This window comes from Bos indicus x Bos taurus, chromosome 17 (assembly GCF_003369695.1).
Source record: "Bos indicus x Bos taurus breed Angus x Brahman F1 hybrid chromosome 17, Bos_hybrid_MaternalHap_v2.0, whole genome shotgun sequence".
In the NCBI taxonomy this organism is placed as follows: domain Eukaryota; kingdom Metazoa; phylum Chordata; class Mammalia; order Artiodactyla; family Bovidae; genus Bos; species Bos indicus x Bos taurus.
The window spans coordinates 12,766,270-12,837,978 of NC_040092.1; the positions used below are offsets into that span (position 1 = coordinate 12,766,270).

At 47.8% G+C, this 71,709-nt stretch overlaps 1 long non-coding RNA gene across 6 annotated transcripts; it reads left to right on the forward strand.

The window, feature by feature from the left end:
- The first annotated feature begins 5,328 nt into the window (after positions 1-5,328).
- Positions 5,329-28,190, forward strand: LOC113907479. 6 transcript variants are annotated; one of them, XR_003515207.1, is made up of 6 exons: positions 5,329-5,637; positions 5,813-5,986; positions 6,681-6,832; positions 13,876-13,980; positions 14,570-14,782; positions 27,868-28,190. It is a non-coding gene; the product is annotated as an uncharacterized LOC113907479 (long non-coding RNA). The 6 variants fall into 6 exon arrangements; XR_003515202.1 differs by lacking the exon at positions 27,868-28,190 and adding an exon at positions 20,091-20,360; XR_003515203.1 differs by lacking the exon at positions 27,868-28,190 and adding an exon at positions 20,091-20,360 and having other exon boundaries at positions 5,330-5,637; positions 6,742-6,832.
- Positions 28,191-71,709: the final 43,519 nt, after the last annotated feature.

Here is a 71,709-nt window from a genome sequence, read left to right on the forward strand (position 1 = left end):
TGGGACTCCCCTGGTGGTCCAGTGGTTAAGACTCTGCGTTTTCAATAATGGATGTAAGAGCGTCATGTAACAGTTATGCCAATGACCATGAGGATGGTCCTTGTTTTTCCTTCCCTCAGTCCTAGGGAGGGGTGCCCCCTTGGCTTTCTTTTTTGTGCTTCTCAGGCTGGCTGGTTTCCGTCTCCTTTCCTCCTCGGCCTTTGGGGATGCCATGTGGCTGCTTCATTATTCATAGTGGCGGCTGAATAATCGGATTGGTATTGGTTTGGAGGAGGGATGGGAAGGGGAGAGATTTTTGCTACACTGTTTCTCTTTGGCTATGTTCATCTCCCCTGCCCAGTTGTGATTTATCTCTGCTGTTGGCAGTCTTGCTTTCTGGAAATTCTTTCACTGGCATGGAAAGGGAGATTGATGATGGCAGGGTGTGTACATTTTGGGGGGTCCTTTTTGGATGTGGGAGCTAGCTGAACCACTGACTGCATATAGCGAAAGGGGGTAGGTACTTTGGGTGTTGAGAATCTCAGGGTGCCCATCTGTGCTCCCAGCCTCTGAGTTGAACGGTTTTAATCTCTTAAACCCAATGGGCTTATGTACCTGCTATTTGTATGAGCACATTCACTCCCAGATCACCTTTGAAAGGTGTTCCTATCCACATTTTGCAGATGGGAAAACTGAGGCTTAGACTGGTGAAAGGCATTGTACAATTACATGGTTATCTATTCCTCCCTAACCAATTATCCCAAATTCAGTGGCTAATAGGCAACCGCTTTATTATGTTCACGGATTCTGTGGGTCAGAACTTTGGCCTGCTTCTGCTCCATCATGTCTGAAGCCTTAGCTTGGATGACCTGAATGGTTGGGAGTCATCTGAACATCTACGGGCCCAGAAACATCAAAGGCTGCTTCACTCACCTGTCTGGCACTGGGGCTGGATGACTCAAAGGCTGGACTCACGAGGGACAGTTGATTGGAACAACTCCACATGACATCTTCCTGCAGCTTGGGCTTTCTCACATCATGGCAACTGGGTTCCAAGTAAGACTGTCATAAGACAGAACACCTAGAACAAGAGAATCGCATGGAAGCTGAATGGTCTTGTGTGACCTAGTCTTAGAGTAGTCTGCATCACTTGCTAGAATAGAAGGCAGGTCTAAAATCAAACTGGGATGCACAGTGCGGAAACAGGACCAGGGCATTTCTAGAGGAAAGTCATCCCCCACTCCTGCTTACTCTGCCAAAGGATGTTTATTGAATAGGCCACCATAGGGATACCCCAATCAGAATCACTCTGTGGGACTTCTCTGGTGGTCCAGTGGTAAAAAATCTCCCTGCCAAAGCAGGGGACATGAATTCGATCCCTGGTCTAGGAAGATCCCACATGCTGCAGGGCAACTAAGCCTGTGTGCCGCAACTTCCAAGCCTGAGCGTCCTAGAGCCCATGAACTGCCACTACTGAAGCCCGTGCTCTAGAGTCTGTGCTCCGCAACAAGAGAAACCACCGCAATGAGAAACCCGCGCACCCCAACTAGAGTGTAGCCCCTGCTTCTGCTGCAACTAGAGAAAGTCCATGTACAGCAACCAAGGCCCAGGACAACCATAAATAAATAAATAAAAATAACAATAAAAAGATCACTCTGAGATAGAAGTGTATCCATTATACACACACACACATATTTTTTTGCGGCAGGAAATCAAGCCCAGTTCAATGAACATCAGTAATGATGGTGGTGTAATTCAGTCCAGGTCCAACAGTCTGAGAATCGGGGGATGTAGGGTGGGGGGCAATGACGTAAGTCCCAGTCCAAAGGCCCAAGAACCAGAAGCATCAGTGACCAAGGACAGGAGAAGACAAATGTCCCAGTTCCAACACAGAGCAAATTTGCCTTTCTTAAACCTTTTTGTTCTATTCAGGCTCTCTCTCAGTGGATTGGCCAAAGCCCATTCACACTGCTAAGGGCCAACTACTTTACCCAGTCCACTGGTTCAAATGTTAATCTCTTCCAGAAACACCCTCGTAGACACATCCAGAAGTAATCTTTTATCAGCTCTCTGGGTATCCCTTATCCTGTCAAACTGACACATAAAATTAACCATCACACACACACACACAATTAACCATCACACCAACTAACTCTAGGTCATCATTCCCTCTTTTTAAATTTTTGGTTCCTCAACCAGGGATTGAGCCCAGACTCTTGGCAGTGAAAATTCAGAATCCTAATCATTGGACTGCCAGGGATTCCCCATCATTCCAACTTTGTAACTTTTTTTTTAACACTGCCTGAAATAAACAGGGGAAAATACATCTGCTGGGGGAGAAAGATGCAAAATAAATGCAACTGGGCACTGAATTGCTGCTGGGGACCTAGAGGTGAGGACTTTCCAGGTGGTTCAGTGGCAGAGAACCCATCTGCCAATGCAGGAGACCAGGGTTCGATCCCTGGGTCAGGAAGCTCCCCTGGAGGAGGAATCGATAACCCACTCCAGTATTCTTGCTCAGAAAATCCCATGGACAGAGAAGCCTGGCGGGCTACAGTCCCTGGGGTCACAAAGAGTCGTAGATGACTGAGCAACTGGGCACACGCACATCCAGAGGCCAAGGCAGGGTACAAACTCTGATGTCAGATGGCTTCCTTGATGACAGTGGTTTCATTCCAAAGCAAGTCAGGGTGGTGACATGACCTTAGGCGGCTGACCCAGAGAAAGGCAAAGCTGGGGCCCTCACGGATGGGACCTGAAGAGGTCCTAGAGAGGAGCACAGGCGTCAGGCAGCGTGGAGAGTTGGCCTCTGGGAGAGGAGAATGGAGGGTGAGTTTACCTTCCATCTCCCCTTCCCCTACTGATTCCCCAGAATAGAGAAACAGGCTGGTGTTTCTCTTCCCCGGGCCCACCCTTTGCTGGGGCATCTCTTGCTGGTCCTGGTGAGGGCCACACACAGACACAGAGGTCTCTCTGAAACGGACAGTTAATTATCTCCAGGCCAGGGAGACCTGCAGAATTAAGTTTTTCCGGACTGGACCAGGGCACAGGGGAGGCGGAGACCCTCCCCCACTGCCCCCTTAGGCACTCTCATTTCCTTGCCAGTTTTCTAGAAATCCAGGTCACTTTCAAAGCCTGGGGCTGCAGGCTGCTTGAGCATGGGGTCGCTTCCGAGGTCACTGGCTGGACAAGCAGGTCAATTTTAGCAGGAAATCTACATGTAAGTGATGCTGGTTAAGTGGAGATTCCGAACCAGGGAGTTCTGGCCTCTGTCATGGGCCAGTATTTCCGCTTCATTTTATAACTGGGGAGCCTGGGTCTTCCGGAAACTAACATTGATTACACATGCACACTCACATACAGGCTTAATAAATACATCCAAATGTCAGGTATATGGGAGGCGAAGGGTTCAAGTCCCACTTGACTTGAACAATCTCGAACATGCCTCTTAAGCAATCTAACACTCAGTCTTCTAATCTATTAAATGGGAATCTGTCCGGTGGAAATGTGTGAAGGGGAAAAAAAAAAAAAAAACAACACAAAACCCTTAGCAGATGGGAAGCTGTAAAAAGAAGTAAATCTATCAAGTCTCCTTCTCCGGGTTGTGAGAATGGCAAATGAGATATATTTGGACGGAGAAGGCAATGGTACCCCATTCCGGTACTCTTGCCTGGAGAATCCCACGGATGGAGGAGCAAGAGTACCGGAGTGGGGTGCCATTGCCTTCTCCGTCCAAATATATCTCATTTGCCATTCTCACAACCCGGAGAAGGAGACTTGATAGATTTACTTCTTTTTACAGCTTCCCATTTGATAAGGGTTTTTTTTTTTCCCCTTCACACATTTCCACCGGACAGATTCCCATTTAACAGATGAGAAGACTGAGTGTTAGAGTGCTTAAGAGGCATGTTCAGGATTGCTCAAGTCAAGTGGGACTTGAACCCTTCTCCTCTGGCCCCCTAGTCCAGTCCTCTTCTTGATTTAACCTCGAAACTTGGAACCCAAAGGGTTGCCTGACAGTAAGCAGCTCCTCTCTCTCACCTGGATTCCCGGTCAGGAAAGGAGGAAGCGCTGGGCCCTCCCTCCGTCCCACCCAGCCACCCACCCGAGGTGCCATTAAAGTTAATTGTTTTTACTGCTAGTTTTACATCGTCTTGTAAATCGTTTTACGACATGGCCCAGGAACATCGAGCTGTGCGCAGAACTTGGGGACAAAATAAGAGTTTGAATACAGAAGCCTGGGTCCCACAATTACCTGGAGGCTGTAAGACAGGGGTGCCTTTGGTTCTTCCCTGACCTGCTATCAGTTGGAAGACCCCCTGACAGGTCTCTTCCAAGTGTGGCTAGGGCTGAGCCTGCGCATGTGCATGTGTGCTAAGTCACTTCAGTCCTGTCTGACTCTTTGTGACCTCATGGACCGTAGCCCACTGGGCTCTTCTGTCCATGGGATGCTCCAGGCAAGAATACTGGAGTGGGTTGCTGTGCCCTCTTCCAGGGATCTTCTTGACCCAGGAGTCAAACCTGCGTCTTGTGCGGCTCCTGCTTTGCAGGTGGATTCTTTACTGCTGAGCCATCGGGGAAACAAACCCTAGAAGGTGGAGATCCTTTGCCCCTCCTCCATCAGCTGGACAGGTATCCCTCTTGAGCCTACATTGTGGAACCTGCCAGAATCTGAGACCCCTAAGCTCTGATTCCAGAGCCTTAGGGAAGGCTGGCTGGGGGGATAGGATGGGGAAACTCCAGTGCAGAAAGCAGGGCGTTTGGGGCACTGGGTCTCTCCCAGCTTCAGGAACATGGATCTGAAAGGCAGGTGTTGAGGTGGACACACATTCTAGGCTGTGATGGTCCTGGAGACCCACGTCTTTCCTAGCTATGTGTGTGTGTGTGTGCTCAGCCACTCAGTCATATCCAACTCTTTGTGACCCCATGGGCTATAGCCCGCCAGGCTCCTCTGTCCATGGAATTTCCCAGGCAATTCCCAGGCAACTGGAGCGGGGTGTCATTTCCTTCTCCAGTCGTTCTCATAATCTATTCCGGGGCCAGCACCCGTACACCTGTCAGAAATGCAAGTTCTCAGTCCTCACCGCAGACCTCTGGGTGGGGGGGGGCCTGGTAATCTGATTTCAACAAGCCCTGTGGGGGACTGGGATGCTCCTTAAGGTTGGAGAACCACCTGTAGAAAGAATCCAGGCGCAGGCTTGGGAGTTAGAGGCAGGGTTTGAGTTCTTTTGCTAAAAATGAGGCTTTGGCTTGGAAACTGTAGGAAACTCAGTGGCAGGGTGGGAGGGCTGGGAGGGACAGGAGAGGAGTGGGGAAATAGGCCACTTAGGCCGCCGGGGAGGATGACGACCAGGGAAATACACCAGAGCGCTCTCTGACAGGGCATCTGAGGTCGGAGGCTGCGGGCTCTACCCCGGGGCCGATCCAGTTCAGGGAGGTCAGAAAGGCAGCTCGGAACGCGCCCAACCGGGACTGGAAACGTGTGAAACTCTCGGTTCAGCCCGATTCCGCCTCGTCCAGGCAGCTTGTCTTGGGGGCACCCTAACCTCTCCGAACCTCAGTTTCCCCATCTTGGGGTCACTGAAGCCGGAAGTTGTAGAAGCACCTAGGAAGCTACGGGGTCCTGCATCCGGACCAGTTTCCGGCTTTGCGCTCCCCGTAAGTTACAGAAAATTCCTCTGTCAAGATCCCGCCGGCCGGCGAGGGGAGAGGGGCGAGGGGTTGCCGGGATTCCGGGACGCGGCGACTGATCTTTTCCGAGAATCCTCCAATGGCGGTGCCTTCGGGCAGTGCGAGAGGGGCGTGAGGTTAACTTCCAGGCTTTTCCTTAAAGCGTCCGGCGAATAACCCGGGTGTTTGCAGAATTAATGAGTTGCACAGGAGGCTCAGCGCGGGGGCCCTGACTTGGAGAGCCCGGGTGCGGCGACAGGGACCCAGTCCTGAAGCGCAGGGCGCACCGCCTGGGATTAGAGGTCGACACTGGCCTTCTCCCAGGTGAAAGAAAAGGGTGAGGATGGGAGGATGAGGGGTGGAGGAGGGTTGGGAGGTGGGCTTTCTTGCCTCTGGAGGGTTCAATAGGCATTCCAAGTGCTCTTTGTTTTAAAATTATTTTCTACTGAAGTATAGTTGAATTGCAATGTTGTGTTCCAAATGTTCTTTGAGTAAAATCCAAACAATGACCCGATCTCCAGTGAATATCAGTGATGGAGTGCTCTCCCTCCGCTTTCCTTTCAGGACTGAGCTTTTGTTACGTCCCCGCCAGCGACATCCAGTGGGGAGGGTCCTCCCCAGGACCCCAGACCCAGCTTGGGTTCGAGATCGGACCACTCTCCCCATCTCCTCTCGTTTCCAGCGGGCCAAGCTCATGGAAGGAGAGGGGACCAGAGAACTCTGACCTCCCCAGTTGGAGGAGATGGAGGCTGGGCCAATTTATCCCCTCCCAGACCCCAGGTCCGGACAGCCGGAGGGGCCTTGGCCTTGCCTGGGGGCCTTGGCTCACCCCCTCCCCCGCAGCCCCCGTACCCCATCCCTGCCAGGCTTTGAAAAGCGCCTTTTATGAACTTTTCCATTTTCCTTCTGGAGGCGTGTTTGTTTTCAGTCACCTCGCTCTGTTTTATGAGCTTCAGAGCTGATCTGCACGTTCTTCCCTCCGTGTAATTTCAATTTGAACTCTCCCCGGAGCGGCCTTTTCCCTCTTGCAGGCTGCCAAGTCGTTTGAAGGCTGCACAAACATTCTTCCTCTCTTGTGTCCCCGGGAATCAGGGTCTACACCCTCGAGGGCAGGCGGAGGCGGTTACCCCGAGAGTTCCGCTGGGTTGGAGCCCTTCAGCAGACGCCTTCCGATTGATGGTTGGTAAGGATGGACTGGGAGAAGGGAAATATTCGAAAAACTGGCCCCAGGGCCCCTCTTTTTTTTGATGTGGCGTGTGTGTGTAAACACCCCCAATCGATATTCGAAGTCTTGGGAGTGAAGATAGAGGAGGTGCACAGGGATTAGGGATGCGGTGATGGAAACTGGCACCTTCTCTCTGTTAACAGACTAGTTTCAATTTTCATCTGGTTTCCTGGCAAGGCGGGATTATCCCCACTTTACAGATGAGGAAAACTGAGGCTGAGGTTGGTTTCCCATCCCACCCTGTTGGGATTCAAGTTTTAGTTTGAATGAACCCTTTGCATAACAATACTTCTCTGGACTACGGCTTACATCAGTAACTGCCCTTACGACAGCCGCCCTTCCTTTGTTAAGTACCTGTTTTGTGCAGGGCACCGTTCTAAGCCACTGCTTTTTCATTTCTCCCAAATGTTTCTCACAGTGACTATATGAACTATGTTCTTAACACATGACAGTAAAGTGTCATGGCACAGAGACGTTGTCACCAGCCCCAAGTCACATACCAAGGGAGACCGGAGTCAGGAGTTGAACTCAGAGGTAGGCACTCCTAACCATCAGTATCCTGCCTCTGGGAGAGCCTTTCCCAGCTCTCTTCTGAGTCACATGAAAGAAATCCCAGGATTACTGTCCCTGGGCTGCATTTTCCTCCCCAGGGTCACGCGGAGGCAAACAGGAGGATGGGGGTGGAACAAGGGTTACGTAAAGCAGTAACTTCAAAGGTGGTCACCACTAGGGTGCACAGCCGTGGCTCTGGGCACTTAGCCAGCGGCACAAGTCTACACTGCGGGCTCTCCACCCACGGTCTCTCACCTACCTCTCTGTAGTCCAAGGACTGAGCTGGTGGTGGAGGCAGCTGAGGGCTGGAGGTCTAGACGTTGAAAGTAAGGGAAGCAGAGATCAGGTGTCGATAATCAGAGTAAAAATAATGATACCAGACGTTGTTTATTGAGCACTTACTATGCTGTGCATAATATATGGTTCTAGTCCCTTTAAAAGGCACAGAGAAGTTAAGTCATTTTTTCAGAGTCACACAGCCAGTAAATTCCCGGCTTTAGACACCCTCCAGTAGGGAGGAGGCTGTTAGTGGGGACTCACTTCATGTAAATGTGGCATATTCTGGTGGAAGCAGGCTCTGATTTTATCTGAAATGAGCTACAGCACAGAATGAGAGGATCTCAGGACAGTTGGTGCAGCCAGCATCCAGGTGGGGAAACAGGCCTGGAGAGGGGTGGAGGATGTCCTACAATTCCACATCGAGTCAGGAGGGCAAACAGAGGTGGAACCCCCTGGTTCTGGGGCTCAGCATCTCCCTCCCACGCCACGGCGCCTGCCACAGCCCTGAGGGAGGAAGCAAGGGAAGGGCCTGAGACAGACCTGGGTTTTTCCTTTTGTCCTCAGCCTACTGTGTGACTTTGTGGAAATTGCTCAACTTCTCTGGGCCTCAGTTACTCCAACTGCAAAATCATGGCGGTACAGGGGTTAGAGTGTACAATTGCTGAGTCATCGGTGATCATAATATTCGTAGATACTTATCAGGTCACAGCCAAAAAACAGATTCAGAACCAAGCAGATGGAGTTCCCAATCCCAGGGTTCTAGGAAAGCAGGCTCCCCATGCTTTTGGAGAGGGGGTGGCAGTGGGGTGCTCCCTGGATGCCTGAAGAAATGCTCTTTCTTTGACAGCCCAAAGTCGTGTTCTTTTTTTTTTTTTTTATTTTTGGCTTCATCATGCAGCATGTGGGACTTCAGTTCCCCATCCAGAAATTGAACATATGTCCCCTACATTGGAAGCATGGGGTCTTAACTACTGCACCACAAGGGCGGTTCCCCAAAGGCTTCTTGATCACAGCCCAAGGATGGAGTATATGGGCTTCTACAGGAGAAGTGGGTTTTAATCCCAGTGATGGGATTCCTCTGAGGCCTCCTGCCCTTGGGACCACTGAGCCAAGGGTGGTGGGTGGGGGTGGGGGGGGCGGGGGGGGGGCAGGGCGGGGCTGGAGAGTGAAGGTCTGGACTGGAGTAATTAACTTTGGCCTGAAGTGTCTCTAAGACCCAGTAGCTGTGTGTGCTAATGCCTGCATATATATCCAGCCAGAGTGACTTATGTGAATACTTGTTTAAGGCCCACATAGACATGGTACACCCCTCCTCTCCTCAGCCTCCCCTCCTCCCCCTTCTTCTTTCTATTATTAGTGTTAGTGCTAGGGCTACACTTTTTCTAGCAGCACAGTAAGTCAGCTGTATTGCAATTTACTTTATACCATTGAGAGTCAGAGACGTGAAGACACTTGCTCAAGGTGCTCAGCCAGTAAGTGGCCCAGAGACAGACAGGTAAAAATAGAGGGCAGATGGACTTCCCCAGCAGTCCAGTGGTTAAGACTCTGAGCTTCCAATGCAGGGGCCAAGAGTTCCATCCCTGGTTGGGGAACTAAGATCCCACATGCCATGCAGGGCAGCCAAAAGATTTAAAAAAAAAAAAAAAAGGGCAGAGAGAGGAAGTTGAGGGAGTAGGCACTGTGACAAAGGAGAGAATTCCCATCTCCTTGCCCTAAATCTGACACTGAACTGGATTATCCTTGATTTGATCACAGACACCCAAAGACACCTGGGGCACAGAACAGCCCCAGGAAGTGGGTTGTTCCCGGATCGAGGGCTATTCCTTAGGCTGTGATCCACAGCTCCAGAAATGTGCTGATGGCTGCTTTGGGGGCTGATTTACGTTGGTATCTCCATTCCTGGTGACTCCCTGGGGCAGCAGAGTATTTCATTACAGAGATCTCAGACTTTCCTATTCTGTTCCAGGAGCTGGGAGGATAAGGTGTGTGCTAAAGGTGGGTGCTAGTGCCTAGGGAGGCAGATAGAGGCAGCCTGAGGACCCAGCTGATGCGAGGATCCTGGGATGCAGGTTTCCGTCAGTGAATCAACTACACGGTTGGACTGCAAGGAGATCCAACCAGTCCATTCTGAAGGAGATCAGCCCTGGGATTTCTTTGGAAGGAATGATGCTAAAGCTGAAACTCCAGTACTTTGGCCACCTCATGCGAAGAGTTGACTCATTGGAAAAGACTCTGATGCTGGGAGGGATTGGGGGCAGGAGGAGAAGGGGATGACAGAGGATGAGATGGCTGGATGGCATCACTGACTCCATGGACGTGAGTCTGAGTGAACTCTGGGAGTTGGTGATGGAAAGGGAGGCCTGGCGTGCTGCAGTTCATGGGGTCGCAAAGAGTCGGACACGACTGAGCAACTGAACTGAACTGAACACGGGGAAACAGACACTCCACCGAGAGAGGCTGGAGGCAGGGGCAGGTGGCCGTGGATAAAACCATTGTGCCTTCAGTTAGAGTCAGATGAAGCCTGGGGTATTATTTTACAGACCTAGAGAGGGGCTCTGCTTGGTCAAGGCCACTCCAATCAGGGATGGAGTCAGGGCTGGACTCAAGGGTGGGATCCTGCCTAAGAAGGCCTGGAACTAGCCTTTCCCCGCTTCCCTGTACCGAGGGACTGGGGCAGAGGAAGCGGTGGTGGTGGGGTGTCTCCTTCGTGGCGCCCCCCTTCCCCCACAATGGTGTCGTCGGGGTGGTCCAGACTCAGCTTCCCTGTGCCCTGGCGCTCCCGGGGCGGCGGCGCATTTTTCCGCATCATGGGCTGGAGAGATGGCCCAGCTTGCCTGGACTGGGAAGAAGGAAGGGAAAGCAGGGCCTGAAGGGCGTTGCGGGGGTGGGGGGAGTGTAGGAGGAGGGAGCTGCGAACAAAGGGGCCCCGTGCGCTGGATCGGGCAGGGCCGCTGAGTGACGATCCGCAGGCGCGCGTGGTGGGGCGGGTTCCCAGGGAGGCGCGGGGGAGGGGCGGGGGGCGCAGGGAGATGCAGAGACACAAACCCACACAGAAGAGAGACCCAGGCTGAGGGGGCAGAGATGGACGCACCGAGATCAGGAGAGAGAAATGCCCAGAGGAGAGAGGGAGGCAGGCTGGGAGGGTGGTGGATGGAAGGAGAAACACGCGGAAGAATACTGACGCATATAGAGAAACACTGCTGCTGCTGCTGCTGCTAAGTCGCTTCAGTCGTGTCCGACTCTGTGCGACCCCATAGACGGCAGCCCACCAGGCTCCCCCGTCCCTGGGATTCTCCAGGCAAGAACACTGGACTGGGTTGCCATTTCCTTCACTGGGTAGAGAGAAAGCAGAGAGGAGAAAGACTCAGGGAGGGAGAGACGGAGAAATAGACTTGGAGAGACTGAGAAGGAAGCCTAAACCAAGAGAGAAAGGGAGAGAGACAGTAGAGAGAAAATAAAGACCCAGAATTGATACAGAGATAGACAGACATTGTGAGTGGGAGAAACAAACAGACCTGGAGAGACAAAGAGAGAAAGACAGACAGAAACCGAGCAGAGACCGATGATCCAACTGGTCGATGAGACTTGTAGCCAACAGGGGACAGAAAACCACACTGACGCACATTCACCTTGGCTGCAGGGATCTGAGGTCTACTGTGCAGTGGTCCTTGGCTGTCCTGGCCTGATTGGTCCAGGGTCAGGGGACATTTGCCCCCTCCAGGTCCCAGCATAAGGGTCTTTAGGGGTTAGTTTCTTTTCCAGATAAAGTGTTTTCTGTCAGTGGTTTAAATGACCTGCCAACCCCAGCACACCCCATCTTCGATTTTTAAATGTCATCCTGCCACCTCTGGGGTGGGCATCTGAGGGTGTGTCTGTCCCTAGGCAGGGTCTTGGGGACACTCCTCAGGCCCTCAAGGGACTTTATGTCCAGCTTCAGGGACACCCTTGCCTGCACACACGCATGTGAACAGGTCATGCAACCTTCCCAAGATACAAGCATCTTCATCATGTATGTTTGCACATACCCTCCTGGAAGCTCACCAGACACACACACACACACAATACTCACTGCAGCATACACATGTGAATTCACATTCAATATTTGTTGAGAATCTGTTACATGCAAAGTGTTAGACTCAGCATTAAAGATGGAAAATGGAGTAGGAAAATTTTTATTAAAGAAAGAAAATGGAGGAGGAAATAGCAACCCACTCCAGAATCCTTGCCTGAAAAATCCCATGGACAGAAGAGCCTGGTGGGCTGCAGTCCTTGAGGTTGTAGAGTTGGATGCAACTAAACATGAAAGATAGAAAAATAAGACGATGAAAGGGATCTCTCAGTCTTCCTCTGTAGACAACTGTGCCAGGGAGGCTGCTGGGGCCCTGGGCACGGGGACTGTCCCTCTGTCTTTGGAAATGCCCAGGGTCAAGTCTGTGGTGTGGTAGAGAGGTCCAGCCATCAGGGCTAATAGCACCCGCCTTAGTCCAGGTGAGGGGCCTCCCCAGGTATGTTCGGTGTTGTGTAGTCCCTCAGTCATGTCTGACTCTTCTGTGACCCTGTGGACTGTAGCTCGCCAGGCTCCTCTGTCCACAGGAATTCCCTAGCAAAAATACTGGGGTGGATTGCCGTTTCTTTCTCCAGGGGATCTTCTCAACCCAGGGATTGAACCTGCATCTCCTGTATGACAGGTGAATTCTTTACCACTGAACTACCTGGGAAGCCCCTCCCAGAGTATAGATTCTTTCTTCATCCCCAAAGCCTCCCCACTGATACAGGGATTCAGAGGACTGAGGGTCCTGTCCCTGCATCGTCTCAGGACTGCCCCCCATATCTGCTTCTCTGGGGGAAGTCAGACATAGGAGATTGTCTCCTCCCAAGTTGGGAGCACTCCCTCCCCCAAAGGGGATCCTGTGAGAAGTGGGGGAGAAGTTGGATTGCCTTTTACACTGGATTGGCCCAAAAGTTCATGTGAGTCTTCCCGTAAGATGGCATGGAAAAACCCGCACCAACTTTTTGGCCAACCCGGTACTTGCCCCAGCATCTCGGGAGGGCGTGCACATCCGTCCAGCTGGGCTGAGGGTAATGATCAAACCCAGTGCCTGCTTCCAGTGCTGGCTGGGTCTTTCTTTTCATTCCACTTCATACGTCCTAGTGATTGAATAGTGATTGAATGGGTCTCCGACGTTGGAGGCAGATTTGATTGGGTAACAGAAAATGTTTATTGAGTGCCCACTACACCAGGGTGCTTTGCCAAGTGCTTTGCAGATACTGCTCAAAACAGCCCCATTACGTGGAAGGGATGATCGTGAGTCCCATCGTACAGATGCAGAAACTGAGACCCGGGGAGGTGAAAGCTTGTGCCTGAAATAGTATGGCCGGAAGAATTCATGCCAAGGCAGGCTGACTCTAGAAGTCAAGCTTTTGACTTACCTGGAAATCCAGTGGTTAAGATACTGTGCTGTGGCTGCAGGGGCTCCAGTTTGATCCCTGGTTGGGGAACTAAGATCCTGCATGCCTCGAGGTAAGGCCAAACAAAACAAAACGAAACAAAAGAGCAGAAGTCAAGCTTTTGGCTAATATCCACCCCTGGAGCAGATAGCTGTAGCCTATCTCTGCAGCCTCAGGAAGTGGGCAAGAGGGGGAGATTTGTGTGTGCTTGGGAGTATGGGTGTCGTGGGTGGTGCAGATTTCCGGGGTCAGCCAGCAACTGCCCTGGGATTCCAACGGCAGAGGCCCAGCCTGGGGAGAACTTTCCAAAGACCAGCCATTTCCTCTGGGCTGCTCCAGGGGCCTTGCCCGAGCCCACCAGCTCATTTAAGCTCTGCTCTGGTCCCGCTGCAGGACTACAGAGCAGCCGGCTCCGCGCCCAGTTTGCCTGCCGTGTAACAGGATAGTTTATATTATACCGCCGAGCAGAAATAAAACTACTGACTCAAACATTGCAAACAGATGCCGCCGGCCAGAGCCCAGGGTCCGCGGCCAGATGCTGTTCTGAGAACCCTGGGAGGGCAGAAGCTGGGAGCCTGGTCCCTCCAGACCCTACAGGTTGGGGTGGGGGCTGCTGCAGGGGGAGGTGTGGGGTGCTGCTAAGGGGCTTTCGGAAATGGAGGGGGGCAGGAAATGAAGAAGGAAAGGGGGGCCCATCTTTCCTTTCTTGAACTTTCTTCAAGAATTCGGCCAGTTCGCCACTTGAGACCTGCCCGTTTCTGGATTTTAATGGCCTTTTTTCCCAGGCAGAGGTGAAAGAAACCCGGGAAGCCTCCTGGAAATCCCATGTGAGTTCTCCTCAAATACCCCCAAATAAATATGCTCTGAGTGCCCTAAACCCCCTTCTAAGAAGATTTTTGCCCCTAAGCGCTCAAGAGAGTTCTAGAACTTCCATCTAGTAATTATCTCCCCCCACCTCCACCCACGTCTGCTGCTTCATCTGCTAGACTGCAGTCACCAGGACCTTCTTAAAACCTGCCAAGTCCTGCTCTTTCTCCTACACCTTCAATGGCTCCCAACTGTCCACCGTAGAGCGTCTCAAAGGGTGGTCTGAGGAGGGCCTGCATCAGAGTTCCCTGGGATGGTTCCCAGGGCCCCACCCCTGGGTTAAGGAATCCACCTCTTTAGGGGCCTGGGAATCTGCATTGTAAACAATGTGAAAGGCTTTCTGGAAGGAGACTAAATGTAATTATTTGTTTAGAAAAATGAGCACACTGTAGAGCCAGTCAGGTAATGTCGAGTGGAAAGCCGGTGCAGCCCTCCTCATGCTGTTTATTCAGCAGGTGTTTGGACCACCTACGCACCGAGCTAGGGGCTGGATCCCTGGGATCCAGTCTGGACAAGGTAAGTGAGGTTCTGGTTGTCTTGTATTTCCAGTGACTTGGCAGAAAGAAGAGCTGGACGATGACTAGAAGGTTCCAGAAGACATCATGGGGAGACATCTCAGGAAGGAAAAGTGAATTATCCACAGGGATTCAGGGGCGGTGCTCCCCATCGAAGGCTGGCATCAGGAAAGACTCTGAGGTCAGATCCAGACACGGGATTGGAGGTGCTGATAAACTCTGCTGCGGCACAGACTTTGGGGAGAAGGTGAGAAAAATGAGGAAATGGGGCACCCCTGCTCTTTTATCTTCGCGTCTCTCCTGCACACTCCAAAGGTAGGGACCTTATCTCCTCATCTTCCCAGTAGCCCCTGGAGGTGCCCACAGTGGTCTGGAAATGTTTGTGGAATGAATAAAAGTAAGGTGGTAGGGGAGGAAGGGGGACATAAAAGACAAAGAGGAGAGGAAAGAACAAAAAGAATGAATAAGGAGGGACTTCCCTGGTGGACTAGAGGTTAGGACTGTGCACTTCCACTCAAGAGGCACGGGGTCCATGCTCTGATCAGGGAATGAGGATCCTGTATGCCTTGAGGTGCGGCAAAAAAAAAAAAAAAAAGAATGAATAAGGAGATAGAAAAAGAGGGGAAGAGACAACCAGGTCTCCTGGTTAGTTTATAAACCCCAGAAGTGATTTGGATGTATGTGTGCCTGAGTGTAGACAGGAATCCCTCAAGAATATAAGGGTCTGATTTTAGAGACCAAGGCATCTAAGAATGTAGAAGAAGCCCCTTCCCTATGGTCCATTGTCTCCTAGGGGAGGAAGAAAGGAAAGGAGGCTGATGTAAAAACTGGGGATGGGAATTCCCTGGTGGTGCAGTGGTTAGGACTCTGCGCTTCCACTGCACAGGGTTGGGGTTTGATCACTGGTCTAGGCACTAAGATCCCACATGCCTTGAGGTGTGGCTACAAAAAAAAAAGGAATTAAGAACAATAGTGGGGGTGACAATGGGCATGTAGAGCTGACCTGGCTGGAGATTCATATCAATGAGGGCAGATTTGTATCAACAGAGGCTACCAGGGAAAAGGCAATTGTGTGTGTGTGTGTGTGTGTGTAACAGGCAGAAACTTTCAAAGCAATCGAAATAACTCTGATGAGCACTCTCTCCTACCCTCTTCCTCTTGAACCCCATTTCCTCCCAGTTGAGGCTCAGGGCAGACACGCCTGAATGTAATTCTAAGAGGCAGGGGAAGCCTGAGCAATTATTTTTACACTAAAAAAATTTTTTTTTAAAGCCCTCAAAGATACAGGCGTGCTCCAGGCTCGGAGGCCCTGACCACCCCATCCCTGAGCGTGCCTCCCTCCGCCACCCCCATATGGTCTGGCCTCTATCTTCTGCCCGCCTGTGACAGACAGACCAGGCCAGGCACCCCCCAGAGACCACCCCCTCCCCAACCGGAGGCCTGTCCCCTCTGAAACTGATCCCGGGTCTTTGGATCTAATTTGTTTCTCTGTCTGCCGGGTTTGGGAAGGGGGGTGGGGGCGGTGGTCTGGCCTGGAGACGTAGTGGTCACAGGTGACATCAATCATGTCTGCGTCTTCCCAGGGACGGGGGTAGGATATCAGAGAGGTGACCAAGCATTTGCCACATGATTCAAATCATCTCAGCATTGATTAATTGGGTTCATCCTGAGTTTCTGAATCATAACAACTGTTTTTCTCCTTCACCTAACGTCAACAGACCCTTAAAGGGGAAGGATCCATTTACCCGCGGCATGTGGTATGTTGAACGGATCAGCTCCCATTAAATGTTAAATGCTGGATGAATCTTAGACAAACTCGATTTGCTCAGGATACTTTTCAAAGGTTGGGCGATGATTAGACATCTCTTTCTCCGCCTCGCCCCTTCCTCTCCGGCTTTTTCCCTGGGATGTGTTTTGGCTTCGGCCTCTGGCAGATGGGATGGTGGAACGTGTGGGCTGATGCAGAGGGTCCTTGGGGGTGGGGGGGTGGAGACGGGGTGGCAGCTGAGCCCCCACAGGCTGTTTAAGAGAGATACAGTTTCTGAAAAGTTTAATAAGGCAGAAAACAATCCGTATACCAAATCTGCCTTCCAAAAGTTAAATATCCGGAATGTCTCCTGCCCCTAAATGAAGGAGAAAACAGCATTTCCCAAGCCAAAATAAAAGAGAAGTAGTTTTCTAGAGAAGAGAAATTATGTTTTTGCACTGGTATAGGTTCTGAAAGCTAAATAACCCAGTATGCTTGGCCTGGAAGCAAAATCCAGCTCTGAGGTGATTGGTCCGTGAGTGGAGGGGTCAGGGGAAAAAAAAAAGCAAAAACAAAGCTCAGGTGAATTTCCAGTTGTCTTTCCTACATGTGAAAAGAGATGCCTACCTTGGTGACACAAGGCTGTGTCACCTTGGACAAATCACTGTGTTTGTCCGAATCCCAGTTTTCTGACATCTCAGTTTATAGAAAGAGGATGAATCCTAGTCACTGATCTGTTGAGAAGTTTAGATGAAAGAAGGTTAATGAAATAGCTCAATAAATGCAGAGGCTTGATAGGTTAAATGGTGTGTGTTGAAGGCAGGGACGGGGCTGTGGCCGGAAGACCCTGGTGCATCGTGTGTGTGCATTCGTTTGGTTCACAGAGTTTCAAAATGTAGACACGCTCCAAGATTTCACCAAGGGGACAGTTTTGGCTGTGATAACTGGTGGGAAACCTGGCAATGGAGATCAATCTGTGAGTGTGGGCTTGGCAGCCCCCAGTAATGTTGGAAGAGTGAACTGGAAATTGATTAGCGTGTCTGGAAGGTTCTCAGGGAGAGTGGAGGCTCTTCACCCCCCACATAGCAAACCTCCCGGGAATCTCCCCATCAGCAGTATTTTTCTCTCCTAATACCACGTTCAGATACTTGAAGTGACCTGGGTCCTCTGTGATGCCAGTCTCGTCCTTAGTGATGGACAGAAGGGGACTGAGGCTTTGGACAGGTTCACCCATCCACTGTGGCTCTGAGTTAGGGTGAATCTTCCCTGCCTGAGCCTTGTTTCCTTGACTGCTGCTGTTTCCTCTGCTAAATGGTTTTGTGGAGTAACTGGGCTTTCCTGGGAGACATCGAAGGGGGCAGATAGATCACAGGGGGAGAAGGAGAGGCAGAGGTGGAAAGAGTGCAAAGACAGAAGGAGATGAGAGAGACACACCCAGACACAGAGAGAAAGAAACACAGGAGAAAGAAGGACAGAGAGGAAAGGAGAGGGAAAAAAAGGAGAGAGAGACAGAGAGAATTACCCCCACACAGATAATACAGGGGAAAGGAGCCAGGAGAGGGTCAGAAATACCTGGTTGTACCTGCAAAGAGAAACAGAAACCCGAAGACACAGCCCTACAAGGAAAAAGACGGAATATACAGAGAGGTAATGAGTAGGCAGATATGATACTTGAATTGTCATATCTTGGACTAGTAGGTGACTGATCCTGATTCTCTTTTCTCTCCCAGAACGTGGAATTCCCTATCAGCATTGCCAGGCCTTCAAAGTCCCCTACTTGCCTGGTGCCCTGGGGGCCACCGCTGGGATATCACAAATTAGACCTCAGGGCTGTGAGGCAGGATTACATCAGGGGAGGGATGGACAGGGGGGAAGGATCAAAGGCGTCCAGGGCCCTGGCTTCATTGGCAGGACTCCCAGTGGGGCCCACAGGCCTGAATTCCTGGCGGGACCCCCAGGAAACATTCTGATGGGCAGATAGAGCCGTTCAACCACAGGCTGCCTCCTCCCTGCCCCTCTTCCTCGTCCTCTGGCTTGTTCCTTGAAATCAGAATTGGGGGTTTCTGAATGCTTCCCTCAACTTGGGACAGCAGGGTCTGTTCTTCTAAGGGACCCCTGTTCGTTCTTGAGTCTTAGTTCCCTTGTGTGTGAAATGGACATTCTAGTAACAGGCAGGGATCCCGAGTTGTCTGAAGACTCAGTGGAGTGATGTTAAGTATTCAGGAGGGAAAACAGAAGGAGAAGAGGAAGAAGAGGAAGAAGAAGAATATGGTGAAAGGGGATTCCCTGGTGGCCAGTGATTAGGACTTGGTGCTTTCACTGCTGGGGCCTGGGTTCAATCCCTGGTCCAGGAACTAAAATCCTGCCAACCAAAACAGACAAACAAAACCCCAGTGTTTTGTTTGTTAAGTGTTCAGGAGGCAGAAAGATGTGCTGTTTTGGAGTGAGACACTCTTGGGATTAAATCAAGCTGTCTTTCCTATAGTTGTTCAGTCACTAAGCTGTGTCCAATTCTTTGTGACCCCATGGGCTGCAGCACGCCAGGCTTCCTTATCCTTCACTATCTCCCTGAGTTTGCTCAGACTCATGTCCATTGAGACGGTGATGCCATCCAGTCGTCTCATCTTCTGTCGCCTTCTCCTCCTGCTTTCAGTCTTTCCCGGCATCAGGGTCTTTTCCAATGAGTTAGCTCTTTGAATCAGGTGGCCCAAGTCTTGGAGCTTCCGTTTCAGTCTTTTCCTGAGACTTAGTCTTCTGCTGTGTAAAAGGGGGATCCTAGAAAGAAGTCTCGCTGCATAGCCATGGGCTGTAAACCATCTCCCGTGCTCATCTGAGCCCAGGGCCCAGTGCCTAGGAAGCACGGGGCCCACGGCGGCTCCAGGAGACAGAAGCCAGATTGCTGCCCAGACAGGGGGTAATATATGGCATCTAACTCCGGCCGAGAATTGAATTCAACCTCAGCTGGAGAATTAGAACATTGTGATTAGAAACAAGAGGGGAGAAGGGACAAAACAAGCTGTCTTCAAGTGCATGATGACAGAGCACAGACTCTCCTGGCAGCCCCGGGGGTGGGGGTGGGGGGGGAGCTGGAGAAAGACAGGGCAGATCATATTAATAACAATAAATTATATCTGCACAGTGATTTATGGCTCTGGTGCGCTTCCCATTATGTTGCAGTAAGTGCCTTAGGAAGGGCGGACTCCTCTGATGACGGTCATGGCCCTTTTAATGTTGTGGCTGCTGTTAGTGACAGCAGTGTGATCTGCGTTATTATTGATGTGATTTCTCCTAGTTTTCAAATGGGGGAAACTGAGGTTCAGGGAGAACGGATAGCTTGTCCAGGGAAAGAGTTGGCCCAGGATTTAAATCCAGGTTTTGTCCTCCTGGATCTTTTCTGGCTGCTTCTTGGAAATGAGATAGTCTGTTTTTCGTGCTGTCATTTTATCTCCTCTGTGCCCCCTGGGGAGTCTCCATTTATTCTTTCTCGTGGTAGACAATTGGGTCTTCTTCTCTGATTGTCCTCCAAGGGTGAAGAGGCCCAGAGATTCCTCCTGTTGAACCCCAAGGCCCTCCATCTGCCTAACCCACCGGCACTCCATCTCCATCCTTTATTCTCACTGGTGGGAATTTCCAGCAAAGAGGGCATTCTCTCCAGTGGCTGCCCATTGCTGGGTCGGGCACGGGTGACTCGGATATGGACTTGAACTTCCAAGTTCCCCCCACTTAGCTGGCCTCACGTCTCTCTTTGAACCCAGCAGTAGCTGGTTCACCGTCCTCTCTCTCTCTCACCTCCTGTCCTTCCCTCCAGGAAACCTATAGTCCCGATGAACGACTGCGTTGATTTGGCGACCAGGTTCACTTGGCATTTGCAGAGCGAGCTATTTCAAGAATGTGCAGATTCAGTCCTGAAAATGGCCTAGGAGAAGACTGGCTGGGCTTCAGAGGAGCAGAACAAATGAGTTCCCCCTGCCCACCCCCCTGCTCCTTGCACCCCATCCTGCCATTTCCTTTGTCTCAATCCAAAATCCCCCTTTACATGATCCCGGAGGCTTCCTAATAAAATAGAACTGTAACTTTATCTAAGACGAGTGCAGCACATGTAGAATGGATAAGGTGTAATTAATAACAGAAAATAATGTTTCTCCCCTCCTGACCTCTCACCCCCATATAAGTGTCTTAAGTTTTATGACAGCCGGGCCCAAAATGAGTGTGTGTACGGATGTGTGTGCATGCGCCCGTGTGTGTGTGAGTGTGCGGTGCATGTTCCAGTGTGTGCATCTGAGCTGAGCCTATGTGGGGCCAATACGTCTGTCTGCTGAGTATTCACCTAGCCCTGACTGGAATTGGTTTACGTTTCTGGGTAGACTGGCCTCTTGCTGAACCCAGGCACTGCCTGAAATTGATCTGGTTTCTTGAAGTCAGGATTTGGTCTAGATCTTGGAAATACCCTGTATCTATTTCTACGCAAAACTTGGGGCAATGCAGAAGCTGAAGAATGGAAAAAATAAAGGGGTGAATGTGCGTGTACACACACACACACACAATCTTTTAGATGATCTAGTATGTTTCAGAACCCTGGTGGATTCTGAGGAGGGTGTATTGATACTTCTTTGGGCAGGAAACCAAGACCTACATTGGCTTTGATGCTGTAAACCATGGGACATACAAGGGTCTCCTTATGCAAAATGCTCTCTTAAGAAATTGCATCTCATGTGGGGCTTCGCAGGTGGCTCAGTAGTAAAGAATCTGCTTGCGAATGCAGGAGATGTGGGTTCGATCCCTGGGTCTGGAAGATCTCTTGGAGGAGGAAGTGACAATCCGATCCACTATTCTTGCCTGGGAAGTCCCATGGACAGATGAGTCTGGTGGGCTATAGTCCACGGGGTCAAAAAAGATTTGGACACAACTGAGCGACTGAGCCCTGAGCATGCTCTTTGTCATGTAGCATCATCTACCCTGTTCATCTGAGAAAGAAGTGTGCTTGGCCCAGTGAGGAAGCTGGAGGCTGGAGGAAGCAGGGGAAGGGATGAAGGGACTCCCATCTCCAGATCACCGCAGACTGTTGTCTGCTCTGGAAATTGAAGGGTGCATGCAACCCATCCCATTCATCTTCATGGTGCTACAGCTATGTTCCCTTTGAGTAGTATTATCTTGCTTTAAAGGTCACTGGGCTGGCCCAAGCTCTTGGTTTCTCATGATTCATTACGTTTGATGCTCAACTGTTGGAGAAGTCTCCGTAGCGCCAACCTCTGGGTTAATGGAATCCACACCAGCCTCGAAGCCCGGTGACTTTGAATCCTCCCGGGATGGGGAAATCTGGGCAGGACGCAGTGAGCTGCCTCTTTTGATCAGCAATGCTGATGTGAACCCGAGGTCACGCATGTTGGGGGCCCTGTGCGTGAGTCCTGTGAGACAGCGGCAACTGGGCCCTCTGTCTTCCTTCCCACCTCAGGCCTGGGGAATCTTGTTTTCCATTGTTACTCTTCTGTGGGCTGACTTTTCTGGGACCCCTACGGCACCAAAGGGACTTGGGTGGGAGGGGACGATCTGGAGCCTTAAATCATTTAAGAAGACCCCTCTGTCTACCCCTCTGGCCTTCCTTTCTTCCATTTCTGGCTCTTTCAGGCGCAGATAAAACCAGTCCCGGCTCCCCCGGGGGACGCCGGCTCACCGATGTAAGGTGACAGGCTGGATCTGAAGGGAGATCTCTTTCTCCCCGGGGGAGTCGTTGGGATATTGAGTTCTTTTATGGGCATGCTTGAACTCCAGAGAGCCCCCAAACTGACAGCCACCTCTGCTCAATTGATCATATATTTTCTCGACATTCTGTCATTCCATCAAACTTGCCCAAATGCTTTGGCCTGCCATATTTTTATGATCCTTCTTCCAAGAGGAGATCCGTGGAGAGTGGGTCAGCATGATTTATCTCCGAGGAGAAGGGATGGAGAGTTTCTTATCTCTGGTATCAGGAGGTGGGATTTCCCTCTTATCACCCTGTGTCTTTTGCTTTGGGGTTTTAAATGCAATACCAACGGGTTGGATTAAGCAATTCAGGGAGTTCTTGAGGCTTCCAGCTTTGGAAAGTTGACGATGACCAGGAATTGAGGACTCCACTGTCTCCTAATTTTACATCCTCCTTGTTATTTAAAATCACAGGACGCCAGTCCTTGAGTTTGTTGTTGGGACCAGAAGATCTTGATTGGATTAAAATATTTCCCAAGAGGAGGTTTGGAGGCTTTGGCAAAGATAATGAGAGGAGCAGCTTTTCAAAAACAAAACTTGAAAAATTAAGCAAGTAATATATATTCATTACTGGAAAAAAGTAGAAAAGACAGATAAGGAAAAAAAATTACCTGTAATCCCACCCCGTGGGGCTTAGTATTCATATATTACCATATATCTTTCCAGTCTCCTGGATATGGTATATGAATTCTAAATGAAAATAAAGAGATTGCATATGTTGCTAACGACAGCTTTTATTCACAAAAATTATATATACCTATTGTAAAATATTCAAGTAATATGGAAAAGAACAAAACCACCACCAACAAAAGCTCACATTGTAACCACTATCTACCTTCAGGTGAATATCTTTCTAGATACTTTTTCCCATATTGTTTGATAACTGCTTTAAAAATTCTTAACATAGGGAATTCCCTGGTGGTCCAGTGGTTAGGATTATTCACTTCCACTGCTGGGGACTCTGGTTTGATCCCTGGTTTGGGAACTAAGATCCCACCAGTTTCCCAGTACAGCCAAAAAAAAAAAAAAAAAAGTGCTATTTGGTACAATTACAAAAAAAATCTTAACATAGAATTCACTTCTCCCTGCCAATGAATTTGTCTCTACACCATTATTTCTTAGGGGTAGAATTGTGTTCCTTTATAAAGATGCACCAAGGTTTAGCTAATATATAAAGAAGGCTGAGTGCTGAAGAATTGATGCTTTTGAATTGTGGTACTGGAGAAGAAACTCATGAGAGTCCCTTGGACTGTAAGGAAATCAAACCAGTCAATGGGAAGGAAATCAACCTTGAATATTCTTTGGAAGGACTAATGCTGAAGCTGAAGCTCCAATACTTTGGCCACCTGATGCGAAGAGCTGACTCAATGGGAAAGACCCTGATGCTGGGAAAGATTGAAGACAGGAGGGGAAGGGGGCGACAGAGGATGAGATGGTTGGATGGCGTCACTAACTCAGTGGACATGAGTTTGAGCAAACTCAGGGAGATAGTGAAGGACAGGGAAGCCTGGTGTGCTGCAGTCCATGGGGTCGAAAATAGTTGGACATGACTTAGTGGCTGAACAGTGACGATCCCTGCCACTGAGTAGTTAGATTATTTCTAGTTGTTCACAAAGACCTCTTCTCAAAGATTAGTTGCTGTGTTGTAAACACTTTATCATGTGGAATATATGTCCCACTCACAGCCCATTAAACAAAGGTGTACTGCACCCACAGCCTTGTACAGCAAGAAAGAAATTTGAATCCCCAAGATGACCTTTGGTTGCAGAAAGCCTGACTAACAGTCCTTTAAACAAGGAGAGGGTATTTGTTGTTGTTGGTTTCCTCATACATGAATAGTTCAGAGGTGGCCTGCCTTATGAGATCGTCAGGATCTGGTTTTGCCTTTTATCAGTCCACCATCTTTAGCATTTGGCCTTTTTGCTTGAGCCTGTCTTCTTCATGTTCAAATATGGCTGCCTCAGCTCCAGGCATCACATCTGCATCCAGACAGGAAGGAGACAGGGATGGCGTCAGAAAGCTTTCTTCTTGAGCCTTTCTCCTTGATGAGAAATTGAAACTCCCCGCAAATCCTCCTGGCAGACCTCTGTTTACAATTTCTAACCCAAACTGTGCCCCATGGACTACCAAGAAGCCAGAAAAGCGAATCTTTTCTTTTTTAAACTGAGCATGCACGTGTAAAAGGCAGGAAGGGAGGAGCCTGTTAGGAATAGCCTTGTTTGGGGATATTGCCTCCACTTAACCACCCCCAACCCATTTACTCTGACTTCCTGCATCTCACCTGCTTCTTACCACCTCCAGTCCCTGCTCCCAACTCTTCTCATTTTTGTCTGGCCTCTCGGTTGGGAGACACATTTAGACTCCCCCATACTGAACTGGGGTTTCCCAGGTGGCTCAGTGGTAAAGACTCTGCCTGCAATGCAGGAGCTGCAAGAGACCCGGGTTCGATCCCTGGATTGGGAAGATCCCCTGGAGGAAGAAATGGCAACCCACTCTAGTATTCTTGCCTGGGAAATCCCATTGACAGAGAGCCTGGCGGGCTAGTCCTTGGTGTCACAAAAGAGTTGGACATGACTTAGCGAGTAAAACAGCACTGGCTGGACTTGGCTTTTCACTCAACTTTGCCTGTGTTAGCAAGATGCTCTCTAGTCTGTTAAGTGCTGGGTTGTTGGAAAGACTTGCTTGGGTGAAGATGGATTCAGTGCTCTGCAGTTCTGGGGCCAGGGATTCCTTCTCTGAATTCCCAGCCTCTAGCCGAGGCACTTGGCGTAATTCGTGCTTGTGAAATCCAAAAAGGGGGAGGACAGTGGGGCGTCTTTGTAAATCATAGTGATTCCACAGACGTGATAGAATCAGAGCTGATGAAGAATGGCCTGAGTGAGATTTTTCCAGGGGGCATCTCTTCAGTGGCCTGTGCTTGATTCTTAATTTGGGATACTTTTCCCAAGAGGAGATGTTCTATGGCATTGAGATCCTGCGTCCTTGGACTTCCCTGGTGGTCCAGAGATTAAGTATTCACCTGCCTGTGCAAGTGACATGGATTTGATCTCTGCTTTGGGAAGATTCCACATGCTGCAGGGCTGCTAGTCTTGTGTGTTGTGACTAGTAAAGCCCGAGTGCTGCAACAGGAGAAACCACTGCTATGAGAAGCCCAGGCACCATAACGAGAGAGTAGCCCTCTCATGCCTCAACTAGAGAAAACCTGCTTGTAGCATCGAAGACCCACAGCAGCCCAAAATAAACAAATGAATAAAATAAATAAACAATAACAAAAAAGATCCTGCGTCTTTGAGAATTCTGCTTCATGGAATACCACTGAGGTGGAACACACTCCATTTTCTCTTGGGAGGATTTTATTTTATTTTATTTTACTCTGCAACCCAAAAGATGCTTAGGTGAAATATAATGTTGTTTGGAGAGTCTGTGATCAGGTTTTCTGTGACTCTGCAGCTCAGCCAGATCTGCATCCATGAGGATTGCTTCATGATTTTGTTTACCAAAGTGAAGCCATGGTCTAGACAGCATGGAAATAGCTAGAGGAACCTATACTCCCAGGTTTATTTGTCAAATAATACTGGGGGCAAGGGTGGGAGTTGGGGGAAGAAATGAGGTCATAAAGACAAAAGTATAAAAAGGAGAATTAGCATCCTTGGTGAGGGTATTGTGTGCTATGACCTGAGGGAGGGCATCTGCCATCTACTAGCTGGCAACCCACTCTAGTGCTCTTGCCTGGAAGATCCCGTGGACGGAGAAGCCTGGTGGGCTGCAGTCCATGGGGTCGCGGGGAGTTGGACACGACTGAGTGACTTCACTTTCACTTTTCACTTTCATGCACTGGAGAAGGAAATGGCAACCCACTCCAGTGTTCTTGCCTGGAGAATCCCGGGGATGGCGGAGCCTGGTGGGCTGCCATCTCTGGGGTCGCACAGAGTCAGACACAACTGAAGTGACTTAGCAGCAGCAGCAGCAGCAGCAGCAGCTAACTTAATCCTTGCAATGGTCACTTGATATAGTGTTCTGATATCAGTGCATTGTGCTGTGCTTTCGAAACCCCATGAACTGTAGCCTGCCAGGCTCCTCTGTCCACGGGATTTTCAGGCCAGAATACTAGAGTGGGCTGTCATGTCTTTCTCCAGGAGATCTTCCCGACCCGGGGATTGAACCCGAGTCTCTGGGGTCTCCTGCATTGGAGGTGGATTCTTTACCAGGAGATCTTCCTGACCCAAGGATTGAACCTGAGTCTCTGGGGTCTCCTACATTGGTAGGTGGATTCTTTACCAGAAGATCTTCCCGACCCAAGGATTGAACAATGAGGTTCTGGGATCTGCTGCATTGGCAGATGGTTTCTTTACCACTGCGCCGCCTGGGAAGCCCAAGAGTGCCGGAGGGAGATATAATTAAATACAATTTTACAGACAGAAAAGTGAGGCCAGGAGAAGCAGATGATCCGTCCAAGGTAGCACACAAAAATATGATTCAGGGCCAGGATGGAGCCGACGGTTATGGAATTGAGAAAATGCAGAGGACTGCATATGAAATTATGAATTTATTGGTGTAACAGGAAGAAATAAGATCATTTCTGGTTTGTCATTGTCACTGTTCAGCCCCTAAGTTGTGTCCGACTCTTTGTGACCCCGTGGACTGCAGCATGCCAGGATTTCCTGTCCTTCACCATCTCCAGGAGGTTGCTCAAACTCATGTCCATTGCATCAATGATGCCATCCAATCAGCTCGCCCTCTGTCTCCCCCTTCTTTTCTTGCCCTCAATCTTTCCCAGCATCAGGGTCTTTTCCATTGATGCTCTTGGCATCAGGTGGCAGAAGCATTGAAGCTTCAGCTTCAGCATCAGTCCTTCCATTTCTGGTTAAGAGATCATTAACAGCTGAGGTTCAGTGCGACCTAAGCTGTTTACTGAGGGAGAAACTGACTCCTTGCTGGAGGCTGGAGGCTGTTGCACTGAACACACCAGCTGGTGCCTTGTGTGTTTGCGTGTACATGTGTGCTCAGTTGTGTCCGACTCTTTGCAACCCCATGGACTGTAGCCTGCTAGGCTTCTCTGTCCATGGAACTTTCCAGGCAAGAACACTGGAGCGGGTTGCCATTTCCTACTCCAGGGGATCTTTTTGACCCAGGGATTAAACCTGTGTCTCTTGTGTCTCCTGCATGGGCAGGTGGATTCTTTACCATTGCAGTACCTGGGAAGCCTCCCCTGCCTCCACCCACCAGTGTACCTTGGGGGCCCACATTGCCCCTGGTTGAGAATCTTTGCTAGACTCCACTTGACTTTAAGTCCTGGCTCTGTCGCTTCAGAATCATGTCCTTTTGGGGACTTCCTGATGATCCAGTGGTTGAGACTTTGGCTTCTAATGCATGGGGTGCAGGTTTAATTTCTGGTCTGGGAGCTAAGATCACACATGCTTCGGAGTCAAAATAACCAAACCATAAACAGAAGCAGTACTGTAACAAATTCAGTAAAGACTTTAAAAATGGCACGCGCGCACGTGCACACACACACACACACACACACACACGCACACACTGAATCTTTTGGAGCCTCAGTTTCCTCACTTGTAAGTTGGGAGGAATAATAGGACCTACCTTGGAGGGTTATTTTGAACGTTCTTCAAGTGAATATTTACAAATTGGAAGAAAACATGCCTGGCACTTAATAAATGATGAATGAGCTGTTACCCTTTCTCTTGCTACTTGAAGATGAGAAACATCTTTTATTATCTTCCCCCCACCCCGTCCCTCCCTTTTATTATCTTTTATACTCAGTGCTGGGTATTTGGAGTGTTCGCTGAATGAATGTATAATCTTGAATTACTGTCTTCTCCTTGCAGACAGTAGACATCTTAGCCTACACCTAAGTCTACCAGAAGTCCCACGTCCCAGCCTCGTCACACACCCACGGATCCTGGGAAATTCAGAGCTCAAAGGAAGCCTCCAATGGGTTAACGTGTGGAAAATTCCACAGATACACTTTCTGATGCAGATCACTCCTCTCTACTCCGCCCACCACCCCCCCCTCACAACCAACTGCAGCTCCGCAGACAAGCCAGAGAAAAGAGAAGGGAAATGTGAAAACAGTTCTGAATTCAGCTGGTGTGTGTGGAAGTGCAATATTCCAAACACAATTAAAACCCAATCAGGGTCCGGAAAAGTGCTTAAATGTCCCTGTCAAACAACAGACCACATGTGGCGTAAGCATCTCCCTGGGGACCCCTCCTTCAAGGGCTGTCGTGATGGCAATGAGGACCCCCACCCCAGCAGGACCCTCGTTATCCCGCCCAAGCCTGAACCTCGGAGACCAGCTGTCCCTGGCCTAGGATGGAGCCCTGGGCCATCTCTGTTTTGTTTGTTGTTGAGTCCCCAGTCAGGGATCGAACCGGCGTCCCTTGCGGTGAAAGTGCCAACTATTGGACCACCCGGGAAGTCTGTGTTTCTGTTTTTAACTGTAGGTAGGGACCTCCCTGGTGGTCCAGTGGTGAAGACTTTGCCTTCCAAAGCAAAGGGCACAGGTTGGATCCCTGGTCAGAGAGCTAGGATCCCACATGCCTCAGGCCAAAAAACCAAAAGATAAAACCGAAGCAGTGTTTTGTTTTGTTTTTCCAGCTTTCTTCTTTTTTTATTTTAAAACATGTTTTAATTAATTAATTTTTTAATTGAAGGATAATTACATTGCAGAACTTTGTTGTTTTCTGAGAAGCAATAGTGTAACAAATTCAAGACTTTAAAAATGGTCCAAATTAAAAAAAAAACTTAAAAAACAACAAAAACGCAGTAGGCAAACACATATACGCACACACACACACGTGGTTTTCGAAGAGCAGAGGTTGGCTGAATTTCCACGCGCTTTCACTTATTTTCAGGAAAGAGTAGAAGTGGTTCACTTGTTCAATCAACAAACACTTCCTTTGGGGCTGCTTCTGTGAGTCCAGCACTGGGCTACATCAGGGATTCTCAACTGGGGGCAATGTCCCCACCGGCCGTGGGACAATATCTAGACACACTATGAGGTGGGGTGCCTCTAGTTTGTAGAGGCCAAAACCATCTTGAAATGCTTATGACAGTTTCTGAACCAAGGAATTATCCAGTTCAAAACAACAGCAGGGCTGGGGCTGAGAAACCCAGCTGAGGCCCCTGGGATAGGCAGATGAGGTCCCTGTCTTGACTAGGTTTCCTTGAATGCAGTCATCTTTTTTTTTTTTTTCAAGTTTTTTTGGGTATAATTGATTTATAATGTGTTAGTTTCAGGTGTACAGCAAAGTGGATCAGTTATACATATATCCACTCTTTTTTAGATTCTTTTTTCATATAGACCATCACAGAGTATTTAGCAGAGGTCCCTGGGCTACACAGTAGGTCCTTCTTAGTTACTATTTTATTTAGGGTAGTGTGTGTATATCAATCCCAATTTTCCAGTTTATCTCCCTTCCCCCAGCTTACTCCCCAACTATTTCTTTAAGCAGTTGGACTTGGAGAGGGGTGTCTTTAAAAACAACTTCAGTCTTTTTTTCTCTGAGGGTGGACCTGTTGTTGAGTTGTGTGTGTGTGTGTGTGTGTGTGTGTGTGTGTGTTCAGAGCCGTGGTGGGTATATGTTTGCACTTGTGCGGCTGTCTGTTTATGTCTATGTGCCACCACGGGACTCCGTTCGTCAGAACGCTTCTGTCATTTCCTTCCCCAGCTTGCCAAAGAAGCACAGATGACTTGTGAAGACCTTCTAAGGTTGAATTTGTCAGTAGGCAATGTTAAGGCATCATGGGGGCTTCTTAGGTGGCTCAGTGGTATAAAGAATCCACCTGCAATGCAGGAGACACAAAAGACACGGGTTCTATCCCTGGGTGGGGAAGATCCCCTGGAGGAGGAAATGGCAACCCACTCTAGTATTCTTGCCTGGAGAATCCTCATGGACAGAGGAGCCTGGTGGCTACAGCTTATGGTGTCGCAAAGGGTGGAACGTGACTTAGCTGACTGAGCACACACACATGGGGCTGAGTTCCTGTCTCTGCCCCCAGTCCCTCACAACTCTCCCTGCCCCCACCTTAGCCATAGAACTAGAGGTCTGCCTCTGAGTCGAGGCTTTGAACTTGGAGTTTAGTTTAGGCTAACTCCGCTGTGCCTGCGTGAAATCCAGGAAGCTTTAAAACTGGTATTTCCGAGGAATCAAAGAACAGTCCTGAATGTGATTGATCTAGACTGGAGGTTTTAACCTCATCCCCGTTGGCCTTCTGGGCCAGATGATCCTCTGATGTGGGGGACTGTCCTGTGTATTGTAGGGTGCTCAGCAGCATCCCTGACTCAGGTCTGCTAGCTGCACCCCAGTGCTGACAACCAAGAACGTCCACAGCCCCAAATCCCCTGGAGGCATAACACTGCCTGGTTGAAACTCATTGATCTACAGATACACAGAGAAGCAGGGATGCATCTCACTTCTTTTTCAACCAAAGAAGCCAGGTTCAAGTGTGAGACTGTGGGATTCCACTTCAACAGGGTGCAGAAACCAGGCACTGCTAAACAGGGTAGTGGTTGCCCTTTGAGGAGTGGGAAACAGAGACTGGAAAAGAACACCACGGAGACTTCTGGGGATTTTTTTTTTAATCTAGATGCTGGGTACACTTACGACATATGTGCTTTTCTCTATGTATTTTCACACCTGAATCAAAAAGTATATGTGTTGATGGGGAAACATATTAAGTGAACACATTTGGAGAATCAGAGAAGACTGTCTTAGGGGAAAAAAAAATCCAAATGGGACAGGTTTCATCTCCTTCCCAAACCCTGCAGTGGACGGTTTATGAGCAGCTTTATTTAAAGGATTCTTACAGAATCCCCCATCTGTTTCTAAAGCTGCAGAAACAACAACTCTGCAAGGCAATGATCAGATTGAGGACAACACACTGTTCTCAGCTTCTGTACAAACACACACACACACACACACCCCCCAAACAGAGATGTCACCAGGCCTGTGTTGAATTTCCTGCCTTTGTGTTCTCCGGGGCAGCCCTGCGGAGGGGAACACGCTGCAGACTGATATGTGAAATGAACCAATAGGCCCAGTTGAGACTTCTAAAAACAAATAGCCCTTTTAATCTTCTGGAGGGGGGAAAAAAATCATTTACATGGGCAATGATCAAGCTCCCTTCTTTGCACCCATTTCATGGCTTGGTCTCGAACCTCTTTCCTAAATCCTTGTCACCCATACCAACCCTGTTTCCATCCAGAGGACTCCAGATTACGATCCTTCTGCCATTTCCAGGTCTTTTTTTTTTTTTACTACTTTAAAATAATTTAAACATTTATTTATTTTCATTTTGGCTGTGCTGGGTCTTTGTTACTGTGTGAGCATTTCTCTGGTTGCGGTGCGAGGGCTCCTCATTGCGGTGACCCCTCTTGTTGCCGAGCACGGTCTCTAGGCCGTGTGGGCTTCACTAGTTGTGCCATGTGGACTGAGTAGTTGCGACTCCTGGGCTCTACGGAGCACAGACTCAATAGTTATGCATTTAGTTGCGGGCTGTTCTTAAACCAGGGATTGAACCTGTGTCTCCCGCATTGGCCAGCGGGTTCCTTACCACCAAGTCACCAGGGAAGGCTCCATTTCCAGGTCTTAGGGAACAGCCGCACAGCCACGGGGATGCCACAAACAGAGGCGGTAGGTGTTCTCTAGGTCCTTGAATGTTCCGCTTTCAGGGAACCCCAAGGAAGTTTCTGGAAACAAGCAAGCCTCAAGATGTGTCTGAGAGACCCCACCCCCCGCAAGTCCTGCTCCTTGCGGAGGCCTCGTTGGGCACCAGAATTTTGGAAGAGGCGTGTGGACGCTGGCCGCAGCCTCCCCAGCTGGCCAGCGTTTATAAAGCGGAACACATCTGCTGTTGACTGTTAGCATGGAGGAGGGGAGGGTGTCGGGGGAGAGCAGGAACCCCAGACACTAGGACTGAGCCCACAGAGCGCCAAGAGAAAATTGCTTCTACACTGGAGCGAAGGAGAAACGCTTCATGAAAATGCCCCCTTGGCCACCCTCGCCCCTCCCGCCTCCCTCCCCCGCTTCCCTCTCTCTTTCTTTTTTAAAAGTCTCCAGGTTCTAGCCAGCCTGGAGATTTATGATGTGTTTTGCTTTTCGAACACCCTAAGATCGTATTTGGGTGATAAAGAGCTGAGAGGTCTGCAGATAGCCTATTGGTTGGAAAAAGAGAATATGATGTATGGTGAATGCAGGCTATTTCTCGGTTCTGAATCCTCTCCCCCTTGCCTGGGGCGACACATAGGAGCCACTGAAAGACACTGGGTGACAAGCTCGGAGACAGCCCCCCCCCCACAATGCCCCATCGCATGCACAGAGAGGCATCACATGCTTACCACACATGCCTGAGACCCACAGGCGTGCGGAAGCATGTTCATATGCAACACATAAAACCATGTAAAACCAGAGACAGGCGCAGACCCATGTCTCTCAGAACGGGATGGGAGTACGCACCCAGGTTCCACCACGCACGAACCTCCCTGTGGCCCCACCGAGAAGCTTAAATGAATGAGTTTTCCTTGCCATACGAGTGTCTTCCAAAATGCAGCCCTGGGGCCCACAAAACGCACTCCATCCTGCTTTCTTCATCAGATGTCCAGACCCCTCATAAAGCAGAAATCCTCAGAAACAGCATCTCACTGGGTTCGAAGCCTAGCCCCAGTCCAAGACTGGATGCCCCCCTTTCTGCCTTCACAGCTGCTTCAGTGAACTTTGCAAGGGAAACTGCGTATCACAAGAGTGTTCCTGGAGACCCCAGGAGACAGGCAAGGCCTAGACAGACTATCAAGGACCCATGATGGATAAGCCCGGTGACAGCCAAGACAGAGAATTACATGGGGTTTCTTGGAGAGACAAAATAAAAACCGGCCCCCAGTCTTCCAGCCTTTTCTCCAAGATCTAATTACAGATGTCTTGACATTCCTTCTGAATAGAGTTTCCTTAAAAGATTTGCCAAGAAGAAACATTTGGAAACCGTGTTTTAGGTATAATCCGGTCTGGGAGTCACTTTTGCTTGCTTTGTCGTTAGATGACAGAGAGCTTAATTACAAGGAACGGGCTTGTACACTGCATTCGGAAAACTAGATTATTGACCCACATAATACACCCCATGCTGACAATGGCCTTTTGGCAAAATGCACGTCTCTGATCTCACATTAATTACTACACAAATATACATATTGTGGGTACCGAGCTTATGCGACAGAGTCCTCTTGACACATGTTCACAATAAAAACACATTTTTTTTTTTGCTTTGCTTCCCCTGACCCTAAGGGAAAAAAGATGAACATTTTTCAAGATGCTGTTTTAATGGCATGAAAACTGTCTGCTGAGTGTTCACTCTGCTTTTGTTCTTTTTGTTTTCTCCTTTTATGAAAAAGCCTTTTAAACCAAGCATTCCTGACTTGTAATTCCTTTCTTTGCTTTCGCTTTTATGCCGAGGGAGAGACAGATTAGATTAGATTAAAGACCCGGAGACACCTCATGAAATACATTCCATCTCGGGGCAATTTGGTTGATAGTCAATTTGTACGTGTGTGCGTGCATGTGTGCATGTGTGCGTGCATGTGTGTGTGTTTCTTCTTGTGGCTGATGGTCTTTTTACAGACACAGGGTTCCGGTTTCTAGGAATGTATTTGTTCCCTTAACTTTTTCCCCTTCAAAAGTCTGCAGCCTTTGATTGTGGCCTGATTTCTTTAGGGGTCTGTGGCATTTGGGGGGAAGGTAGTAAATCTTATTAACTCTTTCCTTTAACTTCTCACAATGTCTCAAAACTTCTTCCAAAAGCATTGGCAGTTTCTTCTCAAACTGCAGATGAAAGAGTTTGTTTGAAAAAGCCTTTCCCCGCCACTCCATTGGGCCCCCGGGTTTGTCTGCTGATGTCACAGTGGTAACCAGGGCCACACCCTGTGACATCACAGTCAAAAGGCTTCTGACCTTGGCCTGGAATTCAAAGGAAAAGCTGCCCATAAACTTCTAAAGCAGGCAGGAGATAAATATCCTTAGTCATAAAAGAACAAACAAAGTTTGGGGTGGGGGGTGGGGGCTGGAAAGAAAGAGCAAATTTTTTTTTGTTTTGTTTTAAGAAATACAGTAAAATACTCTGCCAAGTTTTCCAGGAAGTGCCAGTGGCCATTTTGATGATGTGAACTAGACTTTAAAACCGAAAGAGGAAAAATGAATGTGCTGAAGAAGGCTCATTTGCAATATTAGAAATAATTGAGTGAAGCCTACCCCTAAACCATAATTTGTAAAATGAAGCAGAGCAAAGCAACATCCATTTCTGAATGCCAGGAGAAATTAGCTGCCAGGATAAGGGGAGAAAGTCAGGGAGGGGATTTATCAAAAAAGGGAAAGTGCTCAAAGTCATGGGGTCTCCTGGACTGGATTCTGGGACAGAAAAAAAAAAGGGGTGAAATCTGAATAAACTCTGGAGTTTAGTTCATTATAATGTCCCTATATCAGTTTCTTCATTTTGGGGACCCATGGTAAGATGAGGTAGTAACATTAGGGGAAGCTTGGTGAAGAGTAAATGGGGATTCTTGTATCATCTGTTTTTGTTGTTGTTAATTTTATGTATTTATTTAAATTAATTTCTGTTGGAATGTAGTTGCTTACTGTATCATCTTTGCAATGTGTCTGCCAATCTGAAATCATCACAAAGCAAAAAGTTTCTTTTTGAAAGAGGAGAAAGTGGGGCATTGTGTTTTAGCGTGTGTCTTGGGAAGTCTTCCAGTTTTCTCCATTCGCAGTCCACGTACGCAGGTACTGGATTTCCATGATGGTGAGGAGCACGTGACTTGCAGGGAGCTGGCTAGACTCACAGGAAAGAGAGAAAGGCTGGAGTTGCCTCTGAACAACTTTACAAAAGGAAAGATAGTCCCCTGGGCCATTCTAAGTTATTCTTGTCTTCAAAGCCTTCTGTGAGTCACCTGGTCTAATTTCACAGATAGACTTCTTTCTCCAGACATCCTGAGGGTAGGCTGACCACACAGAATGAGGAGCTGATCTTCAGAGGCCAGGAGGTGTAGGAGAACAGCACGGAACTGGGAGAGGAAGATCCTGTCCCTGCTTTCACATGAACTTGCGTGTGTATTGGGAAACCAGTTCCCCCTCCAGCCTCATCCTCCTTGCCTGCTAAAGGGGGCTATAGGACAATAGATCACAAGTATTTACACTACATATCGGTGCTGGCTTGGATTGATTGGTAGAGACTGGCTAGGGCTTGGATCTGAGCCTGGGTTCAGTGAGTGTTGTGATCCATTAGTAATGTCTGTTACAGATGTAGGAGAGGACAGTTGAGGCATGTTTGCTATTCCAGGTCCTTGCACATTTGGGCCCTAGGCTTTTTGGGACCTGCTAGTCCAGACTCTGGACATGCCTCCTCTGGCATCTGTGTGAGCAATAGAACACAGTTCCTGAAGTCAGCCAGTAGTGGCTTCTAATCCTGGCTTTCCTTCCTGCACTGAAGGTCATATGGCCTATGACATTTAACAAATATGAACCACAAGTGTGCCAACCCCTGTGCATATCCCCTGCCATCTGGAGGCAATAGACAAGTTGACAGGCAATAAAAATGCACCGTGCTTAAGTGCTCTGATGACAGAAAAAGTGTTCTCAAGGTACTGAGTAGGAAAACCTGATTCACATCTGAGGGGCAGGCCAAGAAGACTTCCTGGAGGAAGCAACACCTAAGCTGAATTCTGAAAGATAAGATGGTATTATCCTGGGGAAGGGAGCAGGGAGAGATGAGGATGGAATTTGGCCGGGCTCAGATTATGTAGGGAATTTCTCATTCATTCTCAGGGTAAATGGGGAGCCACTGAGAAATTTTAGGTAAGGGAATTTCATTAGCAAAAAGAAATAAACAAAAAAACAAACCCAAGTCTTTCTGTTTACAGAGATAGAGTAGGGGCAAGCCTAGAAGCCATTTTTAGAATGAGGAGTGGTTTGGGAGCCTGGGGGTGACACCACAGGTGATCTTGGTTACCTTGACCAGTGACATGGTTTCCTGATTATGTGTGTCAGCTGTGCAGGGTCCAGATGAAAGAGCTTTGTTCCCCATGATAACCTTGAGAGATGACTCAGCAGAGAAGAGGGCAGGCAGCGGAGAGGGTGCAACAGTCAGTTCATCTACAGATGACAGCCTGTCCTTGGCTCATGGGAAAACAAGGCAGCAAAGCAACAACAACATAATAATACCTGTACCAGCCAATACTACTTCCTGCTTCCTCCACCGTGGACCAAGCCACCTTTATCTCTCTCATTTGGATGACTTAGTGGCCTAAGTCCTCCCTGGTTCCTGCCCTGGACATATTCTCTGTTTTGCTCTTAGTTTTCAAAATTTCACTTTATTGAGGTATAATTTACACAAAATAAATGCATCCCTTTCAAGTGTATGGTTCAATGAATTTTGGTAAATATATGCATCTATGTAACCACTAGTCCAGTCAAGGTATAGAACATTCTTCTTCATTTCCAAAGTTCCCTACAGCACCTCCTCAGTCACTTCCCCGCCTTCACTCATACTTCTGTCCCAGGTTGACCATTAATCTACTTTCTGTCAATGTAGAGGAACTTGATCATTTCAGAGTTCTGTGTCAATGAAATCATCCAGTATGGATTTTTTTTTTTTTGCAGGGGGTGGGGATCTGCCTTCTTTTGCTTGGGACTGTGTTTTTGAGATCCACTTGTGTTGTTTCATGAATCAGTGGTTGGTTCCTTTATTGATGAGAAGCATTCCATCACATGGGTGTGTTGCAGTATATGTATTCACTTGAGGATGGATATTTGGGTTATTTCTAGTTTTTAACTATTATGAATAATGCTGATATGAACAGCCAAGTGTAAGTCTTTTTGTGGACATATGATTCTTTGCCTTGGGTAGATATCTGAGTTGAATTGCTGAGATATATGGTAAGTGTATGCTTTTTAACATAAACAATATAAACGAAACCTAAGAGCTAAAACTATATAAATTCTAGAAGAAGAGAACATATTAAGAAATCTTTTTGACCTTGGAGTAGGCACAGATTTCTTAGTTAGGACACACAAAAACATAAACCATAAAATAAAAATAAATGATAAATTGGACTCTATCAAGATTTAAAACATCTGCTCTTTGAAAGACTTTGTTGAGAAAATGGAAAGGCAGGAGAAAACATCGTCTGTAAATCATTTATCCGACAAAGGACATGTATTGAGAATATTAAAAGAAGTCCTATGACTCACTAAATAAGAAGACAAATGATCCAATTTAAAAATGGGCAAAAGAAGATGTATGAACCATCAAAAAACACATACAAAAGTACTCAGCACCATTAGTCACGAGGAAAATGAAAACAGAAACAAGATATCATTGTGCACCCAACACAAAGGCTGAAATTGAGCAGACTGACCATGCCAAGTGTTGACAAAGACGTGGAGCAACTGGAATGCCCAATGGGAACACTAAGTGGTGCAGCCACTTTGGAAGAGTTTAATAGATTTTTTAAACTCCTTTATGAAAAACTGAAAAAAATTCTTAAAGCCCTCTCTGCTCCCCATTGCACTAAAATAAAATCCAAACTTTGTGCTGTGATCTATAAAGCCGTCTATAATCTGGCTCCTGCCATCCTGCAACCTCATCTTGCATCCTCTCCTTCAAGTTACTCCCTTTCTGCCACATTGACCTTTATTCTGACCTTGAGGCAGAGCAAACTCCTTTGCTATTCCTTTTGCCTGCATACTCTTTCCCTGGCCCTTTATATGGTGGTCTCCCTGATCAAGTCTCCACACAGATGTCTTCTCCTTAGGAAGACCTTTGCTGTGCATTAAAAATGGTCCCCTACATGGAACTCTGCTTAGAGTTATGTGGCAGCCTGGATGGGAGGGGAGTTTGGGGGGAGAATGGATACACGTATATGTATGACTGAGTCCCTTCTCTTTTCACCTGAGACTATTACAATACTGTTAAGTCAGCTATACCCCAATAGAAAATAAAAAGTTTAAATTTAAAAAAAAAGAATTGAAAAAAGAATGTAAAAACTAAAGGTTCTCCTGCCATCTGCCATGTCTCATCGTTTTACATTTTTGTTCTTTTTAAAAAATGTATTTAGTTATTTGGTTGTGCTGGGTCTTAGTTGAAGCATGTGGAACCTAGTTCCCTGACCAGGGATCGGACCATGAGTCCCTGCACTGAGAGTGTGGAGTCTTGGCCACTGGACCACCAGGGAAGTCCCCTTTTTACCTCTGAAAATCTCCTATGTACTTGCTCAGTTTACCTCCCCTCTCTTACAACTAGAAAGAAGGCTATGAGAAGGCAGGGATCTTGTTTCTTTATTCAACACTGTGCCCTGTAACAAAGTTCCTAACACACAGTAGGACCTTTACAAATGTCGAACCCCCTAAGTGTTGTTCACGGGGACAAGGACAGTATAGCTGGTTTCTGGCAGTTCTGGGATATGAATCCAGCTCTCTCTGGCCTACAGGCTTGGGTCGACCCCTTCTGAAAGCTCACAGTGAGATGGGGCTGAGTCTTGGAGGGCAAGACTAGATTCCAACCGCAGGATATCCACTCTAGTCAGTGAAGGAGAATTCCAGGCATGAGAAAGGCCAAGTTAAGCTCCCAGAATGGGAATAGCTTGAGGGAAAGCCCAGGGTGTGTGGCTGTGGGGCCCAAAGGAGCCCAGATATGACTTTAGTTGGCTTCCTTCCTCCTTGGAAATCAGCAAGAGAAACAGGGTGAGTTATTGACATCCTCACCCATTTCCCATATGAAGAGAGAAATCTCCTAAGGACAGGGATGGGGTTAAGGATGTGGGGATGCTGCTTCTGTGTTGAGATGCAGTTGTCAGGATTTGAGTAAGACCTGGGGGCGCAGGTGGTGTTAGGGGTAAAGAACCCGCCTGCCAACAGAGGAGAAGCAAGAGATATGGCTTCAATCCCTGGGTGAGGAAGGTCCCCTGGAGTAGGAAATGGCAGCCCACTCCAGTATTCTTGCCTGGAGAATCCCATGGACAGAGGAGCCTGGTGGGCTACAGTCCATAGGGTTGCAAAGAGTCGGATGTGACTGAGCAACTGAACACACACACACACAGACATTCACGGGCACGCATGTGCGTGCGCAGGGACACTCTGGGGACCTTGATGCCTCGGGTGGAGGTGGAGAGGATCGGGCCAACTGAGTCGAGCCTCAGAACACCTCGGGCAGGATTTCAGTGGATTTGAGTGTTATCTTTTTCACTGTGGTTGAAGTGTGAAGGCAGAAAAGCACGCAGTTTTGAGATGGTTGTAAGCTTGGAATCAGCCAGATGGAATTTCAGATTTGACTCTACCACTTTCTAGCTGTGACCTTGGGTGAAGACTTTTTTCCCCTTGAGGCTTACTCTGCTCATCTGTGAAATGAGGATGATGGTACAGCCATTTACCAGGTTCTTTTTTTTTTTTCCACTGAATTTTTTTTGTTGTTGTGGGTAAAAGTCACATAATACAAAACATGCTATTTTAACCATATTTAACTGTACAGTTCAGTGACACTGAACACACTCATATTGTTGTAAAACTCCTCATCATCCATCTTACAAAATTTTCACCTTCCCAAACTGAAACTCTGTCTTCATTAAACACTAAGTCCCCATTCCTCCTCCTCACTCCCACTCTCTGGCCCCTGGCACCCACCCTTGTACTTTCTGACTCTGAATTTGAATATTCTGCTGCTAAGTCGCTTCAGTCGTGTCCGACTCTGTGCGACCCCATAGACGGCAGCCCACCAGGCTCCCCCGTCCCTGGGATTCTCCAGGCAAGAACACTGGAGTGGGTTGCCATTGCCTTCTCCAATTGAATATTCTAAGTACCTTTTATAAGTGGAATCAAACAGTGTTTGTGTGCACCTGCTGTATATAATTTGGGGCTTCCCAGGTGACTCAGTGGTAAAGGATCTGCCTGCCAATGCAGGAGACATGGGTTCGACCCCTGGGTTGGGGAGATTCCCTGGAGGAGGAAATGGCAACCCACTGCAGTATTCTTGCCTGGGAAATCCCAAGGACAGACAGGCCTGGCGGGCTGCAGTCCATGGGTTCACAAAGAGTTGAACACAATTGAACATGCACTCACGCACACACGCATTGTACATCATTTATTAGGTTCTTAAGTCCATTCCATGAGGAAATACATATCCTATCTCTTGGCTCGGTATATAGCACTTAGCGAGTGTTTAATAAATGGGGCCAATTATGATTATAATGATTGTGCTTGCACCTTCTAGAACTCCAGCGAGGTTAGCAGAGGAGCTGAGACTGGAAGAGGACTCAAAGAATGGAAGATGTCAGCAATTTACCAGTAGTACGGGAGTCTCCAAGAATCCAGGTTTAACATTCAAAGCAAAGACCCCTCACCTGGAGGCCTCCGTCCACCTGAGCATTCTTCAAGGATCTCCTTGGGTCCCAGGTTATCTAATTTTTGGATGGAGCAGGGAGCAGGGGACAGGCCATCCAGACAGCATTGAAGGGACTTCCCTGGTGTTGCAGTGATTAGACTCTGCCTGCCAGTGTAAGGGGCCCAGGTTCCATCCCTGGTCAGGGAACTAGATCTCACATGCTGCAACTGATAAGAGCTCAAATGCTGCCACTAGAGATCCCGCATGCCAAAACCAAGACCTGGAGCAGCCAAATAAATAAAATAAATAAAAATAAATATATATATAAAAAAAGACAGCATTGAAGACTAAAGACCTATGTGTGTTCAGGATCAGGAGTTCTGTTTTCATTTCTTTACTGAGACTATGGAGAAGTAGTGGAACTTGTCACTTGATCAAATCTGTCAAAAATGAGAACGTTTACCCCCTAGTGGTAAAGAACCTGCCTGCCAGTGCAGGAGCTGTGAGACGTGGGTTCGATCCCTGGGTCAGGAAGATCCCCTGGAGGAGGGCATGGCAACCCACTCCAGTATTCTTGCCTGGAGAATTCTATGGGCTGAGGAGTCTGGTGGGCTACAGAGTGGGACACAACTGAAGCGACTTAGCACAGCCCCATCCCATTGGACTGTGGAGACCAGGAAATGAAGAGGGGTGAAGAGAAGCCCCTGACGTGGGGCTGGCACCCAAGAGGTCATGAGCAGAGGAGCACATGGGCTAGCCCAGCCTGTGCCTTCACTCTGCCTGAGAAGTTGGAGTCTCTGAGTTTCTGAAGCTGCCCGCTTGGCTTTAGAAGAGAGAGATTCCCAGACGTTTTCAGCACTCCAGACATGCCCAGACTTGCAGGTGCCATTTTGAATTTTCGAGAGGCCCTTGACTTAAGGGTGTGAGTTCACAGAAATGCTTTTGTCTAACTTGTAACCCTATCTTGACCGATGCAGATTTCCTCCCCAGCCCAGGGAGGGGAATGGGAGTCTTCCAAAGACCCCACCCACCTTTTATCTCATGGCTTGTTCCAATAGTTTGGGAGATAGGTCAGGGAGATACCAACGTCCCCAAGATCCCCAGGAGAGATCAGCTGTTGACTTCAAAGAGTCAACGCGTTTGGATCGGAGGGATGGAGGGTGAATGATTACAGCAACTTTGCAAGCAGTGAGGTCCTCTGGCCAGCCGGACTGACAGGTCTTGAGCTTTCATTTAAAGGAGCAATCGATCAGAGGTGATGATGGGGGTTTTGTGGCTTCATGCAAGTCTCCCAAGATTCTCAGGGAAACAAGGAAAGGGGTATCATTAAAGTTGAGTTACAACTATGTACCACGTGCCCTGTGAGGTCAGGCAAATGCTACTCGTATGACAGGAAATCGAGGCAGCGAAACATCTTGCCCAGGGGCCACCCAGCTGTTAAGATAAGAAAGAAGGGATTGGCCCCTTCTATTCTAGCTGACACTTCCTCCTTCCACTCCTAGTTTCATTACCTTGTATTTAGCACCTACTATCTTGCCTGGAAAATCCCATGGACAGAAGAGCCTGGTGGGCTACAGTCCATGGGGTCGCACAGAATCAGACATGACTTAAGTGGCTAAGCAGTAGCAGTATGCGGTTATACGGGGAGGAGGCACTGAGACCTCTCTGACCTGTTTACATCACCTTGCCCTTGTCCTCTGGATTCCAGCCCACCCTCACCTTCTTTCCCTTCTTCTTCTTTTGAAAATAATATTTATTATTTTTTGGCTGCACCACGTAACGTACGGAATCTTTGCTCACCTACCGGGCACTGAACCCGCACCCCCTGAAATGGAAACTCAGAGTCTTGACCACTGGCCTGCCAGGGAACTCCCTCTTTCCCTCCTTTGGAAAAAAAAAAAAAAAAACCCTTCTCTCTGCTGCCTTTGGTTAGGAGACCTCTTCCTACCCAGCTCGGGCTTATTTTTCAGATTTGCACATGCAAGGAAGTCCTCTCTGACCCCAAGAAAAATTCGGACTCCTACTCCCAAGCCCACGACACATCCTGTCCTCCATCCTGAAATGTATCACTCCTTGGAAACTCACTGGTAGAATTATTTTGATTAAGGTCGGTGGACCATGCCAGAAGACTCTAAGCCCCGTGAACATAGAGAGCTCATTTGTCTTGTCTGTGGCTGGATCCAAACACAATTGAAAGAGCAGTGAAAGTGAAAGCTTCTCAGTCATGTCTGACTCTTTGAGACGCCATGGACTATACAGTCCATGGAATTGTCTATGCCAGCATACTGCAGTGGGTAGCTGCTCCCTTCTCCAGGGGATCGTCCCAACCCAGGGATCGAACCCAGGTCTCCCACACTGCAGGGGGATTCTTTACCAGCTGAGCCATCAAGGAAGCCCAAGAATACTGGAGTGGATAGCCTATCCCTTCTCCAGCAGATCTTCCCAACCCAGGAATTGAACCAGGGTCTCCTGCATTACAGGCGGGTTCTTTACTAACTGAGCTGCCAGGGAAGCCCAGGAAGAGCAGGGAGGTACCCAAGAAGACCCCAAGGAGAAGGACCAAGGACCACACAGGTGGGGAGAAGAGCCCAGAGAGGTCAGTTGCCTCCAAGATGCTCTCCAAAGAGCCCTTTTCATGCTTCCTGCCCCAGCTCCTCAGATCCTAGGCGAAGGTGAAGTGCCGGACGTTCACCAGGACTCCTAGGATGAAGCCAATATGTGTTTTGAATGCCATGTGTTTATGCTTTCCCCTTTGAAGACTGCCTGGGAAAGGCTAACAGTCATGGAAGTAACAAACACTTTGCTTTCTCTTCTCTTGCCAAAAGCAATCTTTAATCACCCCACCAAGTAATGGGCTCAGAATAGCATAATGGAAACAAAGTACTTAAAATACTTTCTTGGGTGGATAAACACAGCCGAGGGGGGGGAAAAAGTCTTACAGGCCCAGCCCCATCCTTTTTCACTGTATACACAGCTAGGGGACATGCAAGGAAGAGAAAAAAGTCCTTCCCAAATAAACGGGTCATTGTAAATAACCAGAACACACATATTTTTAGTGGTAGCAGGATCCCCCATCCTGAAGATGATGTCGTAGTATTTGCTGGGTTTCCCCTTCCCCTTAAAAAAAAACCCCGTCACCAAGTGACAAAAAAGTAGGTCTGACATAACCAACCAGTGGGAGGGAGTTTTCAAAGAGATTATGAGCAGAGTCTCAAAGAGTCTTTCTCAAATCTCTTTAGGATGTGGAGACCACTGGGCGAAGGAGATGGGTGGTGGTGTCCTGCGGAGGTCTCTGTGATTCTGAATGTTTTACTGGTGTTCAGGGGAGGAAATTTGTGCTGCTGCCCACTTGGGCTAAAGCCAAAGATGGAAGGAAAGTGGCATACCTCTGGGCTGTGGAATCCAGGCTGCAGACCCCTAGAGAAATGCTGAGTTTGGTATGAGACAGAAGCAGATCTTCATATGCAGAGATAAACTTTTAGTTGTGGCATGTGGGATCTAGTTCTTGAACCAAGGATCGAACCCGGGTCTGCATTAGGAGCTCGTAGTCTTAGCTACTGAACCACCAAGGAAGTCCCAATAGACTCTTGAAAGAGCTACCTCCTCCAAGCAGCCCTTCTGGATTTTCATGGCTAGTTGGAATCTGTCTTCCATGAGACGAACAAGAGAAGAACTAGGAGCCTTCTAAAACACTGTATTCTCCTTGGCCAAGTTATTTATTCTCTCTGAACTTTGGTTTTCCCATCTGTGTCACAGGGACAAAAATACCTCCTTTGTGAGTATCCCTAGGCATAGAATTAAATACTAGTCTGTGGTCAGTTCCTCACCTGGAGCACTTAACTTGGTCTGCTGAGATGTCAGAATTACCCAAGTGCGTCTCAGGGTCTCCTTGAAGCGGGAGGGAGCCGGAGAGGAAGACGTGGGCACCGAACTAGCATGTTTTCCCTGGACTATTATGTCCTGGCCACTATGTTAGACCCTGTAATGTACATTATCTCCTATGTTCCACATGACAGAGTTTTCAAGGAGGTATAATTATCTCCACTTTTCAGAAGATGCAACTGAGGTTCAAAGTGCTTGAGTAACTTGGCCAAGGTCACACAGTGACTGGCTGAGCTCTGCAGCGTCCAGTCCCCGCTTCCTCATCCACTAGTGTCTGATATAGAACCTGGCACATAGTAGCTGCTCAGTACACATATGTAGCTACAGCTGAAGTTCCCCTCACTTCTTGAATGTTTATTCACTAACAGATTATCTATGAATAATTGCAAACATTCTTGACATTTTTTCCCCATGTGTTAAACTTGATCATCTGATATGGTCTACTTAATCGTGGAGAAAACGAACATTTTTCAACACTTAAAAAAACTGCAGTGTTAAGGTCAATAGATACAGGCTGTGTATATAATAGGAGATGGAAGAAAGATGTTTGATGTGGGGGTTAATGTCATCTTTGCAACTGAAAGGCAGTTTGTCAATACAGATCAAGGACTTTCCTGCTGGTCCGGTGGTTAGGACTCTGTGCTTTCACTGCTGGGGCCTGGGTTCAATCCCTGGTCGGGGAACTAAGGTTTCGTAAGCCATGCAGCCTGGCCAAAACTGAAACAGACACAAAAGAACAGAGACCATGATGTAGAAGAGCTGATCAAAGTGGAAACCCAGGGGTAATGCTGGCCGGCCCATTTGACCCTGGGGGCCAGGGGCACTAGATGTCATTGGGATTTTGACAGTGGAGAGTCTGATGTCCGCAGATGTGTGGGCACCTTGGGCTTTACCTCTGCCAGTAGAGCAGTCCTGGTAGCATCCTCCCACCCTCTCTCCCACAGGACTCCCTCTTCTAGACCCTTCCTGCCCTGTGGCAAGGGGGGAAAGCATCAGGCAGATGGGTTGCCCTTCTTCAGTCTGGTCTTTGGATAAATCAATCTTCCTAAACTCCAATTTTTCTCAGTTGTCAAAATAGCCATAGGCTATTTGAGAGCATGGGCTTCCCTGGTATCTCAGTGGGAAATAACCCGTCTGCCAATGCAGAAGATGTAGGCTTGATCCCTGGGCCAGGAAGATCCCCTGGAGAAGGAAATGGCAACCCTCTCCGGTATTCTTGCCTGGGAAATCCCGTGGACAGAGGAGCCTGGCAGGCTACAGGCCACGGGGTCGCAAAAGAGTTGGACACGACTTAACGACTAGACACCATTTAAGAATGAACATGGGAGTCAGTGGCTTAGCTTGGGGCCAGCCCTTACCGAGTACTCAGTAAAGATAATTATTAGTGGTGTCAGTATCACACTCATTCATCCACGTGTTTATTAAACAAGTATTAAAGGGACATCTTCCCGGTGCCACTCCAGGTGCCAACATACCACAGGGAACAAAGTAAAGTGCCTATATTGCTGAAGGTGGGGGCTAAACAAGTGAGTTTCATGCAGCAGGCGATGAAATGAAACAGGCAAAGGGATGGAGAGTGAGGGCAGGAAGTGCTGCTTCATAGCGTAGTCATGAGGAGACTCGGGCAGAGGCTGAAGGCAGGGAATCAAGGTTGTGAAATTTGGGGGAACAGTGGAGGGAACAGAATGCAAAGTCTCTGACCCAGGACAGGGTTGGTTTGTTGGAGGATGAACAAGGAGGCTGCCGTTACTGGACGGAAAGTGGTCCGAGAGGCTTCGGTCATCAGTAAATATTGTTTAGATGGTGGCAAAAGATGAGACCAGAGAGCTGGGAGTTGGGAGGAGCCCAGATCTTGTAGACCCTCCCAGGGCAAGTACTTTGGCTTTGTGTATGAAGAAAACAGAAGCTGTCTTGAAAAGGAGTGAATATCTTCCTTTCCACTCCCTTTGCCCACTCACCCTACTTTAAATTATTCTCAAATTTATTTTTAATTTTAATTTTTCTATTTTTTAATTTTTTTGGGGGGCCATGCCATTGCACAAGCTTGTAGGATCTTAGTTCCCTGACCAGGGATTGAACCCAGGCCCCCTGCAGTCCTAATGACTGGGCTCCCAGGGAATTCCCTCCTTTTTATTTTATGAAAAATTTCAAGCATATAGAGAAGATAAAAATTATACAGAGAGCACCCGCATACCCAGAGAGTGGATTCTGCACTTCACAATTTCGTGTTTGCTTCATCGCACACCTACCCCTGTCTTCATCCCTTTCTCCATCTATCGATTCATCTTTTGTTTTGTTGCATTTCCAAGGTTGCAGACTTCCTATGACCTCATCCCCAAACACTTTGGCATGCCTATCACTAAGCAGAGGTCAGTGTTTGTTTTTAAAGAGAAAATTTACATACAGTGAAATGCACACATCTAAAGCTCATTGTTCTTTGAATTTTGACAATTTTTGACATACTTGTGCAGGCCCAGCCCCTATCAAGCTAGAGAGTATTATCACCCTGCCCCTCCCTCCTGCCCTGCCCCCAGGCAACCATTGTCCTGATTTTTCTCATCAGGTGAGTTTGGCCTATTCTAGAACTTTATGTGGATGGAATCACGCTGTAGGTAGTCATGCTTCTTTCACTCTGTAATATATTGGGTAGGCCAAAAAGATTGTTCTGGTTTCCCATAGGATGTTAGGAAAAACTTGAATGAACTTTTTGCCCAACCCAATATTTGCAATTCATCCATGCTATAACTACCCACATATATATATATATATATATATATATATATATATATATATATATATATGCATCTCAGTAGTAGCTCAGATGGTAAAGCATCCACCTGCAGTGCAGGAGACCCGGGTTTGATCCTTGGGTTGGGAAGATCCCCTGGAGAAGGAAATGGCAACCCATTCTAGTATTCTTGCCTGGAGAATTCCATGGACAGGGGAGCCCGTTAGGTTACAGTCCATGTGGTCACAGAGAGCCGGACATGACTGAGCGACTAACACACACACACACACACACAAACGAAATGTGGGGTTGTTGTTATTGTTCAGTTGCTCAGTTGTGTTGGACTGTTTGTGACCCCATGGACTGCAGCATGCCAGGTTTCCCTGCCCTTCACCATTTCCCAAAGTTTGTTCAAACTCTTGTCCATTGACTCAGGGATGCCATCCAACCATCTCGTCCTCTGTCATCCCCATATATGGGGGTAGTATTTTTTTTGTGTGGATATACTGCAATTTATCCTTTCTCCTGTTAATGGACACCAGGGTAGCTGCCTTATATTTTAAAAGGACTCCTCTAGGAAATTCCCTAGTAGTCCAGTGGTTAGGATTTGATTGTTTCACTGCCTTGGTCCAGGTTCAGTCCCTGGCTGGGGACCTGAGATCCTGCAAACTGTGCCCCCTAAAATTAGAATAAAATAAAGTCAAATAAAATGAAAAGATCTTTTTGGCTGCAGGGTGGAGAACAGACTCTTGGGCGAAAAGGCAGAAAGTAGTCCAGCTTGGAGGCCACCAATTGTTCAGGTGAAAGATAATAATTTGATGATGGCGTTGTTTGGACCACTGTGTTAAGCTTTTTAGACACTTTATCTCTGTTAACAAACATCTTGGGGGCTTAGAAAACTCCCTTCCTCCTAGAGATAACTCATTCCTTCCCAAGGAAAGACACGATTGTTATGCTTCCCTTTCATATTCAATCATGTTAGTCACTTTAGTCAAAGGTTTCCTAAATCTTCTAGGTTACAAATTTGCAAAAAGGAACCTGGGAACTGGACTCTAGCAGTTAAGGCCCCGGGAAAGGGGATGAATTACAGAAGCTCCTCAAAGCCTAGGTCAAATGGGAAATGCCAAGAGAGAGATTAAAAGCTCTAAGTAGCTTTCCATCAAGGGGATTGGGGGTGGGGTGGGGTTAGATGGAAAGTTCTAATAATAAAAAACAGCTCATGGCTTTGAATGTTTACTACAAGCCAGACACTGTGTTCAGCACTTTCCATACATTTTCTTGCATCAGAGGCATGACTTAGGAATGTTCCCATTTTATAGAGGAAAGCAAGGATTTAAGCCCATAGCAATCTGATTTCAGAGCCTGCACGCACCACTATGGCGGGACCAATTTCCTTTCCATTGGAAAAGATGACTGAAATACATGCAACCGAGCAAATGGATTCTCTTTCCTTCCCAATAGAATGGACTGCATATTGGTCCATATGTTTTCTGAAATCACCATAGAAAAGAACATCATTGCTCAGCAGTAGGATGGCCAACTCTTATGACTTTGCCTGGGAGTTGCCCTATTTGAACTGGAAGAGTCACTTATCTTACTCATGAATGATGGTCAGTGTCCATGTGGAATGTTTCCGTTTGTGATCTGGATTGAGTAGTGAGAGCTTAATTGACTAAGATGGTGAGTTTACCCACCCTGGTTACTCCTGTAGTTCTGCCCTGCTCAGCCTTAGGACAATCTGTTTGGATAAGATCCACTGGGATGAACAATCATAGCAACTTTTATTGCTGATTAGCTGGTATTTGAGGACAGGCTGGTGGGTATGTATGCCTTTTGCTAGAGGGCTGGGGACCATCCAGTGGTTCTTCAATATTAATTTAGTTGCCCTGTGGTGTGTGGGATCTTAGTTCTCTGAGCAGGGGTCCACTGCTTTGGAAGGTGGATTCTCAGTCACTGGACCACCAAGAAAGTACCTAGCTCCAAGCGTTGAGTGCCTGAAGTATTTTTTCTCTTCTCTACATAAAACAATGTCTCTCCAACACAGCTTTGCTTTCCCAGCTCTGTTGCTAAGAGCTGCATTGAAATCACAATTTTTTGAATTTGGATTAAGACATTGGCTTGCTAAATGTTCTGGAGCCTTCAAAACCTCATCCCTTTAATTCTTCTCACCTACTAACTAGATCATCAAAGAGGACTATTAAGTGCATCCATTCTCTACCATCTTCTAATGAAGACTCTAAATAATAGAACCACACCTGGGCTGGAGAAGGAAATGGCAACCCATTCCAGTGTTCATTCCTTGGAAATCTCATGGACTGTGGAACCTGGTGGGCTACAGTCCATGGGGTCACAAGAGTTAGACATGACTGAGTGACCAAACCACCACCAACACCACGTCGGGGCAGCCAATTTCAGAGCCTGCTAGATCATGCATTCTGCACAAGCATGGAGGCTTGTGACTCAGAGGTCCATGAGGGCAATTTGAAAGAAAAAAAAATGAAGATTTCTAACTTGTGATAGACTAAAGTTAGGGTGACTGGTTTAGACTGACTCTCCTTAGGGTGAAAGCTTTTAGGTGTTTACCCATTGCCTCTTGTGCCTAAAAATGTCTTCCTTTCTAACCCTATTTCTTGCCTTTTTGGGTTTTTTTCCGCTGCTGCATTGCATAGCATATGAGGTCTTAGTTCCCTGACCAGGGGTTGAACCCAGGCCCCCTGTGGTAAAAGCACAGATTTTTAACCACTGGACCAGGAAGTAGGTCCCTCTAATCCTATTTCTCGACTTGTGCCTGGAGCTGTTGATTTGTCTCCCTAACCCTAACCTAAAGTCTTGGATCTGGTTGCCTTCCTTTCTTCTCTAGATTTCCACAGGAGCCTTCTGTCAGCTGTTTCCACTCTTCCCTCCGTACATCCACTTTTTCTGCAGCCCAACTGATCTGAAATGTGATTGTGATCACTACTGTCTTGCTCTCAGCCCTGCCATGGATCACCTGTGTGCCTGGGGTGATGCTCAAGTCCTTTCAGATCTGGCCATGTCTCCCTCTCCAAGCTCATTCTCTTGCCACCGGCTTGGAAAATATTTTCAAGAGTTCCCCAGCTATCTCTTCCTTGCCTCTAATTGATCCTAGTCCCTCTGACTCAGTTTCAGATTTTCCACTCTTAAATGCCCCATCCTTTCAAGGATGTGAGACTTCCGTGTGTTAATTCCATCTCTGGAATTTGCCTTCCCTTGTCTCTCTGAGGCTGGTGCCCTGATGTTGCCCTGGAAGGCAGGAAGGAGAGCCATACTTTAAGGTACATGGGTGAGATGACCTGGGTTCCAGCATGGTGGAGTGCCATCAAGAAATCCAGCCAGAGGGACTTCCCTGGTGGTTCAGTGGCTAGTACTCTGCCTTCCACTGCTGGGGACATGGGTTCAACCCCTGGTCAGGGAACTAAGATCCCACAGGCTGCATGGCACAGTGAAAATAAAAATAAATAAGTAAATAAAAACAAAACAACAAAAAAGAGATATTCAGCCAACAATCCCCCGATGCTGCTGATCTTCCATTAGTAGAGCTCCACTGATGTCAGAGGAAATTCTAGGGACCAACTCGCAACTAAATTAGGTTCTTAGGACCCAAAGAAGTGCCCAGATTTATCTGCAATCATGGCCTTCTCACCCATTGGCCGTAGATGTCTTTAGCCCTTTGTCGACCACCGGCTAATGTCAGTTCAAGCTTAGACCACTTGGGAGACCAGATCACAGCCTTTCTCTATTTAACCCATCATGGCCTGCCACATCAGCCACTAGAAAAAGCAGTAGATATGGGGTCTTTGGGGGAAGTCAGCCACCAGGTGGGACCCTTAGGACTTGATCATTAGATTTTATACTGCCTTCTGTGACCTGTGTGGAGCCTCTGGAAGCTGTCCAGTGGACTTCCTGGTCAATGCAGACTCAGGGCCTATTCAAATCATGTGGAAGGAAGAAGAACAGGGGAGAAAACAGGAGCCAGTTTCACAAAGACGGAAGCAAAAACAAAATGCCTTGGAGAGAAAAAAGGCAAAAAGAAAAAAAGGAACAAAGCTGACGACAATCAGCCTACCTTGTCCCTGAGCAGAAACTCAATTCATTTGGTTTCTGCTTGGAGATGTAGGACCGTTTTTGACAGATGTGTTTTTATGCATCCTGTTATTAGGGCTGAAAGAACTGTCTTGATGTGATTGGGAAAATTACTATTTTAATATCCTTTTCCTCCTTTAAGCCTTATGCATATTTTCCACTACACAAGTCTCTGGTTGCTCACAGTTCAATATAAATGAATTCCACAGATTTTCTCTTCCTCCTCTAGTTGATATGAGTGGGTTATTTGGATTGGACTCCTATTTGTATGTGTGTGTGTATTTAATCTTTGCAAGAAAGAAAAAGGCAAAGCGTCACATAACAGGAAGAAAGAAGACGGAGAAAAACAAGAGACTCCTGTATAGAAGCCAGGAACTAGGATAATTATGGGCATTGTTTTTTTTTTTTTTTTCAAAGTAACAATATTTACTATTATTATTATCATCTTTGTGGCAGATGGCCTATGATTTTTGCATCCTTTCTAAACTTTATAAATTTGTGAGCTGATACTTGTTTTTTGTCCACTTTACAGACGAGGAGATTGATGCTTAGCAAGATTACCATTTACCCAAGTTCTGGAAAGTGATGGAGACAGCCTTCAGATGCAGGTATGTGTGACCCAGATCTCTGCAATGAGCTGTGTACAGCCGCTGTGAACCGACAGGACATACAGAATGGCCATTGACAGTTTTTCTTGCTTTTCCTTTTCTGTAAATCACTTTGATTTTTTTTTTTTCCTTTGGAAATTGTGTCTCCTCTGCTCTGTGTCCAGATAATTCAGGTGAGGCTGACCCTCATCCCCAAGGTCCAGGAATGGTGCATGACCAAGGCCGGACCAATCGGAGCGTTCTGACTCTTGGCCAGAGTCCATGGCTTGTGGATGGCTGTGTGACCGACCTGGACCAGGAAGGACAATGAGATGCATTCCTGGGACTCTTAATGAGGATAGGGAAAAAAACTGGAGCATCTTCTTGGCTGGGGTTGCTATTTTAGTAAGATGTTAGCTTGGAACTTCTGAGGGTCTTCTTGGCTACAGAGAGCCGAGAGCCTGCTTGGAAGAAAGTCAACTGAATGAAACGTGAGGATGAGAGTTGAGGAGGCAAAGGCTTGAGTGTTTAGATCCAGCTTTGCCCAAGACTAGAATCCACAGGTGGACTTTTGAGTCACAGAAGTTGTTACATTCCTGGCCTTCTAAGATCTTGGAGAGGAGAGCTACATACCACCAGTGAGATGAGGGCTCGGTGAGGCAAGGTGGGGCGGTGGTGATTGTGATATTGTGATTCATGATAAGAAATACATATCTGGTCTTCAAGTTCCTTTTGCTGGCCCAGAGCTCCTAAAACCCTTGGAATTTCCAAAGTGCTGAGAGCCGATAAATGTCTTTTGTTATGTGAATGAAGTGACTTGGAAGCACCTAAGGATGGGGGCTGATTGCCTGGAGATCCAGTCAGGGGATTAGAGGGTTGGAACTTGCAGTCCCACCCCCAACCTCTGGAGAAGTGGGGAGGGGCTGGAGAGCAATACCAGTCTCCAGTGGTCGATGATTTAATCAGTCATGCTCGCAGGGATTTCCCTGGTGGTCCAGTGGTTAAGACTTTGTCTTCCAATGCAGGGGATGTGGGTTCGACCCTTAGCCGGGGAGTTAAGATCACACATGCCTGGTGGCCAAAAAACCAAAACATAAAACGGAAGCAATATTGTAACACATTCAATAAAGACTTTTAAAATGGTCCACATCAAAAAACAAACAGAAAGAATCTTGAAAAAAGTCATGGTTGTGTAATGAAGCCTCCATCAAAACCCCAAAATGAGGAGGTTCCAAGACCTTCCAGGCTGGTGAACCTATGGATATTTGAGGAGAATGGCACCCTCAGGTTAAGGGTATGCCCCTTCCCACGTGCCTTGCCCTGTGCTTCTCTTCCATCTGGTTATTCTTGAGTAATATGTTTTTGCTTTTTTTTTTTTTAATCTTTTAAAATATTTATTTACTTATTCGTGGTTGAAACTTAAGGCTTGCAGGGTCTTAGTTCCCTGAACAGGGATTGAACTGGTGTCCCCTGCAGTGAAAGCATGTAGTCCTAATCACCAGGGAGCTCCAGGGAATTCTCAGCCCAGCTAGTCTGCTGAAGTTCTGAAGTCTACAGGTGCTGATGGCAGAAAGTGGTAAGTATATCCACCATGTCCCCGTCCCTCTCTCTTCCTGTGGCTAGGCTAGACACCTGGTCAAGAGATCAGGTGCTAGTTGAAGGGCAGAGAGGGAAGTTCAAAGTTTTGGGGGTGCAGAAGTTTCTGGAATCTCTCAGATAACATATTGGGAACGTGGCTTCCCTCCCCCCATCTTCCTTTCTGAAAGTGTTGAGATCACTGGGCTCCCATGGATGCATTTGAAACCAGCCAGCTGTGGGCTACCCAGCTGACAGAGGCCACAGCTGGAGCAAGAACAGTGGCTGGGTTTCTTCCAGCTGCAAACGAAAGGGTCAACACCTTGAAGGGGGAAAAAAAAAAAGTCTAGGCATCAGCTGGTGGAAATGGTCCCAGAGTTCATAATCACTGAGAGGAAGGCAAGTTTTTTTTTTTTAATTGTTTTCATTGGCAGCTGTCTATGGATGATTCCGGTTGAAGCAGGTTTGGAGACTGGAACCCGGGCAGGTGTGAGTGTGTGTGTATGCGTATGTGTGTATACGTGTGCATGCAAGAATGCACATGGTATTAATACAAAAGAAGGTGGAAGAAAGCTGGTTGTCTGTGAATGCGAGCGTGGAAATGGCCTGCAGTGAGACAGGCAGATTTGTGTGTGTGTGTTGGCAGGGAGCTGAGGGCAATGACCATCTTCTCTGTGTGAAAGAGAAGAGTGGAGAGCAGGAATTGCCCGGCAGAGAAAAACCACCTTTATTGTGTGTGCACACACCGATCTATGAAGACGGAAAATCGTGGATGAAAGAGCAGGAAGGAACTCAAACGTGGGACAGCGGAAACCAGGCGCGGTGCGTGAGATTGCAGGAGACAGACCTGGAGCCAGCGTGCCACGAGCGAGGGCCCCATTGGCTCCCTCCTGGCCTTCCAGAAATAGTTTCCGGGAACCATGGTCCTCTCCCGGCCCCGGCTCTCGGGCCAGCGGGGAGATAAAGCTGCCCGCGTAGCTTGTCTTGGCGGCCTCTCAGCTGACACTGCTGACAGGCTGCTTTGATCTCGGGTTATCAGGGCCTAACCCTATGCCCTGGGCCTGCTTTGCCAGCTCCCACCCGCCGTTCACCTCTGCAGAGGGCGTCCCGTAAGGTCAGGGTTGGGGAGGGGGGAGCGGCCCAGCCCTCGTGCCCGGTTGGCCTTGGAGCCTCGGTGCTTGATGCAATAAGGGCACCATCTTTGTAGTCACAGAGTCAGTGATGAAAAGAGGGCCCAACTAGGGGCAAGAAACTTTTGAAGTGGAGCCACGCGAAATGACACCCTGAATGCAGCCCTGTCCCCCAGCCTCCTGGGCCTTCACCATAGTGAGTGGTGACAGAAGAGAAAAAAAAAGGATCGGCAGCCCGAACACTTGCCTTCCTGTCTTAGGACTGCTGCTGAGTCACCAGGTGACCTCATGCAGGTCCTACGTCTCTCTGGACCTCCGTTTCCATCCCCCCTGTCGTAAAAATCAAAGTGCTCTTATAAGCAGGTAAAGCTCTTTTCAAATGCAATCAGGTGCAGAAATCCCATATGCAAAGCAGCTCACAGGAGACGGGCCTGGATGCCAGGGGACATGATGAACTGGTACCCGACACTCAGCTTTGTGTTGACCTCTGTTGATTCTGCCTGCCCCTGCAGGAGCTGCCGGGGACTCAGGTTCCATCCCTGGGTCTGGAAGATATACCTTGGCGAAGAAAAGGGAAATCCACTCCAGTATTCTTGCTTGGAAAACCCCACGGACAGAGTAGCTTGGCAGGCTACAGTCCATGGGGTCGCGAAGAGTTGAGCACAACCGAGCACACACACACTGCTCTAGTTGGTGTGTTATTTTGTGTTATTTTTTATCTATTTGTGGCTGTGCTGGGTCTTCATTGCTTCGTGCTGGCTTTTTTCTAGCTATGGTTCAGCCGGGGCTAGTAGCAGTGCACGGGGTTCTCACTGCAGTGGCTTCTCTTGCTGTGGGCTCTAGAGCTCTAGCTCAGTGCTTGTGGTGCACTGGCTTAATGGCCCCTAGACATGTGGGATCTTCCCGGACCAGGAATGGAACCTGAGTCCCCTTCATTGGCAGGTGGGTTCTTCACCACTGGACCACTGGGGAAGTCCTATTTTTTTCTTTAACTTTATTTTTTTCTTTTCGGCCTGAAGGCGTATGGAACTTCCCCAGCCAGGTTTCGAACCTGTGCCTCCTGCCCGGAATGGGTGGAGTTTTAACCTGGACCACTAAGGATGTCTCTAATTAGTGTGTTAGATTCCTAGGGCTACAGTTGCAAGGTACCACGAACTGTGGGGCTTAACACAGCAGAACGTCATCGTTCTGGAAGCCAGAAATCCAAGATCAAGGTGTGAGCAGGGCCATGCGCCCTCAGAACCAGAGGGGAAGAATCCTTTATCACCTCTTCAGCCTTGGGGCCTTTGTTGGCATCTTCAGCATTCTATGACTCATGGCAGCATCATTCCTAGCGTCTGTCTTTGCATGGCCTTCTTGCTGCGTCTCCTCACATTGTCTTTCCTCTGTGCATGTCTGTTTCCAAATTTCGTTTCCTTAAAAGTTGAGATATAATTTGATGTATACTATAATGTTAGTTTCGGGTGGACTGCAATGTGATTTGACTTTTGCATACATTATGGATTTATCACCGTGATGAGTCTAGTGATCTGCACCCATACAAAGTTACTGAAATATCATTGACTTATGCTGTATATTATATCCCATGACTCGTTTTAAAGCTGGAGGTTTGTACTTCTTCATCCTCTTCTCTGTTGCATCCATCCTACTCCAACCCCTCCCCTCTGGTGACCCCCACCCCCCACCGTTTGTTCTTTGCATCTGAGTCTTTTTGATTTAAATTTATTGTTATTATTATTTTGGGCTGCCTCGGGTCTTAGCTGTGGCCTGCAGGATCTTCGGTGGGGCCAGAGGGCTCTCTAGTTGTGGCGCTCGGGCTCAGAATTTGCAGTGCTTGGACTTAGTTGCTCTGCGGCACGTGGGATCTTATTCATTCCCTTACCTGTGAGCTAGAACCTGCGTCCCCTGCATTGAAAGGCGGATTCGTAATGACTGGACCCCCAGGGAAGTCCTTCTGTTTTTGTTTTCTTTATTATTTGTTTGCTTTTTAGGTTCTACATGTAAGTGACATCATACAGTGTTTTTCTTTCTCCATCTGATGTGTTTCACTTGCTGTAATACCCTCTAGACTTATCCATGTTGTTGCAAATGGTAAGATTTAAATGTTTTTTTTTTTTTTGCTGAGTAATATTTCTTTGTCCGTATTTATATAGTATATATATATATCCACCACATCTTCTTTATCCATTCATCCATCAGTGGACACTTAAGTTGCTTCCATATCTTGGCTATTGCAAACAATGCTGCTATACACATGGGTGTGCGTATATATTTTCAACTTAGTGTTTTTGTTGTCTTTGTGTAGATACACAGAAGTGAAATTTCTGGGTCATATGGTAGTTCTGTTTTTAACTTTTGAGGACCCTCCATACTGTTTTCCACAGCAGCTACCCCAGTTTATAATCCCACCAAAAGTGTACCAAATTTCCATAAGGACACCAGTCATATTAGATTAGGTGTCCCTAAGGACCTTGGGCTTCCCTGGTGGCTCAGATGGTAAAGAATCTGCCTGCAATGCAGGAGACCCAGGTCTGATCCCTGGGTCAGGAAGATCCCCTGGAGAAGGGAAGGCTACCCGCTTCAATATTCTTGCCTGGAGAATTCCATGGACAGAGGAGCCTGGTAGGCTACAGTCTATGGGGTCAGAAGAAATTAGACAAGACTGAGTGACTAACATTTTCACTTTTAAGGACCTTACGTTACCCTGATCACCTCTGTAAAGACAGTATTTCCAAATCAGGTCACATTCTGAGACACTGGGGGTTAAGGACTCAACATATCTTATTTTTTTGGGGGAGGGAGGGGTCACGATTCAACTCATAATACCCTCTTTACCTTTTCTACATTTCTGACTCATAGAGTCGTGAAAGAAAGTGAAGTGAAAGTGAAATTCACTCAGTTGTGTCTGACTCTTTGCGACTCTATGGACTACACAGTCCATGGAATTCTCCAGGCCAGAATACTGGAGTGGGTAGCCTTTCCCTTCTCCAGGGGATCTTCTCAACCCAGGGATCTAACCAGGTCTCCGCATTGCAGGCAGATTCTTTACCAGCTGAGCCTTAAGGGAAGCCCCATAGAGTCTGTGAACATAGTCAAATGGTGGTTGTTTGACATCACAGGTTGAGTGATTTGTTACACAGCCATGGTAACTGTAACAGGTGGTTAAACTGAAATAACCAGACACTGGAGCAGTCCTATCCAAGTTCAGGCTCCCCTTGACATCTTAATCCATTCGATTTACTTCTTGGGGCCTAGTTTTCTCATCATGAAAATGGAGTTTGATAGAAAGAACATCTGTCAAATACCTGCCATCACAGTAGGTTCTTGATAAAGGTTTTTTTTTTTTTTTCCTCTATTCTCTCTTCCTAAATGACTCTGAACCACAATGCTCGTGAGATTTTGGGAAACGTCTGAGTTTCTGAATTCTGTGGGAAACCCCTGGGTCCCAGGAACCAGATCCTTATTTCATGCCTACTTTGAATGAGGGAATGTGTTTCCTTGGCAAGCTCGATGTTTGGAACCCCTGTTCCACTCAGACTTTCAAGACAATTTAGTCTGAGCTAACCTTGGTTTCTTGTTACCGAAGAGAACCAAGGCTTATGCAGAGGCCTTGCAGAATGCCTCCAACATCAAACAGCAACTACCCTACTGCGTTCTGAGACACTGAGCGTAAATAAATTAAAACCATACCCGATCCCTTTCCCTGTAAGCACACACACGTAATTTCATTACAGCCGGAATGAAGTGCTGCAGGCAAAACGTGTCTGGGGCTTGGCTGAACCCAGAGTGCTCTGGGAGACATGGATCTTTTCGGCCAACTGGAGGAGGGAACCTTGTTTGCCTCTTTTGCTCCTCTCTGCCCACTGGGCAATCTGTTGGCATGGGGCTGGCATGAATGCATTTGGTTTCAGACCTTCAGAGGACCGTGGTAATACGGGTTCTGTTTTTCACTTTCAGAAATTGTGGTGAAATGTACATAGCACAAATTTACCGTTTAAATGATTTGTAAGTGTAGAATTTAGTGGCATTTAGTACATTCACAACTTTTTTTTTTTTTTCTTTGTATAGCTAGTGGGATCTTAGTTCCCCGACCAGGGATGGAACTCATGCCACCCCCTGCAGTGGAAGTGCAGAGTCCTATCCCCTGGCCTGCCAGGGAAGTCCCTGATTTGCCTGTTTTGAATAGTTCATATAAATGGGATTGTATAATATGTGACATTTTGTGCTTGGCTTCTTTCACTCATCATCATGTTTTCAAGCTTCATCCGTGTTGCAGCATGGACCAGCGTTTCATTCCTTTTTATGGATGAATACTATCCTGTTGTTTGGATATATACTGCATTTGGCTTATCCATTCATCCGCTGATGGACATTTGGGTTGGCCCACCTTTTGGCTGTTGTGAATAACGCTGTATGAACAGTCAGGTAAATGTGTGGACATTTACTTTCACTAGGCTTGGGTATTTACCTCAGAGTGGAATTGCTAGGTTATCTGGGCTTCCCCTGTGGCTCAGCGGTAAAGAATCCACCTGCAGAGCAGGAGCTGCAGGAGATGTGGGTTTGATCTCTGGGTCGGGTTGATCCCCTGGAGTAAGGAATGGCAACCCACTCCAGGATTCTTGCCTGAAGAATCCCATGGAGAGAGGAGCCTGGTGGGTTACTGTCTATGAGGTCGCAGAGTCAGACGAGACTGGAATGACTTAGCACACGTGCACCACTGCACACAGTGAAACCACTTAGCACACCGGGCAGCACAGAGAGGTTGAGCAACTTTTCTGAGAACACACAGCTAGCAAGAGACAAAGCCACGAAAATGCGACCTACCGAAGAGTTTTGAGCAGAGAAACAAAATAGTCAGATTTCATTTCTTCCTTCTTACCATCACTTTCTCCCACAGCATTTTCAAGCAGCAACTCTGGGTTGGGGAATGGTGGAATTAGGTAGATAGGAATTGGAGAGCAGAAAAAATCATGTCAGCATTCTTGGAAGGGTTTCATTTCCCCTCACGTGATGGATATTTAGGAGGTATGTGGATGAAGTTGATGAGAACTGCTCTCTTGCTAAATCACTGGGCTGTTTGACGAGGCTGGGAAAGGACTGGGGCTTGGATAGTGGAGTATTGTCGGACGGGCTCGATTGGGAGAGAGTGATGTCATCAACACCCCATTTTCCTCTGCCTGTTTATAGTTTCTTCTCTCAGGAGCCCCCGGGGTGTTGGGACACGCCTCAGCCGTGTGGATTTTCGTGTGTGCATCTGAGGTGCACACAGAGGCCCGGGTTGCTTCTATTGCCCCAGGGGCAGGAGGGGTGGGAGGAGGCAGGAGGATGGGGCTGAAAGGGCAGTTTTTCCATTTAACATTTGAGCATTGATCCCCATCAAGACGGAGCCATCAGTCAGGACCTCTGCCCTGGTCTCCTGGCCTTGGTCTCCCCAGTCCAGTGAGGGAAATGGGCTGGACTGTCCTTGGTGACATCAGCTATTATTAGTTGGCAAGCCTTTATTATCACCTACTGTATGCCTGCATAGTTCTGAGTACCGAGGAGTGAACAAATAAGGTCCCTGCCTTCTTTATATATATATTAGAGCTTCTCTGTAGCTCAGATGGTAAAGAATCTCAATGCAGGAGGCCTGGGTTCATTCCCTGGGTCAGGAAGACCCCCTGGAGCAGGGAATGGCAACCCACTCCAGTATGCTTGCCTGAAGAATCCCAGAGACAGAGGAGCCTGGTGGTCTACAGTCCATGGAGTCACAGAGTCAGGCACGACTGACTCACACTACTACAAATACACACACACACACACACACACACACATTTATTTATCTGGCTGCACCAGGTCTTAGTTGCAGCACGTGGGATCTAGTTCCCCAACCAGGGATCAAACCCAGGCCCCCTGCACCGGCAGCAGAGCCTTAGCCACTGGACAACCAAGGAAATCCCTGGTCCCGGCCTTCTGAATTCTCTTCTTGGGAGGGAGATTGACAGCCAACAAAGAGCTACAGGATGTTATCTGATTGTGGCACGTGTGCTGGGGGGATACAGGGAGAGGAGGATATGGGTGAGAGAAGGAAGATGCTAGTTTGCATCACAAGTAGGAAACTTCTTGTAGAACGATGCATCTTTAAATATGTCCACATCCTAAGCCCTAGAACCTTTGACTGTGTCATCTTATGGGATAAAAGGGACTTTGCAAAAGTGATTAAGATAAGGTAGGATGGAGGATCATCCTAGATTATCCAAGATGGCCCAATATAATTGTAAGATCCTCATAAGAAAAGAACAGGAGGATGAGAATCAGAGGAGACGTGACAACGGAAGCAAGTCCAAGTGATGCAGAGTCATGAGCCAAGGAGTATGGGTGGTCTCTATAGGCCAGAAAAGGCCAAGAAGCAAATCCTCTCTAGTAGCCTCTAGAAGAAACGCAGCCTGGCCACCTCACTGTAGATTTCTGAGCTCTATAACAGGAAGGTAATATGTTCGTGTGGTTTTAAGCCACTGCTGCTGCTGCTGTTTAGTTGCTAAGGTGTTTCTGACTCTTTGAGACCCCATAGACTGTATCCTGCCAGGCTCCTCTGTCCACGGGATTTCCCAGGCAAGAATACTGGAGTAGGTTGCCAGTCCCTTCTACAGGGGATCTTCCTGACCCAGGGATCGAACCTGAGTCTCCTCCATTGGTAGGTACATTCTTTCCCATCTGAGTCACCACGGAAACCCTTTAAGCCACTAAGTTTGTAGTAATTCGTTACAGCGGCCATGGGAAATGAATACAGATTTGAATGAGGTGAATCCCTGAGATTCAGTGGGGAAGAGCATTCCATTCTAGGTGAAAAGAACAGCAGGTGAAAAGGCCCTGAGGTAGGATAGTGCAGCAGTGCTGGGACAGAGGTGCCATACCATGGGAACAGATGGGAGGGCCCAGGCGTTTGGGAGTTCGTAACAATGGAAGAAGGCAATGGCACCCCACTCCAGTACTCTTGCCTGGAAAATCCCATGGACGGAGGCCTGGTGTGCTGCAGTCCATGGGGTTGCTAAGAGTCGGACAAGCTGAGTGACTTCACTTTCACTTTTCACTTTCATGCACTGAAAAAGGAAATGGCATCCCACTCCAGTGTTCTTGCCTGGAGAATCTCAGGGACTGGGGAGCCTGGTGGGCTGCCATCTATGGGGTCACACAGAGTCGGACACGACTGAAGCGACTTAGCAGCAGCAGCAGCAACCATGGAAGAACTCAAAACAGAGATGCATGCACCAAACCCTCCAGGGCTGTAATGAGAACACTGGCTCTTGAATCCAACTGACCTGGGTTCAAATCCTGCCTCTGCCCCTTGTGATGTAGCTTTGGATAAGCTACTTTCCTTTCCACATCTCTGCTTCCTGACCTGTTGAAGAGGGTCAACAATATACATTATTGCTTCTGTGTATAAAATAGATAACTAACGAGAAACTAATGTTATGGCGTGGTCTTCCCGGGTGGTACAGTGGTAAAGAATCCAGCTGCCAGTGCAGGAATTGCAGGGACGTAGGTTTGATCCCTGGGTTGGGAAGATCCCCTGGAGTAGGAAATGGCAACCCACTCCAGTATTCTTCCCTGGAAAATTCCATGGACAGAGGAACCTGGCAGGCTACAGTCCTTGGGGTCACAGAGAGTTGGACATGACTGAGCAACTGAGCATGCATGCATTGCATAGCACAGGGAACTCTACTCAGCGCTCCGTGTGACCTAAATAGGAAGGAAACCCCCAGAGAGGGTGTATATATGCATACACGTAGCTAATTAGCTTTGATGTGCGGTGAAGCTAACACAGCAGTGTAAAGCAACCATGTTGTTGTTGAGTTGCTAAGTCATATCTGACTCTTTGCGACCCCATGGACAGCAGCCCTCCAGTCTTCCCTGTCCTTCACTTTCTCCCAGAGCTTGCTTAAACTCAGGCCCGTCAAGTCAGTGATGCCATCCAACCATCTCATCCTCTGTCGTCCCTTCTCCTCCTGTTCTCAGTCTTTTCCAGCATCAGGGTCTTTTCCAATGAGTCAGTTCTTTGCATCAGGTGGCCAAAATATTGGAGCCTTGGCCTCAGCATCCGTCTTTCCAGTGAATATTCAGAGGTGATTTCCTGTAGAAATTAATAATAATAATAAAAAAAGAATACACATACACATAAGGGCCAACTGTAATTCCAAGTGGCATTGTTGTTAAGCTCATCTGTGAAAAATCCTTACCCCAGCCTGTGGCCCATTTCAAGTGCTTGGTGTACATTTGGTATGGTGCTGATGAGGATGGTGATGAGGAAGAGGGTGGTGGGGAGGACAGTGATGAGGAGGATGGTGATTTTGGTGCAGGAGAAGAATTGGGGTGGCATCTTGAGTGCAGGGAACAGCACGGGAAAAAGTCAGGTGTGCCCACAGGCTGCCTTCCTAATACTATGATGAAATTGTTTTATTCATAATTTTTGGCCCTGCTGGGTCTTTGCTGTGGCACTCAGGCTTCTCTAGTTGTGTTTAGGCTTAGCTGCCCCACAGTATATGGAACCTAGTTCCCCACAAGGGATCAGACCCGTGTCCCCTGCATCGGAAGGTGGATTCTTAACCGCTGGACCACCAAGGAGGTCCCAAAATCATTTTGGAATGCTTCTGTAGACTTCCCTTCTCTGCCTTCTCATCTGGTGTTGCTGACAGGGTCTGAGGCTGCCTTCACCCACCTTTCCGAAGAGAGAGGTTTCTGGCTGGTGGTGTGATGGTCAGACCAGTTCTTGACTGCCCATTCTGCTGGTCCCTTGAGAAGAGGCAAGAGCCCGGAAAAAAAAAAAAATCCCTGCACCCCAACCCCTCCTATGATCAGAGAGCCTCGGAAGGGAAACAAGAAGAGGGGTTAGCTGATTAGGCTCTGTCTTTGTGGGGGTGCCCCCTACCCTTTGCTGACCTCCGCCAGCCTCCAGGGTGAGTTATAACTGTGGCTTTGCTCACCTGGAGGGCAGTTTGGGCCCTGGAGAAGGCCTATCAACTGTATGCAAAAAGATTTGCCTGAGTCTGTCGTTCAGCCTTTTTACAGCCTTTTGGTTTCTCTAGGCAAATGCTGTGCTTTGATACCCACTTTCTTTACAGGCTATGTAAATATCCGTTTTGATGCACCCACGTGGTAGGCAGGTGAGTCAGGACCGGTTGGCTGTCTTGGTCTCTTCCGAGGAGGGAGGAGGATCAAGATGGGTCGGTAGACGGGCATTGGAGAGGATGACTCCATTTGGAGAAAGGGCAAGGTCAAGGGGGTTCAAGCCTGACTACTCAAAGTGTGGTCCTTAGCCCAATAGCAATAGCCACCTGGGGAATCAGAATCTGCTTTTAACAAGAGTCCCAGGACTTGGGGGCACATATTAAAGTTTGAGAAGCACAGTGTGGACTGGTGGACCTCAGACTTCACTGTGGATTTAGAAATCCACAAAGCACTTTAAAAATATACCAACGCTCAGGTCCTGCCCCAAAGATTCTGATGTCATTAGTCTGAAATGATGCCCTAATATGAGTATGTTTAAAAAGCTCTCCAGGGGATTTCCCTGGTGGTTCAGGGGCTAAGTAAGACACACGCTCCCAATGCAGGGGGCCTGGGTTCGATCCCTGGTCTGGGAACTGAGATCCCACATGCCACAACTAAGAGTTTCCAGGCTGTAACTGAAGATCCCGCATGCCGCAAGGAAGATCAGAGATCCTGCCAGCCGCAACTAAGACCTGGCCAAATAAATACAAATAAATATTAAAAAAAGAATAAAAAAGCTCCTCAGGCAATTCCAGTTGAAGGTCTCTGATTTTTACTTAGAACTGTGGTTCTTAAACATTTACTTGCTTCAGAAAAAGTTGGGGAACATCTTTAAATACAACCTCTGGGCCCCAGCCAGTGGTGGACTGGTCAGTGTTTAATAGCAGGCTCTCTGGGATGGGCATGGGGTCAGGAAGAAGTCCAGATCCGTAGCCAATTCCTGTGGTGTAAATATCCCCACTGTGGCTCTTGTGATCCAGTGCACACTGGCTCCACTGGCCACACCTCCCCCAAGTTTCTGACTCAGTAGGTCTGGGGTAGGACCTGAGAATCTGTATGTCTAACAAGTTCCCTATTCAACTTGGGTTACTGGGTTACTGTTCTTCTTGGGACGCTGCTTTGAGAGCCACATTAGATGAGAGGTTGGAAACAGGTGGTGTCTTGCAGGCCAATTCGGATCAACTTGTGGTGGGTACCCGGAGGGCTGTATTGAGTAGGATTCTGAGATTGTGTGAGATTGAGTGATAAAAAGTGATCTATTCAGTTAACGTGCCCACCATGGGCATGTGATGGAGGCAGCAGCTGTCCCTGAATTTTCTGAGTGCTCGTTTGTAATTCCTTTATGAAAACAGAAAGGAGCGGGGAGTTAGGTGGAGTTGCATTTCCTAAGGACGTAGGGGAGATAAGGAGTGAAGCTCTGGACTTCCCTGGTGGTTAAGTGGTTAAGCCTCTGTGCTCCCCCTACAGGGGGCACAGGTTCAATACCTGGTTGGGGAACTAAGATCCCAACATGCTGCATGGAGCAGCCAAAAAGAAAGTATTGAAGCTCAGTGTGTCCCAGGCTATCTCAATGATTAAGAGCAGTTTTGGGGGGGTTTTGGCTGCACCACGCAACTTGCGGGATCTTAGTTCCCAGACCAGGGATTGAACCTGTGCCCTCAGTAATCAAAGTGTGGCATCTTAACTACTGGATCGCCAGGGAATTCCCAAGAGGAGTATTCGTGACTATCTGAGAAAGTATACATGGAAGATGAATATTAGTGCAACTCTCTGATTTTATGGAAATGATTTCAAAAAAGGGATGGTTTCCACTCAAAATGCACAGAGCTAATTTGTTTAGATACCCTCAAGCTCTCAGATATTGGAAAACATGGGAGACGACGTTTCAGAAGAAAATCACGGAGAGTTTTGAATGCCCCAGCCGAAGAAAGGAGAAGATTGGGCAGAAACCATAAAGGAAGTTTTGCCCACGCCAGTGATGGGGCCATGCTTCACTCCAACACTTTCCAGAAGCAGAGAGCTCGGAAAAAGATGAGGGAGGGACCCTGAGGGGGGGGGGCAGGATGCAAGATAAGAAATCCTGATTTCAATCTCCCTAACTTCCTCAGACCCGGGCTGTCTATAAACTGTATGCAAATGTGTTTGCTTTCCATTTTATTTCAATCAGAGTCACTCAGCTGTCAGGAGCTGTGTCAACATGTCAGTCGGGTGGAAGAAACAAGCGTTTTGAGTGGAAATATTTTGGATAAACAGACACAATGTTATGACAGATCTGAGCGGTTCAAACATGGGGTGGGGGAGGTGGCAACGGTGGAGAAGGGGAAGGGGGGTTAAAGCCACAGAAAGCAGATCTGTTTACCCTGGCGCATGCACTGGAGGGTCAGCTGAAAACAACATCGGTGTTTTATGAGTTGCATTGTGTGTGCGTGTATTGAGGGTGGGCTGGGGGACGTTTTTCCTCTTCTGTGGCGTTAATACATTTTGTCAGCTGAAGAGTAAGGCCTGCTTGCTGGGTTACCAGGCACATTCCTCTCTAATGTCCCTGCTGATTCCACGGGAGGAAATCAGGCAAGAAAAAGAAAAGACAAACCCACCGGATTAACTTAATTAGCGATGGGGAGACCAGTTGCTTGGCTAAATCTAACAGCCTGTTTGAGAGCTGCCCTCCTTTTTGCTTCTCACTTGGGCTCTTTTGCAAACGGAATTCAGAGGAAGGACAAAGAGATGCCCTTGTTTGTGGTCAAGGGTGGGGGTGGGGACATGCTCTGGGGAGAGGTGACCTGGGCATTAGGCCACGTGATGTATAGCTTTGAATTTAATTTTTGGAGTAAGTAATACTGTCGCCTGGTTCAGTAACCCAAAGTATAAAACAAGTATTTGGAGAGATGTTCTTTTTTCTTTTCCAGTCCATGCATTCCCTCCCCAACCCGCCCATCTCTCAGCACCCCAAACACACACACACACACACACACACACACACACACAGATTATATTTTGTTGGTCTAGGTCTATTTTTAGTTCCCAAGCCATAGAGTTTGATGAGTTTTGTCTAAAAAAGAATTCACACTTTCCTTAAACTAATACTTACTGCTTATCAAGCACCTACTATGTGCTAAGCCTCACCTTGCCAGGTTGGGATGATTCACCCTAGGTTGGAGGTGAGGAGTCCCGAGGCACACCCAGAGCCACACAACCCCATGGCCCACTAGTGAGCTTGAACTTCATCCCGGATCTGTCTGGCTCCAGGTCTGTGTTCTTCCAGCTACTATCAAGTACTTGGTTGAACTTGTGGCTGAGAGAGGGTGTGTGGCAAGGTAACTTTCTGAGGACTCAGGGAGCGGTCAGCCAACTCAGCTAGGCTGGACTTGTCCACCCCCGAGGTGAATCTGTCCAGGAAAGGGACCACGTGCTTGTCCAAATGTGGGACAAGCCGGCAGCTGCCTCAGGGGTGTGCTTGGGAGAGGTTGGCAAGGCCCCCACCGCTCAAAAATGTCTCCCCCAACCACCTGTCACATGGCCTCAAATTCCACCAGCAGAGAGGTATGACTCTGGGCTTCAAGGAAAGAATTTTTGGGGTCAGGCTTTAAGCATAGACACTTCCCCCAGAAAGGATTCATCTATGCCCTTCTCTTAAAAGCCCCCTCCTAGCAAGGCAGCTGGCCCACTGCTTGGCATTGGAGGATGGTTTCAGGGTGCAGATATCCTGGGAGGTGAGCAGGGTGGTCACCAGAGGAGACGGGGACAGTCAGGGATGGTCCCAAGGCTGCTGGTCAACCAACGTGTGGAGTCTGGGGCCGTTTGGAGACAAAGCTTCACACGTTTGCCCCAGAGAGAGGCCCTCTGAAGGTCCCACCTGTCTCCTTGCCAATCCTGACTGGTGTGTTTCAAGCTGGAACCCTAAATAGTCAGGCCAGGAGCCGGGGAAGCCCAGAACTTGTCATGGGGTCGCAAAATGTCACAGCTGCCATTCAGCCGGTCTTGAACTCCAATTAGTCACGTTCTTTCTTCCCCTTTTGTTCCATGATTACACCACCTGTAGGATTATTTTCTGAATATTTTCCTCTAAACTGACTCACTTGAAAAAATAAAAAATAAACATCTATTTTAAGTCTAGCAAGCATGAGTTTCCTCACCAAGAAAGGATACAGATGAATTCAAGCCCTCTGGCTTTTGTGTGGCAAATGCAAGCATTTTTTTTTTTAAGGAAAACAAAACATTAGTGAAAACTTGAGAAAAAGGAAAACATTTATACACACATCCTTTCATCTCTATCACTTACGGCTTGATTTGCTCCTTATAATTTTTTTTTTCCAGAACATGTTAAAATAACAATGAATGCATAAAAATGAATTACTGCTCATTCAGATACCTACCATAAATCATATGATTACAGGTATCATGTCTTGCCCAAATCTCCAGTTGTATTGGAGAAACTGAGGTTCAGAGATAGGAAACATATACAGGGATCGGGGGGTGGGACACAGCTGTCTGAGACCCTGTAAGGCCGAGAAGCAGGACTTCTCTGGTGGCTCAGATGGTAAAAGAATCTGCCTGCAATGCAGGAGACCCAGGTTCGATCCCTAGGTCGGGAAGATCTGGAGAAGGGAATAGCAACCCACTTTAGTATTCTTGCCTGGTGAATCCTGTGGACAGGGAAGCCTGTCCATGGGGTTGCAAAGAGTCGGACATGACTGAGTGACTAACACACACACACAAGGGCAAAGAAGCACCCTGGAAAGATGTAAAAAGAGCACTGGATGGGGAGTCAGGGGCCACTGACTCCAGATCTAAAAGTAGAAGCAAATTCTGTTTCCTCTCTGGGCTTATCCTCAGCTATGAAAGAGAAAGAACAGTGTTACTTTGGGTTCTTCATCTGGGGGTCTAGCAAGAGTTGGGGTACCTAGGAATGAAGTCCCTGGAATTTGTTTTTTAATCCAGGTAAGATTCACATAACATAAAATGAGCCATTAAAAAAAATTTATGTATTTGGGTGTGTTGGGTCTTAGTTGCGCCGTGGGGAGCTTTCATCGCAGCTCGCAGACTCTCTAGTTGTGGGACACAGACTTTAGAGCTCAGGTTCAGTAGTTGTGGTGCGTGGGCTTAGTCACCCTGTGGCATGTGGAATCTTCCCCGGCCAGAGATCAAACCTGTGTTCCCTGCACTGGAAGGCAGATTCTTAATTGCTGGACCACTGAGAAAGTCCCTAAAATTAACCATTTTCAAGCAAACAATGTGTTGACATTCAGTCCATTCACAGTGTTGTGCAACCATCACCTTGATCCAGTTCCAGACATTTTCACAGAAAATATTTTCAAGCAGTCATGCCCCTTTCTCCCCTCCCCCCAGCCCCTGGCAAACATCAATCTGCCTTCTGTCTCCATGGATTTACCGACTCTGGTTGTTTCTGAGAGATAGAATCATACAATATGTGGGTTTTTGTGGTTGGCTTCTTCCACGGACCACCACGTTTTCAAGCTCCATCCAGGATGTAGTACATATCAGGACTTTATTTCTTTTATGACTGAATAATATTCTATTGTATGGATATATCTTTTGTTTATCCATTCATCACTTGGTGGTCATTTGGATTGTTTCCACCTTTTGGCTACTGTGAATAATTCAGCTATAGATATTCATGCATGGGTTTTTGGTTTTTTTTTGATGAGGGCCATTTCTAAAGTCTTTGTAGAATTTGTTACAATACCACTTCTGTTCCACCTCTTGGCCTTTTGGACACAAGGCATGTGGAATCCCAGCTCCCTTACCAGAGATCAGACCAGCACTCCTTGAATCGGAAGGCAAAGTCCCAACCACTGGGCCTCCAGGGAAGTCCCCTGCACAAGTTTTTGTGTGGACATTTGTCTTCATTTCTCTTGGGGATGCATACCTAGGAATGAAATTGCTGCATCGTGTGGTAACTCTTTAACTTTGTGAGAATAGCCCTTGAACGTTTTGTTTATGTGTTTGAGCCTGTGCTTTTAAGGAGATGGCTTTTGAACAGATTCTCAAGAAAAGGTAGTGTTAGTCGCTTAGTCGTGTCTGAATCTTTGTGACCCCACGAATGTAGCCTGCCAGGCTCCTCTGTCCATGGAATTCTCCAGGTAAGAATACTGGAGTGGATTGCCATTCCCTTCTCCAGGGGTTTTCTTGACCGAGGGATCAAACTTGCATCTCCTGCATTGCATGCAGATTCTTTATGATCTGAGCCACTGGGGAAGCCAAGAAAATGATGACTTCCCTTGGTCCCTCTAAGATCTGTTCCAGCTTTAAGATCCCCCCATTCTTGATCCTCACCTCTGAGAAGACCTCAACTTCCTTCTCATCTTATGCAGCTTCCTTTAACCAGCCTTCTCTGTGCCAGGTACTGATCTGGGCATGAGAGATCTGGTCGAAAGGGCTTCTATCTGCCAGGGGTCAGAGGTGGGAAAGATGGGGCTAGGGAGGCTTCCTGGAGGAGGAGGCACTAGCTGAATCTCGAAGGTTGCCTGAGAACCAGGAGGGCCAGAGGTGGGAACGGTATTTCTGAGCGAAGAGACAACACTTCCCAGTGCCCTTGGCAGGGGGCGGAGCTGGCTGGAGTGCCCTTTCCTTCCCCTGGCGGCTCAGAGATGCTGGAAACACAGATGGGTGGAAATCCTGTCTCCTCTACCCACCCGCTCATCAGTGAGGGCAGATGCGGCCCATTATTCTGATTGCCGCTGAAGGCGGTGGCGGTGGCCCAGGGCACGTCTGAGGATCACTCAGGGCCCCGGGAAGGCGGGGGGCCCTGGCAGAGGGTCTGCCCCCCACCCCCGCAATCCTAGAGGCAGGTGTTCCGAAAGCTTCCCACACAGGCCTGCCAAGATCGTCCTCCCGCTATGCAGCACACACGCACGCAGGCGTGCTATTTCATCTCCGCGGCCTCTCTCTCTCTGGGAGCAGCTGGCAGGGCCACCGGGGCATTTGCGGGTGGCCCATGGGACGGAGTCTGGAGGCCTTGGCTGACCCGCCACCCTGGGGCCCGGTGCTCCTCCTGCTGCCGATGTGCCCGGTCGTAGATTTTCTGGGCACCTTCTTGGTGGAGGGCAGGCAGGATCTGGTTTCACAGCACACTTGGAGGGACAAATCCACGCGGTGCTTTGCTGGATGCCTGGCCCTGTGAAGAGTCGGTGGTTAACGTGTTATTTATGGTGCCCTCCTGACTCCGGTCTCATATTAAGCTTCTGGGTGGGGCACGATGCCTCCGCCAGTCAATCAACCAACCGGCCGGAGGAGCTGATAAACCAGAGTCAACCCGCTAGTTTTACGTAGGGTTCCTGTATTCTTCTAGAAGCTTCAGGAAATGGGCTGTTCTGTATCTTTTTGGGTAGCCTGAGTGTCTGTTGCTTTACTGGTGGAACTTTTCATGGGGTTTGTTATGGGATTTTTACTTAAAAATTTTTTATTCTAGATTCCAGCAGAGTTAATTAACAATGATATGTTAGTTACAGGTGTGCAGCAAGGTGATATAATTATACCCATTATTATGGATTAAAAAAATTTTTTTATATTTATTTATTTGCCTGCCCTGGGTCTTAGTTGACCCTTGCAGGATCTTAGTTGCTCTGAACCTGTGTCTTCTGCACAGGAGGGTGGATTCTTAACCACTGGATCCCAGGGAAATCCCTAAGTTTATTATTATTATTTTTTAATGTAAAAATGGTAAAAAACTTTAACCTAAAATTTGTGATCTTAACCATTTCTTTTTTTTTTTTTTTTTCTTTTTTTTGGATCTTAACCATTTCTAAGTGTGTTAAATATTACCATCTTAACCATTTTCAGCAGGGGTCAATACATTCACTTTGTCGTGCCACAGTTCTCCAAAACTCTTTTCATCTTGCAAAACGGAAACTCTGTTCTCATTAAACACTAGCTTTCCGTTTCTTGACCCCCCTTCCCCCAACCAAGCCCCGGCACCCACCTTTCTACCTCCGTGAAGCAGAGTACACTAGGGACCTCGTATAAATGGAACTGTACAGTATTTAACCTTTTGTGTCTGGTTTGTTTCACTTAGCACACTGTCCTCAAGGTTCATCCACGCTGGACCACATGACAGGATTTCCTTATTTTTAAGGCTGAGTCATATTCTATTCTATGGAATGACCACATTTTGTTTGTCCATTTATCCATCCGTGGACATTTGGGTTGCTTCCATATCTTGGCTGTTGTGAATAGTGTTGCTATGAACATGGGTCTGGAAACTGTGAGGTCTTTTTTTTTTTTTTTAATTAAAAATTTAGCTACACAGCTAATAAAATTAACAAC